The sequence below is a fragment of the Salvia miltiorrhiza genome, chromosome 7 (assembly GCF_028751815.1).
Source record: "Salvia miltiorrhiza cultivar Shanhuang (shh) chromosome 7, IMPLAD_Smil_shh, whole genome shotgun sequence".
NCBI lineage: Eukaryota > Viridiplantae > Streptophyta > Magnoliopsida > Lamiales > Lamiaceae > Salvia > Salvia miltiorrhiza.
The window spans coordinates 16,649,333-16,721,421 of NC_080393.1; the positions used below are offsets into that span (position 1 = coordinate 16,649,333).

Sequence of the window (72,089 nt, forward strand, 5' to 3'; positions counted from 1 at the left end):
GATAATATGGTGAAAATTTTTCGCCCCATCCAAGATTTGAACCTAGATTTAAATGATTATTTGTATATTACAAAAAACTTATTAAATAATTTCACAAAACATAACATTTTTACTGGATCATTTCTCTCCCCCTATCTCTCACTGTTTTCAATGAGTGATCATATGTTGTGAGAATGAGAATTGATATGAATAAGGCAATATATATGATTGAATAAGCTGTTGTATTTGAATCTTAGCAAGCAAAAAATTCACATGGCTATTCATGCATTAACAAAATAAATTATTTTTTAAAAACATTTTAATTATGTAATGAATATGAATTTAATCTAGTAAGAAAAAAAATAGGGAAAAGTATCAAATAAGCCCCTGTCGTGGTAGCCCTTTTCACGTCTGGCCCCCTATAGTCGAAGGGGTATCAACTAAACCCCTGAACTAATTAAAATCGAATAATTTCCCCCCTCTGACCTAACGCCGTTAAGTGTCCGTTAACGTTTGGGTTTAATTGCACCCTCTACTTCAGGGGTGGATCTGCACCTTTTTTTTTTATATAATTTCAGCAACCCACCTCCGACATCAACTTAACCGTCCCCCGTACTCATCGGCTCCAACTTACACTTTGTCAGCTCGCACGCGCTCAATCTCTTGATCGTCGACTGCTTACCGCCGACATGCAGCAGCATCACCAACTCCAGATGTGGACCTAGATCGAATCCTGCTTGGTCCAAATCCATATTTGTATTTTTTTACTTAGGTCAGGATCCGGTCCAAAAAAACGAGATTCATGTCCAGATCCATTAGATTCACAGGTTCTCGAGTCCTGAACCGAAAAAGAGAAAAAAGAATGGATACGGGTCAGGACTCGAGAACCTGTGAATCTAATGGATCTGGACATGAATCTCATTTTTCTGGACCTAATGGATTTGGACCGGATCCTGACCTAAGTAAAAAAATACGGATATGGATTTGGACCAAGCAGGATTCGATCCAGGTCCACATCTGGAGTTGGTGATGCTGCTGCATGTTGACGTTAAGCACTCGACGATCAAGAGATTGAGCGCGTGCGAGCTGATAAAGTGTAAGTTGGAGCCGATGAGTACGGGGGCGGTTAAGTTGATGCCGGGGGTGGGTTGCTGAAATTATAAAAAAAATAAAAAAAATAAAATAAGGTACAGATCCACCCCTGAAGTAGTGGGTGCAATTAAACCCAAACGTTAACAAACACTTAACGGAGTTAGATCAGAGAGGGGAAATTATTCGATTTTAATTAGTTTAGGAGTTTAGTTGATACCCCTTCGACTATAGGGGGCCAGATATGAAAAGGGCCACCACGACGGGGGCTTATTTGATACTTTTCCCAAAAAAATAATTAGATAAGATTAGTATACATCATGACCTCATAAAAAACCACTTGTCCAATTTTAACCCACCAAATAATGCTATTTACTATTTAGTAAACAAATCGGAGTCGAATATGCTATATATTAATCAAACTTGTCGAATCTTTGTTGAAATTAATTATGTATTTAACCTTTCTTAAACGTATGTTGAATTGGTTTGAGCTAAAATTGTCTGGTCTTTTAAAGTGTCGTGCATTGTATATATATAGGGTGGTGCACAGAAAAGAACTGGTCTAAGAGCACCCACAGTGGGTGACTCGATCGGCCCCACTCGAGTCACCTACTGATCGAGTCCCTCACTGCAGTAAGGGGAGACTTGAGGGAGACCTGATTTATCGGGTGAGGCATGATGGGCGAAATGTATGGCGCGTGTGTGACACGTTGCCGCCCTTAACAAAAAAAAAAAAACTGTAATTCAACCGTTGTCTTCCATTTTCCTTTTTTTTTTCTCTCTCTCTCTCTCTCTTCTTTATATACTCATTCATCTTTCTTCCTCAAACACCACAATCATCTTCTTCTATCTTCTTCCTCATTCTCTCTCAAATTCTCTCAACAAAAATGGATCTATACAATCCAAATTATTACGACCAAAATTGGGTTCCCAACCTCTCCAGCGATTATCATCCCAAATTTTCAGGTTTCAATTTGGAGGAGGAACCTCGTCAAAGCGGCGAGGAGGAAGAGGCACCGCCCGCCCACAGTGCATCAAAGCCCAAGAAAGGAAGGCGGTGGTCTTCAAAGAGAAGGTGCCAACTCCTATGTCGGAGGAAGGAAGGACCCCCAATCACACCTACACCTCCGAGGAGACGGACATTATTGTCTGAATTTGGACGGAGGAGACCAACGATGTCGTCCGGGGTGTCGACCAAAAGGGGAAGGCCTATTGGCAACGGATTCTCGACCGGGTGAACCCCCTCATCGACGCCAACCTCAAAAATCGCCAAACAAAGGGACACTTTGCTCGGGTGAGCGCGGATGTGAAGTTATGGGAGAATATTTGCGTGGAGACGTGCGCCAAGTGGCCTTCCGGCCATTCTGACGACATGCTCCAACAGAAGGCCCAAACTATCTTCACCGCTAGGAGCACTTTCGGCCCCTTCACCTACTGGAATGCATGGAAGATGCTCCAAGTTAACCGAAGGTTCAAGTCTATGTACCTCGATGGAGACGTGCATGCCTCCAAGAGGACGAAGACGTCAAAGACGGGCGACTTCACAACCTCGGCGTCGGGCAAGGAAATCACGTCTTCCCCACCGATCGAAAACAAAGCGGCGATGGCGGCTAAGGGGAAGGGGAAGTCATCGGCATCACAAACCTCAGAGGCTCCACCTGAGGCTAAGGAGATATTTGAGTAGTCCAACAGTAAGATCACCCGAATCATGGAGATGTGCGACAAAAAGAATGCCCTCAAGAGGGAGATCCATGACGATCGGGTCATGTTCATGAAGACTTCCGACAGGACTTCAGAGCAGCTCGAATGGCACAAGCAACGGGTGGCGGAGATCCTAGCTCGGCGAAGGGGCAGTGGAGACTAGATAGATTTTTTTATGTAATTTTTAATTATGTCTTTATGTTTTTTTAAGTAATTTTAAATTATGTCTTTAGGTTTTTTTTTTTAAATGTAATTTTTAGGTTTTTAAAATTAGGGCAAATTGCATGAAAATACCTCACTTTATACCAAATTCCGGTTTTTTGACAAACTTTTTAATTGTAGCAAGAAATTGAACGACCTTTCAATTTATTGCAATTGACATCTCCGGTGTTTTTCCGGCCAAACGTGGCAGCCGGAATGCCAAAGTGGCATCAAAAATGCCAAATCACCCCCTCCCCCTCCCACGTCACCCTCTCTCTCTCTCTTCCCCCATCCCTCTTCCCTGTCTCCCCCATCGGCTTTCACCCTCTCTCTCACTTCCACCGCTGCCTCCTCCCCCTCCCCTCTTTCTCTCCCCTCCACTCGATTCCCGACGTCGATTTTCAGGAGATGGCTCAAGCCAAAGAGCGACGTCGAGTGGTGGGAAGTCCCAGAAAATGCCTCAGCCAAGAGAGAGAGAGAGAGAGAAAGGAATCGAGCGGAAGGGGAGGCCACCACAGAGTAGGAGACGAGCGAGAGAGTGACGACCGATCTAAGAAAAGAATTAGGGCTCAGAGGCGGCGAGCGAGCTCCACCATTGTGGCGGCGGATCTGGGGTGGATCATCGGCGGATCTGGCTGTGCTGTCGTCGGATTGAAGAGAGATTGAAGGGATATGTCTAGATTTAGGGCTTAGGGTTTCTGACGGCGTCGTGCTGTGGTGTTGCTGAGTGTTGTGTCTTGTTGTGTTGGCTTGTGTTGTGGTGTTGTTGAGGGAGTGTCAGCCGATGAAGAGAGGTGAGAGTCGGGAGTCAGGGCGGCGACGGCGGTGGCTATGAGCTACTGCTGGTTGTCCAGCGTTTAGAGAGAAGAGAGGCGGTGGGAGTGCATGCATCATTTTCAGAGTCGAACAAGAGAGGGAGAGCTCTGGCTGTCACCGGAATTGTAGAGGGAGGCGGCGGCGCCCCGTGCTGCGTCTGTGTGTGTGTTCTGTTTTGGGGGAAGCGGCGTCGGACTCGAGATTCTGGGCGGTTGTGGCGGCGGTGGTGGAAGTGAGAGAGAGGGTGAAAGCCGATGGGGGAGACAGGGAAGAGGGATGGGGGAAGAGAGAGAGAGAGGGTGACGTGGGAGGGGGAGGGGGGTGATTTGGCATTTTTGATGCCACTTTGGCATTCCGGCTGCCACGTTTGGCCGGAAAAACACCGGAGATGCCAATTGCAATAAATTGAAAGGTCGTTCAATTTCTTGCTACAATTAAAAAGTTTGTCAAAAAACCGGAATTTGGTATAAAGTGAGGTATTTTCATGCAATTTGCCCTTAAAATTAATACAATTTATTTTTTAACACTATAAGAATCTGGCCGATTACCGACGAAAAATTCCGTCGGTAAAATCATAATACCGACGGATCACCGACGACTGCCGTGTGTCGTCGTGAAAGTGGTCGGTAAAAAATTTACCGACGAAATTTCGTCTCCGTCGCTAAATACCGATGGAAAGGACGACGGACCGTCCGTAGGCGAGCACGCGACGACGCTGGCGTCGTCTGAAATCAGTGATGGAAATGACCATCGGTATTAGCGACGGAAATAAATTCTGTCGCTAATTTCTTTTTTTTTTTTTTATGAAAAACTATTTTTTTTTATCAATCTAGCTTTATACCCCACATGTGCGTTCACTTTGATGGATGAGAAAATGAGGGATAACAAAAATTTATGCCTTTAAATGTCTCATTTCTTATCCCACATTTTACACAGAAGAGAAGTTCATCATTTTTTCTTCCTTATTTTCACTTCAAGGAGATATATTAATAATTTTTGTTATCCCTCCATTTAGAGGGATAAAAAGTAAACACTCGCCACAAGTATTTTGGTATTTATAATGTATTTTGAACTTAATTGCATACGTTAAGACGAACTTTTCAGTGGGTCATCCATCTTAGTTGTGCTCTAAGTCAAGCACGCTTAACCTTGAAGTTCTTTTCGAATGGTCACCAGTACAGAACACGCGTATTATTGATATAACTAGCACCTTTAATTCATTTAAACTCTATTTCAATATACAATATCATTTATTCATAACCTTAGAATATGTCGACATGATATCTAAGACTTGTGGTGCCGACGAAAAAATGACGGTAAATATACAATCGAATTTAAAATAATAAAAAAATTAATATTATCGTTAATTAAAAAAAACTAATATTATTGTTGAAAATAACAATAAATTTTAAAATATTCTCAATAATTTTAAAATAAGAATAAAATAGAATATTATTTAAAAAATAATAAAAAATATTTTTTAAAAAATAAATAAAAAATTAATAATATTTGCCGACGGATTAATTAAAAAATAAAAAAAATAATTCAAAGAAATAAAAAAAAATAAAAATAATATTTAACGATGGATTATTTTTCGTCGCTATTCGGTCGGTAAAATTAAAAATAAATTAAAAAAAATAGTTAATGACGGATTATTTTCCGTCGGTAAAATTTAAAAATAATTATTAAATTTTAATAAGCGCAAAATCACTTAATTTACCGCCGGATTATCGATGGAATTATTAGCTACAAAAATAATCAGTCGGCAAACTTTTAAAAACATCTTCGTCGCAATTACGCCGTTGTTCCGTCGGTGTACGACTGTACGGTAAGTTTTTTTGTAGTGTAAGTAAATTGTGTTATTTAAAATTGTGCAATTAAATTTAAATGAAAAATACAAAAATCAATACTAAAAAGATCAAGTCAGCTATCAAGTCATCCACTGTGGACTCCCTTCTATCAAGTCAACTATCAAGTCACCCCACTGTGGATGCTCTAATATTCAAATAACCAACCATCAATTATATAGGAAAATATATTTCAAGAAAAAATTATATATGAAAATTAATCCGATTTATTTATTGTACGTACTTTTTTTGAGATCATATATATTATTTATTGTACTTGTTACAGGGAACACAAACTAAAATTTAACAATCTAAGTATGAATTTTGAGCAAGTGGATTTTATCCATACATGATAAGCAGCACAACTCAAAGCAGATAAGAATGCCACCGAGATTTTGATTCAAGAAATTGTAGCGGCCGTCCAATCTCTTTTAAATTGCACCTCTAAGATAAATATGAACGTAGACATCCATATATTGATGCTTCTAATAGTACTAATATTCAACCAAAAAAATATAGATTATATATTTAACAGACTCTCTATGAGGAATGATTCCATTTTAATTAAATAAATTGGAGTGCAGCAATTTGAAGGAATTGACAAGATTGCCTCTTCCGTGAAGCCATAGAACACGAATATATGATCTTATTATAACCAAATGTTCTTTTTTTTTGGACTTTATAACCAAATGTTCTTATAGAGATAGTTTTTGAAGAATTATGATATTTTATGACAGATAGTTATTATGCATATTTTAAAATAAAACATGTCACAAAAGTTTGTGACATTTAAAGGTGTAATTTATTTAATACATTCTGAAATGTATCAATTTTACTTACATTTTTATATAGTATAACAAAATTATACATTCATGCAGTTAAATTTTTAGACCTAGATAAAGATAGTACTAATAAATTTTATGACGACTACTTGATGTCATTAAAATTATATTATTACTGTCTACTGTTATTGACGGGTGTAGAAATGCGGACAGAATAACGACGTGAATGTAGGACCGAGGCAAGAGTTGGACTCTTTCTCCGTAAGACAAAATTGCCCCGCACAGTACACACGGTTCGATGGCAAATGTCCCCAAGATACAACGGTTTTAATGAGTACGAGACCTTGTACTAGGAACTCGAACTTCCAGCGAACTACAAAATACTCGGGACTTGAGTATGAACAAGAAGAGAGAATGAGTAAATTAATTATCTGAATTAATTTTTGGTGTGTCTAATCTCATTCTGCAGTGATGTATTTATAGGAGAAGGAAGGGTGCTATGAAGAGGTGTCTGTCAGGGGGTGTCTGTTCTAACCAAGCAATGGTCCGAACCATCGCATTGATTCGGTTCAAAGGGTTGCGAACCAACCACCCCCACCTCACCAGTCTGATCCAAACGTTGCCACGTTAGCAACCTCATCCACCCAAATTCTCCACGCGGTGCCACCGTTTCATTTATCAAAACTAAAGGCTCCTCAAAACTCCTCGCGACGACGCTCAAAGAAAGAGCCAAATTCGCTCCAGAACAGAGCTAAACTCGCCAGAGCTGATGTCGTTGTGCCAGAGCAGAGAAGTCCGCAGAGCAGACCAGAGGAGTCGAGACGCCAGAGGAATTGAGAAGCCAGAGGAGTCGAGACACCAGAGGAATCGAAACGCCAGAGGAGTCGAGACGCCAGCGGAGTCGAGGCGCCAGCGGAGTCGAGGTGCCAGAGGAAACATTTCGCCAGAGGAGACTTGATTCCTCTGCGCCAGACTCCTTATCTTTCCAATTTGGCATTTAATTACTCATTCAAATTAAGCCATTTATTCCAACATCTACTAAACAATTATGTAGCAATGGGTGGGTTTAATAATATTTATTTAATCGTGATAGAACTTTGCATTTCCGAATTTTCTTTGAATTCAGCCCTTCTACTTTTATTTGCTTATTCTGGGTAGTCGTACAATATCTATCCTTTATAATCCGACATTTTGTTATTAAAATAAAAAGTGGTAAACGAGAGTTGAAGCATGCAATGCAACAAAGCCAAAAGAAAATATTGTGCAGCAGATCACGTGAAATCGTAGATTAGGCATCAACTCAAACATTCCATAACTCTCAACAATCTTTAACAATGGACAACCGCCTATTCTTTTCTTCTTCAGGCTCCATTTTTTTACTTTCAACAAATAAATAAAGAACAATAATTAGAAGAGAAGTACTTAGTTGTTTTCTAGGGACGCATGTTCATAGAGTTGTCAAATGGATCCATAAAAGAATATGGGTTAAATGGGCTCGCTAGACATATATTCAAAGTCTAGGCCCAACCAATAGGACCGTTAGAGCCCATTGGAAGCCCACGAACTCAAGCATTATCACTGCACCGTTTGTTCTGCCAATCCCTTATCCACCCAATATATCAAAACTACTTATTTTGCTGGATTGTCATTATCTTTCGAAATTATTTACCAGATTCTTCTCAATCAATTTGTCTAGGAATTAGTTCCATTTAAAGCATAATAACTGAAGAAATGTTAAAGTTTCAATTTAAATTAAACTACAAACATATGGAATCGAGATTTATAATGGCTAATGGGACAAACAACAGAAACCCCGTAAAATTATTTTATTTAAATAAATAAATTTATATAAAAAAACATTTGAGGAAAACTCTACCTCAATCCACTTCCAATTTCCAAACCCTTGATTTTATATTTGAATATAGAGATTTAATTGAGCTCCTCCTAAATCACTCAAACTCTTTAGTGAAGCTCATTAGCTGATGAGACAAGTTAAGCTTTAGCCATAGCATATCACAAGTTACATAGCAAACGAAAAAACTAATACACATTGTCAAAAAAACTACTAATACACAATGGACTATCATTACACGGATACTTCGTTTTCTGTTAAAATCAACTTATAATTATCATATCTTTAAATCAAAATTAATTGAAGCCCAAAATAGCAGACCACAAACTTTAATGTCCCAATTAAAAATAATAAGAAAACAATAAACATGATTCAGAAACATCGAAAATCCAAATAACCAAACATACCAAACAGAATAGAGAACATTAGTAGAAAAAAGAATTGAAGTTTGAAAACATATTATTACTACAATCCAACAGGGAAGAAGACGAACGCTGAATTTTCAAGCACTAAAGATTTTGCATAAAATATTGCAGATTTTAGGCATTAAATCATTTAATGATCATAACCAAATCGATGTTGCCAAGGGCAATGGTCACGCTAGTAACAAACAAGCATCTGTAAAAGGGTATAGAAGACTGCTTTTAGAACCATAGCATTAGATGAAAATCCAATAATCCTCAAAAATAGAAAATAAATACCAAGACTCATCTGCAAAAATAAATGGGGTACACAGTTTTCCCAAAACTTGAAAAACTATATGATCCACTCATTCACTACAAGCTCAAGCCTTCCTGGGTTTGCTGGTTGCTAATTGTGACTCAGCCTGCAAATTACATTAAGAAAAAAGAAGTTTAGCGAACCAGAACCATATAGGATCAACAGCTATTTACTAATAACAAAAGGTATTTGAGATTACCTCCTTTTTGACAGGCTCCTCCTTTTCAGATAGGATCAACTCAATGTGGCAAGGAGAGGACATGTAAGCTGTCGAAGAGAAATCATGTTAGCAAATTATGGTGATAAATAATAAGATTGGGAACAAACGACAATAATATAGCAACTCACGGTTGATTCTTCCATGAGCACGGTAGGTGCGACGTCTCTGTTTCTGGGCCTGGTTAACCTGAATGTGAGAAATGAAGAGAGCATCCACATCCAAGCCTTTCACCTGCCAACAGCAAAAGTCAACAACTACAACCCAAAAGATTGATTCCAAAATGCTCAAGTAAACAAGCAATTTTACCTCAGCATTGCTCTCAGCATTCTTAAGCAAATCCAAGATGAACTTAGCAGACTTTACCGGCCAGCGCCCCTGCCCATTGGAATGTCTGTTCTTTGCCTGAGCAGTTCGGCCTACACCACCACAGAAACGGGTGAAAGGTATGGCCTGCTTGTGGGCAAGCACATCCTCCAAATACCTCTTGGCCTTGCCCAGAGGAAGCTTCCTGATAGCATGTGCGGTCTCCCTAGTGTTCTATATAAATGCCCGAATTAAGATACATCAAATTGATTTCAAGATTTCACATTTAATGCTAAAATTTAGAGGCAAAATTTTATTGAAAAACATTTTGTTCAATACAAAACAAATGTAGCATTGTTTACTGAACCATCAATCATTGGTATAACTCAGTAGGTTCACCCAATAACATTGCCGGTTTCTGTCCCTGAAGTTTACGAGAGACCTGCTCACAAATGGTCACAGATCCCTGCTTTTATCATCAGGTTTCACACTACAAACTTAATCTAACACAGTAAACCTCAAGCATCACACACACCAGCGTAATATCCATATTAATTGGATACTTCACTCGATAACAAAGCTCAAAAACACAAAGAAAATAAGAAACATGACATCATAGTAAAAGGCAGCATCAAAACAATAACACAATCGAGACATAAATCATAGACGAATAAATATGATAACATAAACACAGTAGAAATCTCAAAAAGGAAGAACAATAAGGCGTACCTTAAAATGAACTCTGAGATCGGATCCCCTAGCCTTGCAGGCTGCAAAAACACATAATCACATAATCAGTAATCAGAGAGATGTCAGTATACTAACCCAAAAAAATAATTCTCACGCTCAATTCAACCATAAGAAATCAGAAAAATGGACGAATAATAGTAAAAATTACATTTGGTGATATTGTCCGGTTCTCTGGAGTACTTCACCTGAAAAAATTCAGCAAATTAGACGTCAGAATAGCTAAATAAAGACACAAACATTGATCGGAGTAGGAATGGGCGAGAGAATACCATGGTCGCTGCTGCAAATGCGGGCGGCGCTACTCGAGAGGAAATGCTAGGGTTTTTCTTTCGGAACAGAGGAGCTACTGCGTGCTTAAAACCCCCGATATGATATCACAACGTTGAGCTATGATTGGGCTTTGTCGGCTCCTATTGGGCTCATTAATGTACAATTCCAAATTTCCTTTATAAGATGAAAATTAATTGGGTGATTTTATTCATCACCTACATTTTTACTCATTACTAGTATTTTACCCCGTGCATACGCACGAGTACGAAATTTACAAATACATAAAATATAATTATAAATATAATATAATTTTAAATAAAGCAAGATATATATATAATAAATAACAAAATATCTTATAAAAATCAATTCTAGAGTTCCATACAAACAATATTATTGAGAATAAAAAAAAAATTCAAATTTCAAATATAAACAATTAATTAGTAATCATTGATATATGAACATAATATGAATCCAACCTATGGAATAATCAATGTGCAAGCTAAAATCAATCAAACCTATAAAATAATCAATAATTAGTAACCCATGGAATAAAAAGCATGTTTATTACGTAAAAAGTTAAGCGTGAAATATATTCAATTACACGATTATATTTGTGCGAAATAATCAATGAAACTTATGGTCCCTAACAAAACATAACATTCTACCTTAAGAGAAATCAGGTCCATTTAATTACACAAAAGTATGGAATAACGTTTTTTTACTAAAAGCATAATATTTGTGCAAGCTAAAAAAAATACGACATTCTAAAAAAATAATACATTTATATCTTATATATAATGATGACAACGTCAAATACACAAATTATATAAAACTAAGTCTATTATCTATGATCGTGAAATACACAAATTTAAGTGTATTATTTCAAAAGGTAGGTAAATTACCAAAATATAAAGTTTTGTAAATTAATAGTATCATTATTCATTAGAATAATATTTTAAATATAACAATATACATTGATTTAACTATATAAATAAATATGCTAACAATTTAATCATGTAACTAAATATGTTCACCATCTAAAATGTAAATTTTAAATATCAAATATATTTTATTATCTATTTTATATTTTTCATTTAGTATTTTACATAAACAGGGAAAATATTATTTCACAATTTCATACATTAAATGATTGTGAATAATCCTCAATTTAAATAAATAGGTTATACACAAACATACAAATATATATTCTCTCCGTACCACAAATAATTTCCTCTTTTTCCTATTTGGGACGTCCCCCAAATAACTTCATCTTTCTTTCTTTTCATTTTTGGACAACTTCCCCGCCACTAATAATATTTTATTTATTCTTACTTTTCACTTATTCACCACTCTCCATACTAATTAACATCTTTTCACAACTTCCAATAATAATTATAACATTTTTTCTCCACTATCAATACACTTTATAACTTTTCCTTAAAACTCGGGCCGTCACCAAAGAGAAAGCTATTTATGGGACAGAGGGAGTATTATTTTACAATTGTCATTAACATTGACGAATATTTATTTGTAAATATTATATTTAAGTTTATATACATCAGTTTTCAAAATATTGAAAATAATTATATATAAATAATATATATAAGAATAACTTATACCTAATACCTTTGCAAAAAAAACTTATTTAATATTGAAAAGGTGCAGATTCACCCTTCTAATGGTAGCTCTTATAGTGTATAGCTCCCCTTACTCACTGTGTGTGCAAATAGGCCATCGAAGTCTTAAAAATCGCTCAAATACACCTTTTTGACTAACAGACGTTTTTCTTTCGTTAGTCAACTTTTTTTAATTAAAATGTGGGGCCCATCGGTTAGCATTCAGGCCGCCTTCCTCCTCTGGTCCGCCGCGCCCGACATCGCGTTCGACTGCGCCACCCTCGTGATCCTCCGCTCCGTCGTGGGGGGCCGCGTCCTCCTTTGGAATCTCTCGAACCCCACCCCCTGATCCTAGTCCGGAGTCAACTGCTCGCCCGACAATTCCTCCGTCGTGGAGCTCCACGTCCCCGGAATGGGGCTTTCTGCCGAGCTGCCTCCCTGAAGCTTCTCGAACATGACCAATCTGCAGATGTTCAGCCTTCGCTACAACGCCCTCTCCGGGCCGTTGCCGCCTGACCTCTTCACTTCCCTCACCTCTCTCTGCAATCTCTATTTACAGCACAATTTCTTCACCGACCAAGTCCCCGAAACCCTATTTTCTCTCACTTGGCTGGTGCGGGTGAATTTAGCTGAGGACAATTTCTCCGGCCCGATTTCCCCGGGCTTTAGTTATCTAACCTGTTTAGGCACGCTCTACTTGCAGAGGCAGGGGGCGGGTGAATTTAGCTAACGGCCTCTATGTTAGGGGCGTATTTGATACTTAACCCTACATATAAATTTCTTTCAAATTATACATTCACTCCAAATAAATTCAATTACTAATTTCAAATGAAATAAGTATTATATTGAAGTTGAAATATTATCATTAAATAAAAAGATATTAAATTTATTACTATATTAAATAAGCAAAAATTACAATTATGTTGTTTGTATTTATATTATAAATGTTGTTTTAATTATTATTGTGTTATAGTTTTTAATGTCATGTAATTGAAAGTTGATTTATTTTTTATTGCAAATTAAATCCCCAAATTAACAAAATTAGAATAGAACCCAAAATCAAGTAAAAAATCAACGAAATAAATTAACAAACAAAGCCCATGATTAACAAAAAATTTAACAAAATTAGAATACATCCCAAATTAATCTTCTTTTTCTTTCACCCAAAATTAATGAAAAAATCTATATTAAACAAAAGTAGAGCCAAAAAATTAACAAAGCCCGTGATTACAAACAAATAAATAAAATATCATCATTATAAAAGGTAAGAGGTAGCCCTAATTTCTGCGCCTCTCATATCTTCTTTTTCATCTCTGTTTTGTTTTTCGACTTCTGCATAAATCTTCTTCTTCCATCAACACATCAAAAATTCAAACAAATAAAATCCCTAAGTGTATATATATAAAAATACCCACCCCCATAATATGTCTATGAAAAATACCCACCCCCTTACTAGGGGTGGATATTTTTCATAGACATATTATGGGGGTGGGTACTTTTAATTCCACCTCAATCCCTAATATCCTTCCCTTCATTAGCATCGCTTCTTCTGCTAATATTACAAAGCCATTTATTTTTTTCTCATTTCTTCTTCCTTAAGTTCGTTCGCCCTCCCTCAGAAATCTGCCGCTGCGGCTCTTCCTCCAACGAAGAGCCGTCGGCCGCCCTCTCTCTCATCACACGCAGAGACGCACACACACACCTTATCCCTCTCTCTCTCTCGCCTGACCAAACGCCACCACACACAGAAGCACAGACGGCGGCGCGCGCACACAGGCACTGGCGGCCATCTCTTTCCGGCGAATCGACAGCGGTGAGCCCCGCGCTGTTCCAGAATCCAGACCCCAATCACAACCGCCGACTCCCTCAATCGGAAACACCCTCTGGGTCTCCCTCTCTGTCTCGCAACTCTCCGATCTGGGCGAAGACGCTGCCCCACGCGGCGCTGACTCCTTCCTCGCGACGACAAAGATACCGTCGCCGCCCTATATGATTCTCCAGCAATCGCGGCGGTGCCGAGGCTGCTGCCTCCTTTTCCCTGACTCGACTCAACTCGGTACTCACAGACGCGACTCAACATAGCAAGTTCAAAGGCAGAGAAATAAAATCAAAGCTTCAAACTTCTACTTCTTCTTTCTTCTTTATCAATGAAAGCCAAGTTCTTAAAATTGTTCAAGGTCTTTTTAGAGAAAAAAGCTTGCCGCTTCTTCTTTCTCATCTTTTGCTTCTTTAGTTGTCGTCGTTGTTTTGGGTGGTGTTGGTGGTTGCAGTAGCACTGACAGTGGCGATAATGAAAGACCATGATTGATGTTTGATTGCAAATTTCATCTTATTTATAGGGCCTCAAAATGTGTAGGCTACGTATACTTGTTCTCCAAGAACATATTAGGAAATGACAGATTAACATATATTCTTGATGAGCAAGTTTTGAAAGAGTTGAGGGAGGTTATAATCTAGTGGATAATTAGATGAATGATATTACATGTTGGTTAAAAGGCTTCTTCATTTTCCCGCCAAAATGGCCATTTTGGATAAGGTTGAGCTTTTATATATATAGGGAAAAGTATCAAATAAGCCCCCGTCGTGGTGACCCTTTTCACGTCTGGCCCCCTATAGTCGAAGGGGTATCAACTAAACCCTAAACTAATTAAAATCGAATAATTTCCCCCCTCTGACCTAACGCCGTTAAGTGTCCGTTAACGTTTGGGTTTAATTGCACCATCTACTTCAGGGGTGGATCTGTACCTTATTTTATTTTTTTATTTTTTTTTATAATTTCAGCAACCCACCCCCGGCATCAACTTAACCGGCCCCCGTACCCATCGGCTCCAACTTACACTTTGTCAGCTCGCACGCGCTCAATCTCTTTATTGTCGACTGCTTACCGCCGACATGCAGCAGCATCACCAACTCCAGATGTGGGCATGGATCGAATCTTGCTTGGTCCAAATCCATATCCGTATTTTTTTACTTAGGTCAGGATCCGGTCCAAATCCATTAGGTCCAAAAAAACGAGATTCATGTCCAGATCCATTAGATTCACAGGTTCTCGAGTCCTGACCCGGATCCATTCTTTTTTCTCTTTTTCGGGTAAGGACTCGAGAACCTGTGAATCTAATGGATCTGAACATGAATCTCATTTTTTTGGACCTAATGGATTTGGACCGGATCTTGACCTAAGTAAAAAAATACGGATATGGATTTGGACCAAGCAGGATTCGATTCAGGTCCACATCTGGAGTTGGTGATGCTGCTGCATGTCGGCGGTAAGCAGTCGACAATCAAGAGATTGAGCGCGTGCAAGCTGACAAAGTGTAAGTTGGAGCCGATGAGTACGGGGGGCGGTTAAGTTGATGTCGGAGGTGGGTTGCTGAAATTATATAAAACAAAAAAAAAAAAAACAAAAAAAAAGGTGCAGATCCACCCCTGAAGTAGAGGGTGCAATTAAACCCAAACGTTAACGAACACTTAACGGCGTTAGGTCAGAGGGGGGAAATTATTCGATTTTAATTAGTTCAGGGGTTTAGTTGATACCCCTTCGACTATAGGGGGCCAGACGTGAAAAGGGCCACCACGACAGGGGCTTATTTGATACTTTTCCCATATATATATAGATAGTAATGGGTGATTCTAATTCATAACCCCCTTTTACTCTGTATAGCCCTCTATTTAAAATTATAATAATAAATAATTATAAATTTATTGTCTTACCCTATAACTTATAGCCCTAAATTTTAAATAACTCATAGCCCCCAACAATGTAATTCATTCTTCCATATTTTATCTTCAGAGAATTTATTCTTTTTTTTGTTAATTTTCGTATTTTACCAAGGACCAAGACTTCATGCAACAAGAAAATGGTGCTAGTTGTTCTAATACATACAGGGCCATTCAATTGGGATGCGACTCGTCTCCAAATTCTCGCCGAGGAGAAAAGCCAAGCTCGTCTCGTCTCCCACTTGCCTCCAGGGAATAGGGTGTCTTCAATCGTAATGCACAGCATTAAGAAACCAACATGCTTATGGAGGATCGTACTTGAAGAGACCTATGCTAATAATTTCTTCAAGTGTACTACAAAATCACCTCATGCATCTTTCACACCACCTCCAACATCAGCAACGACGAGTCTTCCCTTGTCGTCTGCCGGGAGTCTACGCCGCACACGGTCTTCTCAACATAGACCTGATGCAGGCGAATCGACAGTGCTAGTCCTCACGACTACCACTGATTCGATCTTTCCTTCTCATACCCTTCCCACGATCAAAGAAGTCGAAGGCAACTAGTCCTGGACTTCTTCCCGATCTGTATGCAGAGCCACCTTTTGCCCTACTTCTTTCACCTAAAGCTCTGCATACTCACCCCCATATGCCCCTTTCATCTCTCCCAAACCCTCTTCATCATCCTTGCCCTCGTCATTTTTCTCGGCCTTTTTCTCCTCCCTATTCGAAGGCCAATCTGCTCAAACTCATCTCGAATCTTCTCATGAGCTTTTAAAAGCCTGAGAAACGGAGTTGAGTATCGGCTGATCCTCATAAGCATTCCTGCATCAGTCGACTCCCCTTTTGATGATGCCAAAAAAATAAAAATAAAAAAAATTAAAGTTTAAACGGCTAAAATAGTCGTTGGCTATTAAACAAAAAAAAATTGAAACCGGCTAAATAGCCGTATAACTTTAAATTCAGCATTTATTTTTTTATTGGGCGCGTGTATAATACGCGCCCGAAATATGGCCGAACGTGGGGTACTCGTAGCATCGAGGATTCTTCAAGTAAGCGGCTGCTGCATCGCTCTACTCGATGTCGCCTCTACTCGAGTAAGAGGCATCGAGTAGAGCCAGGGACGGAGCTAGGAATTAAGTTCAGGGGGGGCTGAACGCCCCGAGAATTTTTTTTTGGGCTTCCTTATATTTAAGGTATTTTTTTTATTAAAATACGAGCATAATAATAATAATAACAAACAACATTTTCATAGATTATATAGTTTCAATATATTACAAATTAGTTTCAATACATTACAATTTTTTTTTTGAACATTTCGTATATTTTAGGCATTTTTTTATTAAAAGACAAGCATAATCTAAATAACAAACAATTTTTTTTGGGCATTTCATACATTTTCTATTAAAAGACAAGTATAATAATAATAGTAATAATAATAAGGGTTAAGTATCAATTTAGCCCCTAACGTAGAGGTCCTTGTAGCCAATACAACCCTATGCGCAGGGGTGTCTCAACTAAACCCCTATAGTCCATGTTTTGTGTCAAGTAAACCCCTCCGTCTAACGGAGAGTTAACTCCATCCGTCTTTTATTTATTTTATTTATTTTTATTGCGTGGGGCCCACCATTAATAGTTGGCGCGGTTTAGTTAGAGCATATGAATCGTCTCCCTCTTCACTTGCTGCAAAATCCGAAGGGAAGAAGAAGAAGAAGGTTTCAGAGGGATTTCAACCTGTTCCAGACGAATAGAATGTCCTCCATAGCTACTTTCACGGATTGTATATCGACGAAGGTAAGTGTTAAGCGTAGCCTTAATTCGGGGCTAAAATTGAACTTATCGCGCCAACTAATTTTTGAAAAAATCGAACTGAAGTTTCATTTTTTTCCCTTTAATATTATGTGTAGGAATCGATGCCTGTGTAATACTTTCTGTTTTGTTCTTATATTCGTGTAGGAATGCCGCCGCTTGTTACTTTTGTTTTTAATTTTTTTGGTTTATGGAAGAAAGATTCTGAATCCGGAAAATTGGTTTATGACGGGTATAATTCTGAGGAAATCAAGGATAACATAGAAAAAATGACTTATGAGCGCATACTTGATGAATTCGCTAAGTGTTATGACAGTAAACCTAACAAAGTATACGCTCTAGATGAAGATTATCACATTGAGGCTGGCTTAGTGCTACTTAGGGACTCAACGCATTGTCTTAAGGTGTTTGATTATTTTGAATGTCTAGGAGTAGAACAAATAATGTTGTTTGCTGACCATAATGATGATCCCATGCCCCCTACTACGCTTTTACCTTTGTTTGATGAGGAAGATGCTAATGCTAATGATGAATTAGAGAATACACATGGGGTTGAGATTGAGATAGATGTGGAGGGAATTCAGTCTGTTGCAGATGAAGTAGAGACAGGAGAGGCAAGGGTAGAAGGGCAGGATAGAGGTGATGAAGTAGAGATAGGAGAGGCAAGGGTAGAAGGGCAAGATAGAGGTGATGAGGGTGATCACAGTGATCACACAACTGATGACTCTAGCATGTATACTGATAACCAGTCAGATACTGATGATGAGGTTGTGATGCATGATCCTGTGGTTGACAGTGCTGCTGAGGGAGAGCAAGGATACTCTGCTCTAGGTATGACCTTTGCAGGGGCAAAGGACTGTAGGGAGTCTATTAACAACTATGCTGTAAGATTTGGTTACAAGATCAAGTTTCTGAAAAATGAGCCTCAAAGAATCAGGGTTGTTTGCATTGGTGAAACAAATTGTCCGTTTGTAATTCTTGCCTCTAAGGATGGGGAGTCAGAGGGCTTAGTGATTAAGACCTTAACTCTTCAACATACATGTTATAGGCAGATAGAGGTGCCTAGTACTTCTCAAAAATATTTGGCCAATTATTTCAAGGAAGCTTTGTATAGAAATCCTAGTTTTTCAAGCAAAGACATGCAGGGACAAGTCAAAGACCAATTGAATCTCCATGTGAGCTTGATAAAGTGTAAGAGGGCTAAGAGAACTATCCTTACCAAACTGCAAGGCAGTTATAAGGAAGAGTTCAACAACCTTGTTGGATACATTGAGGCTGTGAAACAGTCTAATCCAGGAACAGTGATGGAATTGCAATTGTCCAAGGATGAGTTAGCAAATGGGAAGAGAGTTTTCAAGCGGTTGTTTGTCATGATTGAAGCTTGTAAGAGAAACTGGATGGGTTGTTGCAGACCATTGATCTCCTTAGATGGCTGTCACCTCAAAGGTGTTACCTTTGGAGTGCTTCTCCCAGCCGTTGGAAATGATGCAAATGATGGTATTGTTCCTATTGCATGGGCAATAGTGAACAAAGAGAATAAGCACAACTGGAACTGGTTTTTGAGTTGGCTGAAGTCTGAGCTGCAGCTTGGTGATGGCTCAACAATCACACTTATGTCTGATATGCAGAAGGTTAGAAATAAGTGTTAATGGTATTCCTGTTTATCATTGAATTTGCTCTGGTATTTAATGATTTATATGATGTTGTGGCAGGGTTTGATGGAGGCAGTTAAGGAACAACTACCCGAGGCTGAGCATAGATGGTGTGCAAGACACATCTATGCAAATTGGAGCAAGAAGTGGAGAGGTGATGAAATGAAGAAAAGGTTTTGGCTATCAGCTTGGAGCTAATTCGAGGAGGAGTTCAAGCTGAACATTTCAAAGATTAGCTCAATTAAAGCACAGGCTGCAGTGGATCTTCTTCAATATCCACCAGAAAATTGGTGCAGAGCATACCAGAGTTTCAGGAGCTGCACTAACATGGTGGACAATAACATCTCAGAATCATTCAATTCAAGCATCATAGAAGCTAGGCATAAGCCCATCATTAGCATGCTAGATGACATAAGGGTGTTGGCTATGACTAGAATTAGGGATAGAAGAAACAGTGTAAATGGTTGGAAGTGTGAGTGGTCTCCTGCTTCGATGGAGTTACTTAATGCTGCAAAAGGTGATGCCATAAGTTGTAGAGTCATTTGGAATGGAGAGGATGGATATGAGATTGGAGAATTTGAGGATAAGCATAATGTTGCTTTGGATAGAAAGAAATGCACATGTAGAATGTGGGAACTAACCGGTGTACCCTGCTGCCATGCCCTTGCTGCTATGTTTTATTCAAAGTTGGACCCTCTCAGTGTCATGTCAATTTGGTACCACAAGTCAAGCTACATGAAAACCTATGAGCATTCAGTTCAGCCTGTTCCAGGAGTGAAGTTCTGGAAAATCAATCAAGATGATTGTATAGAGCCTCCTCCTGTAGAGAAGAAGACAGGCAGACCAAAGAAGCTGAGAGTGAGAGCCCCAAACAAGCCAAGGAGGAGCAACAAGCTCTCAAGAAAAGGGCAGAAGCAACATTGTAGCATATGCAAGAGTGTGAGTCATAAAAAGGGACAGTGCCCTCAAAAACCAAGTCAGGTAACTATTTGCTTCAATTCAAATTGAACATCTTATTGTAGTGTACTAATTTGCTGCAATATTTGATAGGTATCAGAGGTCACACATGATGCAGAGGGTGCATAAGCTTCAAGTTCATCAATGCCTACAAAACTGAAGTCCAGAAGGAGTGCCCGGGGCATTGGATTGTATATTAATCCTGATTCTGGATCTCAAGTTCTACATGTAAGCTTCTACAATCTTAATGGTTTTATCTCTACACTCATCTTAATGGATCTGAAGTCCAGAAGGTTTGTATGTAATGTAACAGCCTGGTATGACAAGCTCAGTGGTCATTGATGAGGGTAGATCCACGAAGGCTGACCCCAACACACGATTTGCCATCCCAAATGAGAATGAACTGAGGAAAGAGAAGAGGAAACAAGTGCCAATCAAGGCAGATGGGGAGAGCTCGAAGCTGAAGAAGGTGGCCTCGAAGCCATTCAAAGCTCCCAGAGGCAGTGGAAAACAAGATAGTGAAGCAACAGTGCTCAGAAGATCCCCAGGAGGAAAAAATGTAGGTTCAACTGTTGGTTCTACTACAACTAGTTGAACTGCTGCATTTTTTTCTTAGTTGATAGTTGATGAATCGTTTTGGATTGTGATTCTGAATTCTGGTGTAATGTTTTCTTTAATATACTCTGCTGCATTAAGTTAACTGGTTGGATTGTGGTTGAAACCTTTGTTTTGGATCAATACTGTTGCTTTTGGGATGCCATGAGTTATAGATCTTCCTTTGGCAGTTAACATATTTCTATTTTGATGTGCTTTTGGGATGCTTTTAAATCTGCAATACCTCTTGATGCATAATACAGTTGATGCTTGTCATCCCCAATAAATGAATTGATGTTACAGTTATTGCATAATCATTTGAAGAATTAAACTGTAACATTCATCAAGAACTTCACTTTGATTTCCAAAAAGAGTTCATCCAATTTACAAATCATTTGAATAACTAATGAAAGTTGTAACATACATCAAACACTTCCATTTCTTTTCCAAAAACAGTTGCAACACTACTACAAATGGTTACTAAACTAGAGCAAAATAACCAAACAACAACCAAGAAGAAAGCAAAAGAGTAGTGAGGAATCTAATTTTCTTCCTCATTTTTTTGGAATCTTCCTTCAACACTTCCATAAGAGCCCCGAGCTTAGCAATTTCAGCCTCCACATCAATGGCAGCCGACATGGAGCTTTCCTTCACCTTCATGAGCTTCACATTCTCATTCTTCAACTCATTAATGACTTGCTTAGCTCTTCCATTAATTGGCTCGTCAATCCAATCAAAAAAACCACAATTCTTCTTCTAGTAATGGTCAAACAATAACAGTGGATTTCAAATCCCATCACTTTCAACTAAATAAAAAAAAAACATAACAAGTAATGGAACATACAACTATACCTTCCAATTTCGACATCCATAGAACCTTCTACCAGGGTTTTCATCCGTCCATGATGTCATTATCGAAGCCCTTATATTCTGGCCTTCCACTTCACACTCACAATACATTGTATTATCGGAGCCCCCAAACTGACGTCGGCCGCGCCACGAGCTCGAGGCAGAACCACCGGAGACGGAATTCAAACTCATAAGGGGATAGTTGAGTTAGTTAATGGTGGGCCCCACGCAATAACAAATAAATAAAAGACGAACGGAGTTAACTCTCCGTTAGACGGAGGGGTTTACTTGACGCAAAACATGGACTATAGGGGTTTAGTTGAGACACCCCTGCGCATAGGGTTGTATTGGCTACAAGGGCCTCTACGTTAGGGGCTAAATTGATACTTAACCCTAATAATAATGAACAATATTTTCTTAAATTATCTAGTTTTAAAAAACACGATTATCCTTAAGTTAAGTATATATGAGTGAATATAACAAGCAAATCAATTTTTGTATAACCAAGTTTCACTATATTTTATTAAATGAATTTTGTTTAGTTCAACTTATTAAATTGAATTTTAAGTAGAAATTATATTGGGCTCGATCATAGAATGGGCCACTAAAAAAATTGTATACACATATATATTTAAATAAATATTTATATACATTTATATATTTATTGTGCATATATATACATAGAAAAATTTAAAATTTTGAGGGGGGGCGGTGGCCACTACCAGCCACCCCCTGTCTCCGTCTCTGAGTAGAGCGATGCCAATGCTCTAATAAAAATAGATATTCGTGGAATTAAAATATGATTCAAAAATGAAATCAACGTTATTTGTAAATAGTAAAATATAGTATAATTCAAATAATAAAGTGTATGTGCGTATTTTTTTTTGGAGTTGAATAAATTGCAACTAATCTCGTGTGGGATACCCAGGCTCTTGTACGTGCTAACTGCTAAAGTGCTAATCATAATAGTGTGTTTGTTCACTTGTGTAAATTATGAAATCATCTCAACGCGACCTTCTCACGAAAATGATTATCTATCAATTCTATAAAGCAATACATTTTTGAGAGCCCACAGCAATTCTCTATCATACGTGGCGCTCTCAAAAGTCTCTATTTTGATTTATCTAATCCTGTATTATTCATTTTACATCTCAATTCTCAAGGTCTGCTAGAAAATCAATTCTGATATTCAATCATCCGTTACAAATTAGAGGCGCAATAGATCTGCAATACTTCTCAAATTTCTCTCCATCCCTCTGCAAATTTCATGCTCAATCACCGTTACAAAACTTAGATTAGCAATTGATCTGCAAATATTCTCAAATCCCTCTCCATCCGTCTGCAATCACCGTTCTCAAATCTCATCTTCCGATCATTCTTGAATCTCTCCATCCATCTGCAAATCGTTCTCAAATCCCATCTCCCGCCGTCTACAAATCCTTATCACAACAATTGATATGCTAATCTCTATATACCGGGTCTCCCACCGCTGATACATCAAAATTGGCAGGATTTGGTGCTCCATCTCCCCGCCTGATTCCGAACTATTTTTTTGAGGTAAACCCTAATCAGGTGGATCTACTCCGATTGAGGATTTTTAAGGTAAATTGCCTCATCGAGTGAAGTTCTTTAATTAATATTTGTGTTGTTTGCGCGTGTCTTTTAATTTCTATTTTTTGTTTAACTGAAGCGACGACGATGGCAACTTCTAGAAGCGCATTAGCAGCAGTTCGGCTGAGTAGATCGGCAGCATCAGCCTTTCGGGCATCCGGCGCTGGTCACACTCCATCCGCCGCCCTCCAATCGACCCGCCCCCGATCTCGCTGCTCCTATCGCGCTCCCGTGCCCTAATGTCCCCCGGTGGCAGCAACATATCTTTTGTCACTCTTTTCTCTGCGTCATGCCTCAATCGCGTAGCATCCTGCCCTACTCTAACTCTTCTTCGCAGGTGCGTCGATTTTGCTGGTTATTGATTTCATTTTTTCCTATGACGTAGAAACTGAAAAAAAAAAATAACAGAAGTCTGCTATCAATTTCTTTCAAGGCCCTTACTTATGCATATCGACTCTTTGGATTTCATCAGGTTAAAGTTGCCTTGATTGACATGATGCTGGAAGCACTGGTCTTAACTTAACGTCAGCAGAATTGAAAGTCAAAGTGTGTCTTAATCTTCATGGTATTGTGTCTGTTGAATTAGCAACGGTAAGCTCTCAGCTCTATTGATGAATTTTATTTCTTATGCTTACTGCTGCGTAGTGGGGTTTTTTAGCAAATTACTCGAAGACCAAGCTTATTAAAAGTCTTCTCATTTTTGGTGCTTTTATTACCAATTTATTCGCTATTTTTAAAAGTGAGATGTATCATGTATATAACTGCAGTATAACAGTCAGCTGAGGCAACAAACATATTAGTCGCTATCCATAATCAAGCTCAGACACAGAAAACTAAGACATTCCATAACCAGAGTTAGAGATAATGCATTCATCCTTGAAATAATTTAATGAGGCTGAGAAATTTTCGGGACCTTTCTGCAATTTGAGTTTCGTCAAAAACTAACATATATAAGATAGTAGAAAAGATTAATAACAGGTATATCAGATTTTTCATCCAATGGAGATGGTTTGGCCAATAAACTGTAGGTTGTATAAGATAATAACTAGATCTTAATTATCACCATAAAAGATAGATATTAAGAAAATGCCAAATTGCTAAAATGTTAGTTCTATTGGTAAAAAAGAAAGTTGTCTCTGGGTGCTAGAACTTATTTATGTGTTTATGGAATTGCACTATCGTAGCGTAATTTGATGATTGTATCAGAGTTTTATGCATGTATCTATTCTTAAGGAAAATTCTTATTGGTATATATTTTCTCGAGCAAGACTGTAAACATACATGTTATATTTGAATTTTAATTTTTTATCTACGTATTTGTGCTTCTGCTGCTGTGTGGTGGCACTGGCTTTCTTCGTGTGGATTATTTCAATTTTTTTTTTCTGTTTTGAATTTTGGAATTGCTGTGAGGATTTTATAATATTGCTTTCAGATGATGGTGAAAGGCTATTTGTTATTGCTAAGTATGATGGTGATCCATATTCTGATTGATGATGAGATCCCACACACGGGAATCGGCCTAATATTACTTTCTGAAGCATTTTGGTGCATCAATGTTCATTTAGATATACTATATGATGTTTTCTATGATCATGGATGGGTGTTTCAGTGTATTATTTGACACAGGTTACACATTTTGCTATTAATATTGCTTCTAATCCACTATTATATGATATAAATACTTGTCTAAATAGTTTACATGTCTTTTGCTTGGATAGTTATTCATCTTATATTTGTTTTTGTTACTTTTAAGTTATATGAAAATAAAAAGAATATGTGATTTTCGGATGTGGACAAGAAATGGGAACATCTGAACACATGCTTATCTTTTTTTATGTTTCAAATAATTGGAATATATTTTCTTACTTAAATTGGGCAGCTTCTACACTACAGGCAGAAGGTTACAGGAAGTAAACGTTTTGGGTGGCCTTATTCTTTTATTAGCATTATAATTAGATTGTATTATAACTTAGGAATGATAATGTGGTGTTCTAATAATTTGTTGGGTTATTTATGAAAATGATATATTGATTATTATAAAAACATTCGATAAGTTCCAAATGGTACCATTGCAAGGACATATGATTCACCTTTTGCTTCGCAATCAGAATAGTAATGAAGTGGCTCATAGAATCTTGCTCAGATGCACAATCTTACTCAATTTTCTAATTTTATGGTCAGATATTTGTTCCCTTGCTTTAGTATTAAGAGATAATTTGATTTCTAAGGTTTTGCCGGGAATAGAAACAATTGATGTTATGATTTGTTCAAAAATAAAAATTTTCATAATCGCTTCATCTTTCGTAAAATTATTTGATTTCTTTTGTGGTGCTTTATTTCTAACTTTTATTTGATCCCATATTTAATTAATTTAGTGATTTGGTCCCAGAACTGATGGCAGGGGAAGTAATGGAAGATTTATTTCTTTTAGTGATTTGATCTCATATTTAATTAATTTAGTGATTTAATTAATTTATTTCGTTAATTCATGTTAGGGTGGATGAAAGTCCTCTTTAAAATATTTTTTCATTTTAGTTTGACATGTAACGTAAACTTATTTAATTATAAAGTTTTCCTTCACAATCAGTTGTTTTCCTTCATAAATTTGACACTCTGATATCGGATATTAAGTTTTAGAAGTCCAAATGTCATTAATATAACAACCAAGATCACTATCTGAAATGCAGTTACTACATTTGTTTAAGTAAAGAAATTATGGGGTTTAGTGCTGGCGTTTGTTTCTATCTTCCACTTTGTCATGATCTATTCCAGGACTGATCACTTCATATGTGAAAGTTTTTCAATTTCTCAGTGTTGCGTTTTGTTAATCATTTCTTTTTCTTTTTTAATTTTCTTAACTTATGGTTTTGTGGGTTCAAAACTATAATCTACAATACATGATGTATAACCACATATTCTTACCTTATGTTTTAGACTTGGTTTGCTTCATAGTGCATCACTTTATCAAAACAACAGGAACTACGGCAACACCCTAATTCGCATATTCAAGGTTTAATTTACATGTAAAGGGAGTAATTGTTCTGGAAATTAGATTAAATTGTATTTATTATTGTAGTTCTTTTTGATGAATTAATTATTTAGAAAATATAAAAATAAATGTTGTTTTAAATTTTGTGAGCAGATTGGAGACACAAATGAGAACCATGATGTACTCACCATCATGCTAGATAGACACAAGTCTTTTAAAGTCAAGGTGGGAACGAGATCTGACAATCGGGCACAATTTTCTAACATTTCTCCTGATGAGGTAAGTGTTTTTAAAATAAATAAATGTGTGGATTATATATTGGTTATTTAATAAACATCAAAAAAATTATTTGATTTTCTTTATGAAATTTCGAAAAATCGCCTCCAAATATAAGAGTTCTACTAATTCCACCGAGAAAAATGCAATGGGCGAGGTAAATACAAATATACTTTTATTATTTTTATTTTTAGACTTTATTAAAGTCATATTTAAATACAAATTGAATGATTTGACTGCTAAAAAAATTCTGGCAGATTGCTCCACCATTGATGAGGCAAGTTGTTAAACAAACTTTTACATGAATCATAGTTAATTTTTTTATCTGCAGCACGAATTAGATGACATGAGATCTATTTTGATTATATGCAGGTTATGGAAACATTGCTGCAAAAGTTTGTTGAACTAGAGCAAACAGCTAAAGACCAAGTTGCAGACAATGCAATTCCTGGTAAAGATCTGCTGGACACGATGTGTAGCTATGACACCATGATAAAAGAGTGGTTGTGTGTGGGTAGATTTGCAAGAGCGTTGGAAGCTCTTTGGTGATGTGGAGGCTCACGGAGTTCATCCTTATTCGATCATATATAAAAAAGTTCCTTACAATTTGTATTATACTATGTAATATGGAAGTTTTTTTTGTCATTGTTTTTCTTATATTAGAACATAATCTTTTACCTAAAAAAAAATGAGTAAATGACATAATGTTTCTCATGGATAAAATTTTATCGAATGTAAATATTAGATTCCGCATATCAACATTTAATCATATTGGATAAATTTATCAGCATATCAACACAAGTAACTCATGCACTCTTTATCGATGGATTTGCAACTTTTAAAAATATTTCTAGGTGCAGCAAGTTACTTGAAAAGTATTTTGTGGAGTATATATATTTGTGATAATGATGAATGGACAACTTCATTTTCAGCAATTTATCTAATAAGTCTTCTTGAAATTGATAAATGTGTTATAATTTGTCTGTAGTTGTCACGTGTTACATACGGATTCGAGTAATTATTTAAATTTGAGACGGATACGAGTATATACATTTTAGACGGGTACAAACATTTAATTATCGACATGTCTACATGGAACTTTCTTCAATTTTAAGTGTTTTGTTATTTAAACTACTCCCTCAATCCCGACTATGTCGAGACCTTTTTTTTTTTGGCACGAGAATTAAGAAAATGGTGTTTTGTGTGTAAGTGAAAATGTGAATAAATGATAAATTTTTTGCCAAATAAAGAAATGTCTCAAGATAGGTGTGACGTCCAAAAAAAGAAAGTGTCTCAAGATAGGTGGGACGGGGGGAGTATTTGGATATGAGTTGTATACATTCTTGACGGGTATAGACATTTATCAACATGTCTAAATAATTATTTTTATTTTTGTATATTAATATTTATTATGTAATTGTTCAAGTTTCTATTAAAACAGGTAAATTATGTGTGGATAGTGAACACGTATCACTATACATTTTTATGAAAAAAACAAATAGTAAAATTATTTTTTTATATATCAAATTTAAATATGTGACTCCGATATGATATGATATGACTTTATTTACAATAACTATAAACACAATTAAAGTGATTACCCGTCGAATTTCGACGGGTTACACACTAGTTCTTTGAAACAGGTATTCCATTTCCAGCCAATTTCTCATCAAAATAACACAACCAATTGTTTAAATCAGTCAAAATTCACCAAAATCTTTCTCATTCATTTCCTCTTTCCTACATAATTGCGAAAATCACTCTCATTCCTTTCCTCCCGAATCCCGATCCACTCTTCTGCTTCCAATTGCCCAATTCTCCCTCTCACAAGTTAAATGCAAAAATCCATAAGCAGAACTCTCCTCTGCTTACTATGCGTCTCTCTACTCTTGGGCTCACTGCTGCTCGCCGGGACCCTCGATTACAAATCCCAATTCCTCAACTTCATCCCCCAGCTCACCAATGCCGCGCTCTGCCTCCCCCTCCGAGTCTACATGTACGATCTGCCGCCGCGTTTCAATGTCGGGTTGATGGACCCCAACTTCCCCAACGCCACTCCCGTCACCGCCCGGAATATCCCCCCCTGGGGCTGGAACGACGGCCTCCGCAAGCAGCACAGCGTCGAGTACTGGATGATGGCATCGCTTCTCTACGACGCCAATGACGATTCCGGATCCACCCGGGAGGCCGTTCGTGTTACGGACCCCGATTTGGCTGATGTCTTCTTCGTGCCGTTTTTCTCGTCTCTTAGCTTCAATCTTCATGTGCGGAATATGGCACAGACCAATACCGAGGATGAGAAAATGCAGGTGCGTTTTCTGTTTTATTGATTTAATTATTCACTCACAGCTTCATGTATAGTGACAAATGTTTTGTTTGTTTGTGCTTCAATTTGTTTTAAGCTTATAAACAATGGTTTATAGAGTTAAAATATTTGATTTTTACCCCCTTTCTGTGTTAGTTTGGAAGCTTCAATTGAGATCGCCACCATTAAACAGTGTCAACAAATGTACCGTGATCGTTTAATCTGCATTTAATTAATGTGAAATGTTTGGTCTGCTTATTCAATTATGTCTATGTAGAGGAGGTTATCTTCGATGGTAAGCTATACTTGTGTCTGTCATTTGTGAGGTAGATCTTAAATGCATTTTTTGTTTACTGATGAAAGTTTTTGACTTTCTTGAATAAAATTACTTTGTTTCTTGATATTTCAATTCCAGTATCTGGTCCAGAGATGATTTTGATGGTTTAATCTGGTCTTCCAGAGTTTCAACTAAAACTATATGATTTTATTGGGCTCTCTTAGACAAGTTTATCTGTTTGATCGTCTTGTGTTGTTACTTGGCAGTCCTTTGCAATCAGGCTCTCTTAAACCTAAAATTGACCTGCATCTGAATTGTATTTGTAATATATCTGCATTGTTTTAGTCTTTAGCATTGATAGGGCCTGATACTTAGCGCCTCATGTTCTGAATTAATGTTAATTGTATGGAAATAGCTGTTCCTGGATAGTTGGAAAAACAAATGAAATTTTCGCCTAACAAATTGAATGGCAGAGCAACAAGAATACTTACTTCTTAATTGTGAACCGCATCTATAGTTAGTCGCCCAGCAGTAGACCATATTATGGCCTGGTTGTGCTGGGTATTTTACGCTCTTGCTCGTGGTGTCCTCCTAGAATTGCATATTATGCACCTGACTAAACTTTAGCTTAACTTCTGTAGCATCTCTGTACGGTACAGTTTGCTTCTGAAATGAATTAATTAAACGGGAAATGTGCTGAGACTGAGAGTCTGTGACTGTGAGTAAGGAGGTCTGTCAAGCTATGTGGAAAATGCACTCTATAGTTCGTGATTTGTTGCATCGACTTCTCCCCAACTATGTTATATTTGATAACCAAGAGACACATGCATATTCTTTTTCTTTATGGCTAGTTGGCTACAAACCCAATTCTTCTCATTTATTAATGCTGATGACGTTACTTGTATTATAGCTGGAGATGGTAAATATATTGAGAGCATCAGATTACTGGAAGAGATCTGATGGACGAGACCATGTGATTCCCATGCATCATCCGAATGCTTTCAGACATTATCGTGATCAGATCAATGCTTCGATATTCATAGTTGCTGATTTTGGCCGCATAATGAACATTTCCACTCTGACAAAAGATATTGTTGCTCCCTATCCACACATGGTAGAATCATATAGTGGTGAAGACCATCAGGATCCATACAAGTCTCGTAAAACACTTATTTTCTTCCGCGGGAGGACCCATAGAAAAGATGTATGCAATTCAAACAGGCTTTTATCATATTTTCTGTGATTTGATTAAATAAACACATGTTTCAGACATCTTAATGTGGCAGGAAGGAATAATCCGTGCTCAGCTTCACAAGGCACTGAATGGAACAAAGGATGTCATATATGAGGAGGCTCATGCATCAGAAGAAGGCTTCAAAGCTGTAAGTCCTGTAGCTGTTACTTTTTCACAAAGAAAATTGTTAGTAACACGAATCCTATTACTTATAAAAGATACAGAGGTGAAATTGTTATTCCGTAATGACATGATAATTGTGCAATTGGTCTCTGCACTTCTCTTCAGTCAGGGATGAAATGAACCATTTTAATCTACAGGCTTTTAGTTTTACTTCCAGAATTTTACATATGAAATCGGTTTTTGCTTTTCTTCAATTCCTATTCTGGTATTTTACTTTCAATGTTCGCAGCTACCTCTTATTTTCATTAAGAAAATTTCTGGCAACTAAATTGCTTGAGATCTTGTGACACAAAGAGATCAAACTCTGGAATGTTGATGCTGTTCTCTTGAAGGATCCTTTCTCTATGGGGTTTTCTAGCTTGCATACAAAGACTTTTCATCTAACACTTGATCTTTCATTTGCATATACCAGTCAGCTGAACATATGCGTTCCTCAAAGTTTTGCCTCCATCCTGCGGGTGACACTCCATCTTCATGTCGTCTATTTGATGCTATTGTCAGCCACTGTGTTCCCGTTATTGTGAGTGACAGAATTGAGCTACCTTTCGAAAGTGAAATAGACTACAAGGAGTTCTCCATTTTCTTCTCGGTGGATGAAGCGCTTAGACCTGGGTACATGGTGAATGAGCTCCGGAGGGTTTCAAAAGAGAAATGGACTAACATGTGGTTGCGACTTAAACTCGTTTCACACCACTTTGAATTTCAGTATCCTCCCAAGAACGAAGACGCAGTCAATATGATTTGGAGACAGGTGAAGCTGAAAGTTCCGGCAGTTAAGCTTGCAGTGCATCGGAGTAGGAGGCTGAAAATACCCGATTGGTGGAGATAACACCGAGAAGCATGTTCTTGTATCTTGTACATTCATATGCATTTCTGGAATGAAATAAGGTGCAACAGATTGTCACGGCCATCAGTGGAAATGCTCAGTAATTTTCGCTGCTGTATACTTAGGTAGTTAGGTACCCTTCTTGCAAATGTGTTGTATAGTTACTTCCACAGGCTGTGTTGGCGTCATGTCATGTTCATATCAAGAAAGTTGACCTTGAATTTGGACAATTTTAAGTGATGTGGAAGAAGAAGCTCAAGTGATTTAATTGCATACTTTAAAGATTCATGTGAGAGCATCAAACACACAAAAATTTCGAAACTCTGCTCAATTTCTAGTTTCTATTGATCTCTCACTAGTAGTAATTTGTATTAGCGATTTGGGTGCTGTTAAATTGTGTCCCTTCAACTATTCATCACCCAAGTTCCATGGTTACCAAATTAAATTGAATATGTGAACCAACTTGTATAATTTAATTGAAAAAGAGTATATGCCGTCTATCTAAAATGCTACAAACCCATCGCTAGAAAATAAATATTTTGAAATAACTCAAACTAGATGCCATTATCTTATCTATAATGTGTGATGCTATAATAAATGTTTCAAATACTCGTTAAGATCCCTTTGTCATGTTCTCTTTACACTTGAATCGCACAACCAAACCAACAAGAATACTCAAATACAACACCAAAAAAATTTGTGCTTAGAAACGAGGAACCCAGAGGCATAGCCTTGGTCCTTGGATTTAATTTGGATGTAAATCTTACAAAATTTCACATACACGTTACGTTGAACCCAACCCAATACCCACTATAGAAAAATGTTGACTGCATTTTTTTTAAAGAAAAGAAAAAACAACATTGAATTTTGTGAAGAAATAACCGTTTTTTTTTTCATTCAATTTCTTTTTAATTAGTGCTTCTTTAAATATGTACACATATTGACAGCTTTTATTTTAGGAGTAACAACTTTTTTCATTCAATTTCTTTTTTTAAATCTAAAACATATGTTTTCCTATTTTTTTCTTTTGATCAATAAAATAGATAAATTAGAAAACCCCGGTACCAGCGGTACCAAAATTAGTACAAGAAAGGTAGCGTGTACTCACGAGAGCACCACATTGAGAAGGGAACACTCGACTCCACAATTTGGAAAGTCTTATTCCAACTCCACATTCTACCCTTAATTTCTAACACAAGTTTATGAGCATCCCAAACCTTTCCATCAAACCTGCTGTCATTCCTCCCTTTCCACACACTCCAAATAGTCCCCACCCAAAGCGCTTGAAGGAATTTCCTGTTCTTCTTCCCTCTGCCACCGTAAATAAAGGACATGAAGTGATCGAGCAAGCCACGAGGTCTAACCGTTTTGATATTTAACCACTGCTGAATTTGATCCCACACGAGCTCAACTTTCGGGCAATGTAGAAGAAAATGCTCAACTGTCTCCTCATAACCCACACAAGCATTGCACCATCTTTCTTCAATTTCAATCGGAACATTCCTTTTCACCAGATTGTCGCACGTCGCCAACCTGTTTCTCAAGCTTCTCCATGCAGTCACCCTTGCATTATGTGGAGTCGGCGCTTCCCAAACTTTAGCCAACGCTTCACTGTTACCCGCATCAGGCTCCCCTTTCGTCGTTTCAATAGTTTCGTACGCCGATTTGATTGAAAAAACTCCATCTTTTGTCGGCTTCCATCTCCATCCATCTTTCTTACCTGAACAAGGAACAAGATCAGCAATAACCGAGAAGAGATTCTCCACCATCACTTTCTCTCTCTCGCGCAAAGTTCTTCTCCAGCCAACCTCCCATTCCCACACTTCCCCCACCCATTTTCCTGACTCCCCGACTGTCACAGCCCACTATCCCAATGACGGGTTAACCGGGGTTATGACTTGGGGTGAACAATAAGAAACGGAAATTAAAGGGGATTTACTAAGTAACCAACATTAATAACAAACTAGTGGTATATATATATAACCACTTGGGTAATTCACAAATGAGTCTGCCATAACGACTAGACCCCAACTGAAAGTTAATTAAAATGAAGTAGTAATAAGTTCAAGTAGAAATGATAAATAAGTCAGAGTGTTTGCAGCGAAAAAAACGTGTGAGTTATGCATATGGAGATGCATACTCAAGGTTTCATTACATAAACATCAAAAGGGAAATCCGCTCAACACCGATCCATTCCATCGCCTGCTCAACCTGCACATTTAGAAATACATGCAGGGCTGAGTATAAAAATACTCAGTGACATAAGCCGAAAATACAACATGCATACATATATAAATTGAACTGCCAACAGTAACACACAGGGGTTTTCTTGAATGACCTGCGCTTACTAAAACATTTCATTCATTTTCATAAAGGTGGATGCGCATCCCATTTTCAGTCTATATGATCCATATCTGTCTTTTCTGTCACGCGCCGGGAAGGAGGCCTCCTTACCACGGACGCCAAGACCGGTCGCAAGCGACTCGCGATCTCCATGAGTGTACACGTTAACCCTAGCTAGCGACCTTTGTCTAGCATAGGATCCCAATTGGATTTCCTTTAAAGTTGGCGAACCAACACAGATAGGATACATATAAAAACATAAACATTTTGGCAGTCAATCATTTCATAAATATTTCATTTTCATAACATTTTCATTTTCATAAAGGGCATTAAACATATAAGCATTTCATAAGAACTGAATAAATAGTCAAAACATATCATGCATATATATTCGCATATGAGGCCTACGTCACGCAGGGGATCTCTATATACGTAATAATAAAATAATGCCCACCTCAATTGTTCTTAAAGCTGGCGTGGAGTCGTTTCTTCTTCGGCTTCACTTTCTGTCGCCCGGACCTTCATTGATGAAGAGTCGATAAGTTCGTGAAGAAATTGTCATAAGACAAAGTCTAATTCTACGTGCCTAGGGTATCTTTTAATGTTTTAGGGTTCTAGCATCCATAATTCGTTACATTAAAGACAGTCAAAAATCAATCATACCTCGTCTAATCCTATTCAAACACATAGGCAACACAAACACATAAGGCACATAAGAATCACAATCAAACATCATCAAAACATGCTCTGTTTTTACACTGACTCAACTTCAAAATTTAATCTGTTCTGACTCCGACATCTCCTGGACTCGAGACTCATACCGAAAGAAAGATCTTCGAGTCTAGTTTCATATAAAAAAAAGTAGAGTCGAAAACTCCAAGTGGTTTGAGAGATATGACGTTTTTACCACGATCTACCATGTTCGGCAGTTTTGAACAATCGAAAACTTGGATTTTTGAAAAATAGTAAACGTTGTCAAACGGGGCTCAACTTTGGTGGATATCTAGCTAACACAATAAGGTTAATACCATAAAAATTTGGAAATCTAGATCACACAGGAAGCTACTGAAATGAATGACTCTTTCCTCTGTTCTCTGAAATTCTCGGTAGTAATGTGCAGTTTAGGTTTTGCATTTTAAAGAAGTATCAAACGAAGTTGGAATGGCTTGAAATTTTACCAGGGTACTCAAGACTCATGTAGGGACTTGCTATAAAATTTTCAAAGCTATTAGACATCGAAAAACCGTCGATCACAGTAGGTCAGTAGGCCTACGAAATTCATATTTATAAGTCCTTAAAAAAATAATTTATATAAATCAAGAAATAAGAGTTTAATCCCAAAAATATTCATTAAAAGTCCATCATAATTTAAATAAAAGAACGGACCTCATTTAAAATAAATAGTCCCAAACTCGTTACGCACATATACTAAATCTTTCATGAAACATCCTTTAAAATAAACTTTGATACATAGAAAATAATTCAACAACTTGAGCTCTTAAGAGGTTGTTTTGCAACAGACATCAAATCTGCCTCGGATCTCCAAATGAGGCTCCAAAAGACATTCTGGAAACTAGACATTTCAAGGATCATTCTCCAATTTGAATCGAATGAAAAAAAATTCAAACGAGCAAGATATGCCCTCTCAAAGATGGGTATTTAACAAGCAAAAATCTGAAAATTTCAGATTTCCAGATTACAACCAAGTCAGTGGGCTTTCTTTAAAAATTCATATCTCCCTTTACAAAACTCCACTGGGAACCCCAAGGGTCAATCTGGAAACTAGGGAGAGATCATAACACTCTACAGTTGGATTTACTCCAAGAACATTCATGGTTTAGAAGATATGACTGTCTAAAGTTCAGTGCACAAAAAGAGTTCAAGTTTGGCAGATTTAGAACATAAATCGGAAAAACCACTTTAGGCTTCACCAAAAATTCTAAAACTGAACAAGTAAGTTCCCAACATGTCAGTGAATATTCAGTAGAAAGATACGCTTGAGAATCAAAGATTTAAGTCGGCCTTTGCCACCTCAAAGTCGTAGGTTTGTAAAATCTACTGGATGGTACAAGGAATAAGAACTAGATTTCAAGAATTTATACCGGTTGTGTTCCTTACTCAAAAATGGTGAGACCGATGTCGAAAGAAAGATACGGGAGTCTAGAGTGACATATTCAAGTTTCAAAGGTTTTCACCGATTGAAACTTTACTTATGGCCTCCCAAAGATTGTTTACCAAAAATGTATTCCAGATGGGCAGTGATGTTTACAAATTCATAAATAAATCATAAGAGCTTCAAACCTTCTGAAATTTTACCAGAGTATAGAAAACATATGAAAGATGATACACAATTAATTTGGGAATTTTTGGGAACCGTTTTGATGGCTGGAATCGCCTTGCAAAACACTGCCGAGCAGTGTGCTTATGGCAGATTCGCTGCCTTACCTCATGCACGGTTTTTCACCCAATAAACTCTACCAAAATAATCATCCAAAATCATAAAACATATCCTCACATAATATAGCACACAAATGTGTAAAAATCCATGGCCATAAAGCATTTTCAGTTGAGAAAAAGCAAAGAAAAACTCACCCTCGAAGCACAACCTTCACTCTATAGTTTTCCCACACTCTCCCTTGCTTTGCTACTTCTCTTGGGGCTTCAAAGGCTTCTATGGAGTGTGATAATGGTGGGAGAAAAGTTGTGAGAGTGGGAGAAAGAATGTAGTGGTGGGGAAAAAGGAGTAGTGTGGTGGAGAGGTAGGAGTAGTGGTAGGGAAAAAGATTAGTGGTAGGGAAAAGAAAATATTAGTGGTGGTAGGGAAAAAGATTAGTGGTAGGGAAAAGAAAATATTAGTGGAGGATAATGGGGTGTTACATTAAGTAAATATAAAAATGTGGTGTAGTAATAACCCATGTGTAAAAAAAAAATATATATATGTAAGACTAATCATCAATTGATAAAATGCTAGAGCATAAAACTCTTGTGATCAAAATTAGAATAAATAGCACTAACATTAGTGCACTCTCTCAATTTATAAATACATCATAGGAAAATAATTTGAGAAAAATATTGATGGAAAATTTTTATAACTCATCATTCCTAAATTTCTCAGTAAAAATAAATAAATACATAATTTTTTTTTTTCGATTTGAAAACTCAAAATAAATCTTTGAGCTCCATCATTCTCTTAATGGACTCAAAATATATTTTGAGTGCATCATCCGTTGAAATAAAAATAAAAATAAATTATCACGTATGTAATCATCAAATTCACATAAGTCCGTATTTTATTAATGGATGCTGAACCCTAATTACCATAAGAAATCCTTAAATCAATAATTAAAAGTCTATAATCCTTAATAAAAAGTCGGGGCATTACATACTATCCCCCTTAACATAAATTTCGTCCCGAAATTTGTACCTCAGAAAATAACTCTGAGTACTTCACTTTCCTGTTAGACGGTAGTCTATTATTGACCATGATATATTCATAGGTCCCTTACTATCGGTATTGACTTAGTCCTTAGTACCTGAACTTCCCGATCTAAGATAGATTTGGATCTTCCTTCGTAACTCAAATATTGACTAATAATAATGTTGTTCTTATGGATCATATGCTTTGAATCGTAAACATACTTCTCTATTTGCGACACATGGGATACATTACGCACATTCTCAAAGCTTAGCGCTAACGCCAACCAGTAAGTTATTGGGTCTATCCTTTCTACAATCTCGTATGAGCCTATAAAACGGGGTTTAGGTTTACCCTTTACACCGAATCTAATGATTCCTCTTGATGGAGAAACCTTCAGAAAAATTTTCTTTACATCCTCAAACTATAGGTCCTTTCGGCGCTTGTCAGCATATGACTTCTGTCTATCCTGGGCCTCCTTGATTCCTTTTTCTGATTTGACGGACGATCTCAATCATCTCGCCATTTCATCCCAACAAAGTGGTGATCTATATTTCCTCAGGTATAACGCCTCATTTGCCAATCTATCGATAGTCGATTGATAACTGGTATTATATGTCTCACAATGAGTGGCAAAAACATGTTCTCAGCTTTCACCCCGGTTTAGCTCGGTCGTCCTCAACATACCTTATTAATAATTTCTATGTCGTTTAAGCGGAACTATAATGACTAATATCTCTAGAGCATTCTTAAGGCAACTTAAACAGTTTGTAAGGAGATCAACCATTTCGAGCATGTAGGCAGTCAGCCTAAAACGCCGTTATAAACTTTTATTCATTCATCGAAGGAATCTCGAGTCATGTGGGCATTGACTGCCCCCTTTCGTGACAACCTTTGCTTAAGTATGATGGATTCAAAAAAAAATCCATCTCGACAACGAAATTCATTGGTTCGTTAAGGGCTCAGTTTGTCCCAAACACGACATTAAGCTTGACTTTATGAGCTCGAAGACTCAAAGTAACAATGTGATATGTTGTAAAACCTTCACTTGCTAGCACGCAAGACATATTTCAACAAATGAGGTTACATCTCGTTTCATTCCTCCTAACTAGAATTTTTCTAGATCTTAATACATCTTAGTACTTCCTGGTGACAGTATATGGGTGTCATGGCTTTATCTTATTCTTAAGTTCATTGTCATGGACATGCATATCTTCCCTTCAAAGAAGATAGTATTATCTGATTCGTCGTTGTAATTCTTGAAACTTCTTATCCTTATTCTTCCTCGTAGCTTCTCCATCTTTTCGTCCTTCCTTTTTGCTTCTACCACCATTTTTCTCAAACTGGGTATTGTCGCAATAACACTCGCTATTGTATTAGGTGGTTTAATCACTTCTATCCTCATCTTGTCAAAGTTTTTAATGAGTTCATCTTCCCTCGTGAGAAAGTATCCTAACTTAGACGAGACTTTAGGACTCAATGCATCGGCTACTACATTGGCCTTGCCTGGGTGGTAGTTAATACCACAATCATAATCCTTTACTAGTTCGAGCCATATTCTTTGTCTCATGTTCAGATCCCTTTGCTTGAAAAAAAATATTTCAAGCTTTTATGATCGGTGAATATCTCACACCTAACTCCGTATAGGTGATGTCTCCATATTTTCAGTGCATGCACCACTGCAGCTAATTCTAAATCATGGGTTGGATAATTCAGTTCATGTGGTCTAAGTTGTCGCGATGCATATGCTATCACCTTTCCCTCTTGCATTAACACACAACCTAGTCCATTTTTCGACGCATCCGTGTAGATCACATATTCCCTGTCTGGTTCTGGAACTGCTAGCACTGGTGCAGTAGTTAACATGTCCTTGAGCTGCTGAAAACTTCTCTCGCACTCATCAGTCCAAGTATACTTGATTCCTTTCCCAAGTAACTGCGTCATTGGTCTTGCTATTTTTGAAAATCCTTCAATGAATCTTCGATAGTAGCCAGCTAATCCTAAGAAACTTCTTATCTCATTTGGAGTTGTTGGTGACCTCCATCCTTGTACTGCTTCAACCTTGATACCTTCTGACCTTAAGCCAAATCTCACATTTAGTGAATTTGATATAAAGACATTCACCCCTTAGTGTTTGCAACGCGATTCTCAATGTTTCTTATATTCTTCTTAATCTTGGAGTAGATAAGGATATCGTCTTTGAATACCAAGATGGACTTATCCAAGTAAGGATAGAATGCTCTGTTCATGAGGTCCATGAACACCATTGGCGCGTTTATTAATCCGAACGGCACAACTACGAATTCGTAGTGATCATATCTTATTCGGAAAGCCGTTTTGGGTATATCTTCATGTCTAACTTTTAACTGATGATACCCAAACTTCAAATCGATCTTAAAGATTACACTCACGCCTTAGAGTTGGTCGAATAAATAATCCTCAAGGTGCCTTCCTTCTTCTTGACAAATAACACAGGCGCTTTCCATGGGATACACTAGGTTTGATAAAACCTAGGTCCAATAATTCCTGTAATTGGATCTTTAGCTCCTCCAATTCCCTTGGAGCCATCCTGTAAGGTGCCTTGGATACCGGTGCTGATCCTGGTTCTAAATCGATGGTAAATTCTACTTGTCTATCAAGTGGCAGCCCTGGTAAATTTTCTGAAAAATATCTCAGAATTCCCGTACAATCTCTACGTCTTCAATTATCCCTTTGGTCTCAACTCCTCCGATCAGGTATACCAGGAAAGCTTGGCAGTCTATCTTGTTCATCATCTTCCTCGCTTGTAAGGCTGAAATAATTGGTATCCTGTTCCCCAGGTTTATCTCAAAGCATCCATCCCCGAAAAGTTAAAAGCAATCTTCCGCTCCTTGCATAAAACTGTGGCGTAGTTCTTAGCTAACCAGTCAATCCCTAGGATTACATCAATGTCCTATATTGTATAAACTGCAAGTTGTTTACTATGACCTTAAATGATCCTATGTTTACCTCTTGGTTTGAGTAAGCATGTGTTTCTATCGTCGCCCCTCCTATGGGTAAAGAATTTCTCATGTCCAGATTAGCCCTTTTTAGGTATGAGTTTTAGGGTATTTGCACATGCACTTGCAGAGAAAGAATGCGAGGCACCCGTATCGAACAGAAGTATAACAGGTGTGTTGAGTAGCGTGCCCATACTTATTAGGTTTCCTTGTTTGCTTCATTATTTATTCTTGTGCGGGGCATAGGTTCTAACTTAAGGGGGTTGTGGTGGATAGAGTAGTTGTTGGCCTAGAATGACCCTAAATGGTTGTGCTTGACCCGGTTGATTCGATCTTCACATCCCTCCTTGTGGCCTCGCTTGGAAATCTTTAGCAAAATGGCCCTTCTGACCATATTTAAAACATGTATTACTATCATCCAAACATATATCATAATATGACTTGGAAAACTTCGGCCATGGAGGTACCCCAGGCTGGCCCTACTTATCCTTAGCAGGTCCTATGTTTGTTTGATGTCCTTGTCCTTGCCTTTGGGCACTATGTTTCCTACCAAGGCCTCTTGCCATTTCGACTATCATAGTAGTCTTGCCTTCGTCCTTGATCATTTGCTTCCTGAGTTGAGTTTGGGTCGGGCAAATCTCGAGCCTACTACCTCGGCGTCCAGAGCTTGGCTGAACAATTCAGAGTTCATAAACTCAGTATAATTGTTGAGTACCTTAGGCCGGAGTGAAACTTGTCTATCATCTTTTCTTCTATGTCCACCTACTGTGGGGCCTAACGGACATGCTGCAGAAAATATGGTCATACTTGGTCATATCCCATCTTGTTTTGCTTTGGATTAAACACTTCTTTTCCTTTCCTCTTATAACGGCTATTAGAAATATAATTGTCATATACCCCCGTCTGAGAATCTTCTAAGACAAGTCTGACAGCTCTTCTTGAGTCATCGCTTTTCTTTTGGCCTTCAACCAAAATCTGCAAATTCAGTCAATTGGAATGCAACACAGAAAGTCGTTCATGTACGCAAACTTTATATTACGGTCTCAATTTGGATTCTGAATTTCTATCATAATGAGTGGTCGATAATATTCATAGGACAAAGACTAATCTCAACTAATTTAAACACAATGAGAGACAATTATACAAAGCTATAGTTTGGGTGGTATACTAGGTCAGTAGACTAATACTTCTTAGTCTTATCGATAAAGGGAATCTACTATGACAACTCACGAGTTGCAAGGCTCAAAATCAACACAACATCAAAGCAAGGTGTTGTAGAAATTGTTCAAGAGATTCAAAAGAATGACCAGAGGGTATGAAATGATTAACTACAAGGTCGAACAAAATGACCTCGAGTAAGAACCCGTCTGGCTTTTCAACCGAAAGTTGAAACATATAGGTTTTCAACCCAAAAGACGTCTACTGAGATTTGGATCATGTGGACTGGCCAGGTCCAACATCATCACTTCCCAGTCACACGGGAAACATTGTCCCGAACTTGAGAAGTCGTGGACATACTATACATAACGAAACTTGAGTTCGTAGTGGCAGCTTAAAGCTCAAACTTAAGGTTCTAGTCCTATTGAACTAGACTCTTATTCCCCAAGGTCTACATACAGACAGTCGAACCATATTTTCTTATATAACTTGTAGTCCCAAAGACATGGGCAACAGTCCAAAGGCGTGTATACTGAGCTATAACAATTCTTATGTCGTCGTCAAAAGCTATACTAAAATCCCGATATGCCCGGGTAGTCTCTGCTGGGTCAAACGCGGAGCTTCCCTAACTATCGGAATATGCCTGGACGTAACCATCTTTAATAGATAAGGGAAAGTGTGAGTCTTCTTATACGTAAGTAGACGTAAAACTCTTAAATGTACAAGGTTATGAACATACTATGCATAACAAAACATAAGTTTCATTAAGACAACTAAACTTATTTTAAGGTCTTCTATTCTAGTGGACTCGGATCCCATTTCCCATGTATGTCACAAATATATATATAACCCGCAGACAATCAAATCACGCCCTTTTTATAATCTATCGTGTAACATAAGTCGATTCGATGTTCCATCGTGTGTAAACATTCGAACGTAGAGACTTATGCTTAAACCCTTGATGCAATGTTTGCCTTGAATTCATCTTGTATCATCATTCCGTGCTTTTCCTTCAACGCGTACATGTCTTTTCATTCCTCTTTGTAATTCAAAAGAACCATTGTTTTCTTGTGGAAGCTGAAATGCTCTAAGTTCTCTATCATTCTTCTAAATCATCACTTCAAGAATCTAGATTGCAGAGATATCCTACTAATCCAGCAGTCTATGTTCTTTTAGAATCGTGATCATGCAACTTATAGCAATCTATGTTTTCTGGGGAAAGCAAGTGTCAATTCTCTATCATTCTTCTTATTATATCATCATAACTGCAATGATATGCCATGAAAGGCAAAACATTCAACAATTCATCATAGCATGCTCTTTACATAAACATCTTCATGAAACAGTTTAGAACAATAACATCTTTAAAACATTGTAACTGCAGTTACCTTTTTCCTTGATTGAGCACGATGCAATGGAGTGTTGAGCGGTGTCGTATTAACCCACGTATGTCTAGTGAATCAAACTAGACTTGGCTTTTTAGAATAAGGTTTCTAGTGCCAGAGCAAACGAACTGCTCTGATACCACTCTGTCACAGCCCACTATCCCAATGACGGGTTAACCGGGGTTATGACTTGGGGTGAACAATAAGAAACGGAAATTAAAGGGGATTTACTAAGTAACCAACATTAATAACAAACTAGTGGTATATATATATAACCACTTGGGTAATTCACAAATGAGTCTGCCATAACGACTAGACCCCAACTGAAAGTTAATTAAAATGAAGTAGTAATAAGTTCAAGTAGAAATGATAAATAAGTCAGAGTGTTTGCAGCGAAAAAAACGTGTGAGTTATGCATATGGAGATGCATACTCAAGGTTTCATTACATAAACATCAAAAGGGAAATCCGCTCAACACCGATCCATTCCATCGCCTGCTCAACCTGCACATTTAGAAATACATGCAGGGCTGAGTATAAAAATACTCAGTGACATAAGCCGAAAATACAACATGCATACATATATAAATTGAACTGCCAACAGTAACACACAGGGGTTTTCTTGAATGACCTGCGCTTACTAAAACATTTCATTCATTTTCATAAAGGTGGATGCGCATCCCATTTTCAGTCTATATGATCCATATCTGTCCTTTCTGTCACGCGCCGGGAAGGAGGCCTCCTTACCACGGACGCCAAGACCGGTCGCAAGCGACTCGCGATCTCCATGAGTGTACACGTTAACCCTAGCTAGCGACCTTTGTCTAGCATAGGATCCCAATTGGATTTCCTTTAAAGTTGGCGAACCAACACAGATAGGATACATATAAAAACATAAACATTTTGGCAGTCAATCATTTCATAAATATTTCATTTTCATAACATTTTCATTTTCATAAAGGGCATTAAACATATAAGCATTTCATAAGAACTGAATAAATAGTCAAAACATATCATGCATATATATTCGCATATGAGGCCTACGTCACGCAGGGGATCTCTATATACGTAATAATAAAATAATGCCCACCTCAATTGTTCTTAAAGCTGGCGTGGAGTCGTTTCTTCTTCGGCTTCACTTTCTGTCGCCCGGACCTTCATTGATGAAGAGTCGATAAGTTCGTGAAGAAATTGTCATAAGACAAAGTCTAATTCTACGTGCCTAGGGTATCTTTTAATGTTTTAGGGTTCTAGCATCCATAATTCGTTACATTAAAGACAGTCAAAAATCAATCATACCTCGTCTAATCCTATTCAAACACATAGGCAACACAAACACATAAGGCACATAAGAATCACAATCAAACATCATCAAAACATGCTCTGTTTTTACACTGACTCAACTTCAAAATTTAATCTGTTCTGACTCCGACATCTCCTGGACTCGAGACTCATACCGAAAGAAAGATCTTCGAGTCTAGTTTCATATAAAAAAAAGTAGAGTCGAAAACTCCAAGTGGTTTGAGAGATATGACGTTTTTACCACGATCTACCATGTTCGGCAGTTTTGAACAATCGAAAACTTGGATTTTTGAAAAATAGTAAACGTTGTCAAACGGGGCTCAACTTTGGTGGATATCTAGCTAACACAATAAGGTTAATACCATAAAAATTTGGAAATCTAGATCACACAGGAAGCTACTGAAATGAATGACTCTTTCCTCTGTTCTCTGAAATTCTCGGTAGTAATGTGCAGTTTAGGTTTTGCATTTTAAAGAAGTATCAAACGAAGTTGGAATGGCTTGAAATTTTACCAGGGTACTCAAGACTCATGTAGGGACTTGCTATAAAATTTTCAAAGCTATTAGACATCGAAAAACCGTCGATCACAGTAGGTCAGTAGGCCTACGAAATTCATATTTATAAGTCCTTAAAAAAATAATTTATATAAATCAAGAAATAAGAGTTTAATCCCAAAAATATTCATTAAAAGTCCATCATAATTTAAATAAAAGAACGGACCTCATTTAAAATAAATAGTCCCAAACTCGTTACGCACATATACTAAATCTTTCATGAAACATCCTTTAAAATAAACTTTGATACATAGAAAATAATTCAACAACTTGAGCTCTTAAGAGGTTGTTTTGCAACAGACATCAAATCTGCCTCGGATCTCCAAATGAGGCTCCAAAAGACATTCTGGAAACTAGACATTTCAAGGATCATTCTCCAATTTGAATCGAATGAAAAAAAATTCAAACGAGCAAGATATGCCCTCTCAAAGATGGGTATTTAACAAGCAAAAATCTGAAAATTTCAGATTTCCAGATTACAACCAAGTCAGTGGGCTTTCTTTAAAAATTCATATCTCCCTTTACAAAACTCCACTGGGAACCCCAAGGGTCAATCTGGAAACTAGGGAGAGATCATAACACTCTACAGTTGGATTTACTCCAAGAACATTCATGGTTTAGAAGATATGACTGTCTAAAGTTCAGTGCACAAAAAGAGTTCAAGTTTGGCAGATTTAGAACATAAATCGGAAAAACCACTTTAGGCTTCACCAAAAATTCTAAAACTGAACAAGTAAGTTCCCAACATGTCAGTGAATATTCAGTAGAAAGATACGCTTGAGAATCAAAGATTTAAGTCGGCCTTTGCCACCTCAAAGTCGTAGGTTTGTAAAATCTACTGGATGGTACAAGGAATAAGAACTAGATTTCAAGAATTTATACCGGTTGTGTTCCTTACTCAAAAATGGTGAGACCGATGTCGAAAGAAAGATACGGGAGTCTAGAGTGACATATTCAAGTTTCAAAGGTTTTCACCGATTGAAACTTTACTTATGGCCTCCCAAAGATTGTTTACCAAAAATGTATTCCAGATGGGCAGTGATGTTTACAAATTCATAAATAAATCATAAGAGCTTCAAACCTTCTGAAATTTTACCAGAGTATAGAAAACATATGAAAGATGATACACAATTAATTTGGGAATTTTTGGGAACCGTTTTGATGGCTGGAATCGCCTTGCAAAACACTGCCGAGCAGTGTGCTTATGGCAGATTCGCTGCCTTACCTCATGCACGGTTTTTCACCCAATAAACTCTACCAAAATAATCATCCAAAATCATAAAACATATCCTCACATAATATAGCACACAAATGTGTAAAAATCCATGGCCATAAAGCATTTTCAGTTGAGAAAAAGCAAAGAAAAACTCACCCTCGAAGCACAACCTTCACTCTATAGTTTTCCCACACTCTCCCTTGCTTTGCTACTTCTCTTGGGGCTTCAAAGGCTTCTATGGAGTGTGATAATGGTGGGAGAAAAGTTGTGAGAGTGGGAGAAAGAATGTAGTGGTGGGGAAAAAGGAGTAGTGTGGTGGAGAGGTAGGAGTAGTGGTAGGGAAAAAGATTAGTGGTAGGGAAAAGAAAATATTAGTGGTGGTAGGGAAAAAGATTAGTGGTAGGGAAAAGAAAATATTAGTGGAGGATAATGGGGTGTTACATTAAGTAAATATAAAAATGTGGTGTAGTAATAACCCATGTGTAAAAAAAAAATATATATATGTAAGACTAATCATCAATTGATAAAATGCTAGAGCATAAAACTCTTGTGATCAAAATTAGAATAAATAGCACTAACATTAGTGCACTCTCTCAATTTATAAATACATCATAGGAAAATAATTTGAGAAAAATATTGATGGAAAATTTTTATAACTCATCATTCCTAAATTTCTCAGTAAAAATAAATAAATACATAATTTTTTTTTTTCGATTTGAAAACTCAAAATAAATCTTTGAGCTCCATCATTCTCTTAATGGACTCAAAATATATTTTGAGTGCATCATCCGTTGAAATAAAAATAAAAATAAATTATCACGTATGTAATCATCAAATTCACATAAGTCCGTATTTTATTAATGGATGCTGAACCCTAATTACCATAAGAAATCCTTAAATCAATAATTAAAAGTCTATAATCCTTAATAAAAAGTCGGGGCATTACACCGACCAACCTATCCTTATTTGAACTCAAATTGTATAACCTCGGAAAGACAAATTTGAGAGGTTTACAGCCCGCCCACACCTCAGCCCAAAATCTAATGCCCATGCCATTTCCAAGAGAACGCTCCATATTTTATTCTAAAAAAGCACACAATGATACACGAAGCCCTAGCTTTAGTTTAGCCCACTTATGCATAGCCCATAGCCCATTAGGTTATCATTATCAATGCTATAAATATTGTAATCTCTAAGTTATTACTTATGGAATGAATATTTGGGTTGATGTTTATCAAATCTATCTCTCTTCTCCCTTGATTTCTGGAGTTGAGCTACTCGAATTGCTCCACCATTGATCGTGATCGTATCAATTGGTGCTTTCATTGAGAGTATTTCTCTTTGAATAATAATAAAAAAAAATGTCCAGATCAGAAATTCTCGCCGCCCTTGAAAAGCTTCGAATCTCCATCTACAGCCTGCAATCCTCCTTCGAGGCAAATTTTCCGGCCACCAACAAGTTCCCTCCGGCTACTGCTCCAGATGTGTGTTGGTCTCCAACCTCTTCGCCACCACCCCCAAACGTGCCGCCTTCACTTCCAATACTGCCAACACCACCGCCGCTGTACCGGCCACCGCCACCCTCGGTCGGGCACACCCTTGCCACATGGTCGTTCTCACCGCACTTGAAGCAGCCGTTGCCGCTGTCAACACCACCGCCGCTGCCATCGCTAGCTCTCCAACCTCCGCTGCAGACACCCCCTGATGTACCGCCTTCACTCACAATACCACCAACACCACCATCGATAACTACTTCGGTGAGTCCTCCGCCAATTCTTGGCAGTCGATTTTGGTTACTCGTCGGTTCTAAGGACGAGATTGTGGTCGATGTTTTTGGACCCATATTTGATGCTATTGCGAAAGTTTTAACCGCCGGCGTCTCTAGTTTTTACCGGTCCATGGCTGTTTTTGCCGGTCAAGAGGTTCGGCTAGATGGTGAACCGCCGCCGGATCCGTTAGGCGTATCCAGCCGATCAGTTCTTGAGTTAGTTGCTGGAACTTTTGTCGAGCACGTGGTGGGCATAAATGTATCAAGCTTTCCAATCAATTCACCTTGCGGACAAGGTGATTGTGAAGGAGTGGGGAATGATACACGAAGCCCTAGCTTTAGTTTAGCCCACTTATGCATAGCCCATAGCCCATTAGGTTATCATTATCAATGCTATAAATATTGTAATCTCTAAGTTATTACTTATGGAATGAATATTTGGGTTGATGTTTATCAAATCTATCTCTCTTCTCCCTTGATTTCTGGAGTTGAGCTACTCGAATTGCTCCACCATTGATCGTGATCGTATCACACAATATGTATCTTACTTAAAAAATACAAAAATACCTTTAATTTGATATAAAACGCATACAAGATATTTTTAAAACAAATATGTACATGTTATGAACATTAAAAATATATATATATTTCTATTCTATCTTTCCAATTCTTTCTTTCACTTTAGGATTGACGTTATTTAATGTTTTCTTCTATTTTCCTTTTTATTCTTTTCTTTACTTTTTAATATCAGATTGTATTTATATATAACATTTTCTCATTTTCTATTTATGACATGTGGAATCTATTTATCTTTCTTTAACTTTTTTATAAATGTGTGAATTTTACAATGTAATTTTAGTTTTAGCTATAAAGAGTAAACTACTAGATATATACAGTTCAATATAAATAATACAAAAATATATATAACGATACAATAATGATTTGTACAGTATATAATAGGATCTGTGATGCTACAATGACATGTTATGTTAGCGTTGAAGTTGCATGTGGATTGACAATTATAACCTCTGTAATTTTTTATTTTATCTAATTATAATTAATTTAAAAATAAAATATTAAATCGTCACGTTGCAAAATGATGTTTGTTAAACTATCAAGACAATAATATTTTCTTATAATGGTGGGATATTTTTTCTCACTACATAAAATTATCGCCTATTTTATTAAAAATTGTGCCCACAAAAAATGTCATGTTTTTTATGAACAAAGTAAATATATTATACGTATAGTTCATAGTCGTCACCGCGCATCGCACGGGAGATACACTAGTAGTATTTAATATGTAGCAAAAAAAATAATATCACAACAAAACTAATTGACAAAGATGAAGCAACATAAGAATTTATTAATCAAGTGCAAACAACTTGTGGCTTGCCAGCTGCAGCAGATTCATCTCAAGTGCAAATGTTAAATAATGCATTACTAATTCATTTTATATAGGGGACCTCCAAAAAACATTATATAGGGCCCTAAAAAAATGTAGGGATAATTGTGTAAAATTTACATGAATTTCCATCATATTTAATTTTGTATATAAACTAAAATTTTACTTTAAAATATATAAATTTTCAATTATTCTATTATTTTACATGATTGTTAACTTTTGATAACACTATAACAAAATTCCCCTATTTGAGATAGTCACAATATGTATAATAGGAAACTCACGATCGTCCTATTATATGACTTTTGAAAACTCATTTTGGAATCACATTAAAAATAAAAATTTTAATTTTTGAATTCTTACATTTTCATAGTGAATTCATACATATTTCAAAGATAATTTGTGAGAATTCATGGTTTGTTTAAAATTTAAATTTTTTATTTCATATGGGATTGGAACCCAAGACCATGAATGTATTCAACAAATTGATGAATCTACCATAGATCTTTTATGATCTAAAGACTGAAAATTATTTCCAATTTATATTTTAAAATGAATTTTTATTTTTGTTCACCACTATATATATGCGTGTGTTCAAAATTGTGGCTAATGGGGGGGGGGGGTCGAACCCACACCCTCGGAGGTAGGGGGCGATAGCTGAACCAATTGATAAGGAGATGAATTTTTCTATTTGGAGCTCCGGGGACTTAATCTCGCGAGCGATGTAATTTCTGGTACTACTGGTAGCCTGGTACCATGGTTTGTTTAATGAATTGCCTGAACAATATATATATATATATATATATATATATATATATATATATATATATATATATATATATATGGGCGCGCTCCAGTGAGACCCCCTATTTTTCGTGTAACATGAGTACAATGAATAAGACATATAATACTAATGAACAAAACGTATATCTAATGAACAAGATGTATATACTGATGAAAAATAAAATTTAAAAAATTCGTGATGAATAAGACATATATACTGATGAACATGACCGTATATACTGATGAACAATGCAGTATATATTGATGAATAACAAAATTTAAAATATTCTGCTCCCTCCAGGATTCGAACCCTGCGAAAAAAAAATCACCCTCCAGATACAATATCAGCCATAGGATTGATAAAATAAACGCACCAGATCGTGCCATAGATCTCACTAAAATTAGGGGGTCTCATTGGAGCGGCCCCCTATATATATATATATATATGTGTGTGTGTGTGTGTGTGTGTGTGTGTGTGTGTGTGTGTGCGCGCACGCGCGCGCGCGCGTGTGTGTGTGTGTGACAACAAGAATTGAAAATTAGAAGTCCATCGTAACGTAATCTTTAAATTTCTTTTTTAACTAATTATTATTTTATCAAAAGATGGAAATCTTTTTGAAAATGGATTTTAAAATTGAAAATTGAGTTAACAATTGGCTATAATTAGGGGTGGCACGGTACGGTATACCTTATTAAATCGACCATACCTTATACCTTACCTTTACCTCCGGTATGGAGAAAATTCATACCTTTACCTTACCTTTACATACGGTATACCTTAGTTCGGTATACCTTAAGTACGGTATGGAGAATATACAAAACCTTTACCGTACCTTTATTTCAGTATACCTTACCGAATTTCGGTATACCGTACTTTCACGGTATACCGCACTTTAACGGTATACCAAAATAATCGGTATTACCGAAATTGAAAAAAATTAATACGGTAAAAAATTGATAACTTATTTATTTAAAACATGTTTCGATAATGAATAATATTTAACAAATATAATAATGACATAATAGTTATATCAAATTGTATAACTCATGGAAGTATATAATTTTATCATATTTATAGTCTCATACTTATATATTCATAAATTATATAATAAATTATATTTATGTTATAAGTTGGGTATAATTTAGTTTAGAAAAATAATCATAATTATATATACTATACAATATAACTATGTAACTCACGTCACATGATTATGATAATAAAACTATGTTATTTTATATATATATATATATATATATATATATATATATATATATATATATAGGGAGAGGTTCAAATAAGAACCACTAATAAAATAAGAACGGAGAACCATTTTAAGCCATTCGATCATCAAGATCTACGGTGGATGCATCATCTTGGTGGATGGATGCAGGTGCTGGGTTCGAATCCTGAAGGGAGCAAAAAAATTATTTTTTTCGGATGCATTAAATTTAATAGCGGATGCATTAATTTGTATAGCAGATGCAGTAATTTTATTGGTTTTTATGTTCTCACGATAATTGTGGTTCTCACTATAACCGCACCCTATATATATATATATATATATATATATATATATATATATATATATATATATATATATATATATATATAAACAACACTATCATATAATTATAAGATACTTATATTATTTGATTATATCTATAATCTCGTACTTACATGTTCATATATTATATAATAAGTTGTATTAATGTTGTAAGTTAGATGTAATTTGTTTAAGAAAATTATTCATATACTACACAAAATAACAAAATTAACATTGTCTACATCTCAAGTCTCATCAATTAAACTTCAACAAAAGCAAATTCAAATATTATATTATAATTGTGTTACAATATCAATATAAATAATTCAATTATATTAAACCATAAACTATATGTAACTTATAACATCTATATAATTTACTATATATTACATGAATGCATACAAGTATAAGAATATAAATATCATCAAATGATATAAAAGTGAATAAAATATAATATAGTATGTAAGTTATATAATTTAATATAGTATAAATATTTATATTGATATCATAACACAATATATATAATTTAATATAGTATAAATTATTTATATTGATATCATAACACAGTATATTGATATAACTTACATACTATATTATATTTTATTCACTTTTATATCATTTGATGATATTTATATTCGCATACTTGTATGCATTCATGTAATATATAGTAAATTATATAGATGTTATAAGTTACATATAATTTATATGTTAGACGTAATATTATTTATAATATAATACTAATATTATAACTATGCTATTATATATGTAACTATTATAAGTTAGATGTATAATCTATTGTAAAACAATAATTTTAGTTATATATTATAACTATACTATAATATCAAAATAAACAATTTTATTTTATTGTATCACTTATACTATATACTGTATTTTATTTATTTTTGTATCATTTGATGATATTTATAAATTCATGTACAATTGTATATATTCACATAATATAGATTATATACATCATTTTATAAAATTTATAAATACTTTTAAAAATATAAACATAAAAATATATATTATATATTTTAAAACTCTAGATTTTGATACGATATATACCTCGATTTTCGGTATACCAATATATACGGACAACTGCGGTATATCAGAATAAGGTATTGTACCTTATTACCGGTATATACTGAATATTAAGGTATACCAGAATAAGGTATGATACCGCATCACCGGTATATACAGTAATATTCGGTATACCAGTAATACGGTATCATACCTTGTTCCAGTATATACCTTTACTACGGTATTTATTGATTTTTTCGGTATATACCGCGGTATCGGTATACACCGATATCTGAAAAATCCATACTTTTACCTTACCGTAAATCTTCGGTACGGTATCATACCTTACCAAAAAAATCGGTATACCTTAAATTCGGTATTTTACGGTACGGTATGACCGGTATACCGAGTTTTCGGTATATTTTTCCAGCCCTAGCTATAATCCGTAAAGTTGACATTAAAATTGAGTTGCACATAGTGTACCAAGAGGTTTAAGGAGTATTATTTAGAAAGAGAGAGAGATTTGTTTTTTTAGAGACAAATAAAACACTTTTATTAAGATTAAAGACGAGGTACAATCGATGAGGTTTAATTGAAACGGTAAATATGAGACATCAAAATTTGTCTCTTACAAGAGGTTATTAATTTAAGTCTTACCAATATCATGTGCATTGTATTTTTATTTGTTTAATTATTTAATTTAATTTATATTAACTTGATTGTTTATATATGAGTATATTGATCAATTCATTGTAATATATATATATATATATATATATATATATATATATATAATTTTATTTTATGATATGTATTGTATATTTTTAAAACAAAGAGGTACAGATTGCCCTTTCGCTCGTCTGACGAATTGTGCAAGTCATTTATTGGAAGGAAAAAGGGAAACACAAAAAGGCCTGTAACATCCTAGTTTTTATTTTTTCTTTTCTATTGAACTGAAAAAATTACGCATGTAACTTATTCCAACCAATTACAAATAACTAAAATGATGATTTGCTCTTAAACATAGATAAACATATATTTTTTTTTTTTGGGGGAGGGGGAGCGATGAGGTTTGAACTCTGAATCTTACTGTTCGTAGACAGGAGTTTGCACCGCTTGGTGTCCCCTTGAGGACAACATAGATAAACATATAAGAAGAGGGCTTAGCCCACTGGCCACCGGGTCCTCACTTAAGTGAAGTGACCCGGGTTCGATCCCTCTTGGGAGCGAATTGGAGATTGGAGATATAAGGTGGATTTTGGTGAATGGAGAGATAAGGTGGTTCTTGGAGTGGATGGGGAACTAATTACTAACATGACTTTGTCCGATCAAAAAAAAAAAAAAAAAAAAAAAAAAAAAAAAAAGATTAAGATTAATCATATTCTGATGTTGAAATATTATGTGGTGATAGCAACAGTTACAATCCTAATTTTCTGGTGTGGAAATTGGAATACAGCATCAGCCGCATGACTTTCAAATTTTCAACGTATTAAATATATACCTAGATCCTCCCTTCTTACTAAAGATAACTCATTTTTTATTTTGAATAGTCTTATTAAAGATGATCATTTATATAAAAAATATTTCATTAGTCCACAAAAATATATCTTAATTTATCATTTTGATCCGTCTATAAAAGTATGTTCTAAATTATTTTTAGTATTAAATTGTGGATTCATTTCTCCATTCACTAAGTTGTGGGCTCATTTCTGCACTCATTAATTTAATTAATTTTTTCAATTTTTTTAATTTATGAACTATTTTTTCTACTCGCTAAATAGATATTTTCTTAAAATTTGTACCATCCTTCTTTAGAATATTTTTTGGCGGACGAGTGAAATAATATCTATCAACAACTTGTGATTATTGAACTTTAATTTTTAAAGAACCCACAATGACCTAACGGTCTTATTATTGTTGGGTCCCATGCTGCTTGGCCAATTGAGTTGTTGTTTTCTGATCAAAACTTTCCTATTGGTTGGTCTCGTGTGAGGACAATTGGACCATGCAGATCACGCCCACCCCAATCTGCCTCGCCGTCACCTTGTCTTGTCTTGCTCTAAAATAAATGATGTTCATTAAATTATGTATATAAAATCGAATAATACTAAACAATTATTCTCTCCATCTTACTAAAAATGAATATATTTCATTTTGGGTCGTCCTCTTATAAATGATCTATTTTCATAAATGAAAAAATTTAACCATTCAAAAAAGTGTATCCTATCACTTTTAACAAATTTACATATTCTCCTTAATTTCCGTGCAAAAAAATTTCTTGAACGCCATATCTTCGTATTCTCCACCATTATCGGATCTCAGCTTCTTTATCCATAAGCCAGTTTCATTCTCCACCATGGCCTTCCACTTCTTGAACGCCTCAAACACCTCTGTCTTGTGTCTCAAGAAGTAAACCCACAACTTTCTCGAGTGGTCATCGATGAAAGTCACAAAGTAAGACTTTTCGCCAATGGATGAAACTCTTGCTGGATCCAAACATCTGTGTGGACTAACTCAAGCTTTACTTGCTTCGGAGTTCTACCCCTTGTGTTGAAACTCACCCTCTTATGCTTCCCGAAAATACAACTTTCGCAAAAGTCTATATCAATAGACTGGAGCTCTGATAGTTTCCCTTTCGAATGAATATACTTGAGCCCTTTCTGGCTCATCACAAATTTGCATTATTCTTGCTATTAGCTACTGCAATTGTCACACACGCATTCATCGTTGTGTATAGGCTGCCAGTATTCTTGCCACGTGCAAGAATCATTGCGCTCCTAGTGATTTTCCAACAATCACCTGAGAAGTGTGTATCACATCCTTCTCTCGACAATTTCTTAACAAAGATCAAGTTCTTCCTCAATTCTGGAATATGTCTCACGTCATTCAATTTCCATACAGATCCATTGAGTTTGATTTGTACTTCTCCTATGCCCACCGCACTACACAGATGATCGTCTCCGAGATATACTTCTCCGAAATTTCCCGACATATAATTTATGAAGGAATTTCAATTCGAGGTGGCATGGAAAGATGCTCCAAAGTCTATGACCCAATACTCGGCCCTTTTCTCCATGGAGCATATCAAGGCATCACCTTCTTCTTCAGCCACAACATTGGCTTCGGTCTTTTTCTCGTTTCCCTTTGAAGGTATTTTACACTGCGTTCTGTAGTGTCCGACCTGACCACAGTTCCAACATTGAACAGACTTTGATTTGTTGGACTCTTGTGGATCCTGGAGCTTTGCCTGCCATTCATTGACTTGCTCCGTCCACGCCCTTGACTTCTGTTTGGGTTTCTACCTCTGTTTTCTGCATTTAAAGCTAGTAAAATGTGACCTCCAATGCATCCATGCATTGGTGGAAGCCACCCCCCCCTCTACCCTACTCTAAATTTCGTGCCCCACCCCTCTCTAAAGCCAAGAGTTGGCTGATAACTCTTCCCACTCACTCAATTTCACTCCAAGAAAAATACCAAGACAAGAAAAGCTCTCACTCTCTCCTCATCTCTTCATTTTCGTCCCTCCTCTCTTCCCCCACTCCCACAAATTTTCTCCCACCACTTTCACACTCCATAAAATCCCTTGAAGAGCGTGGGAAACCTAGGGCGTAAAATGAAAGTGAAGATTGTGCTTCGATGGTGAGTTTTTCTTTGATTTTCTCAACTGAAAATGCTTTAAGACCATGAATTTTTACACATATGTGTGCTATATTGTGTGAGGATATGTTTTATGATTTTGGATATTGATCTTGGTAAAGTTTTATGGGTGAAAAACCATGCATGAGGTAAAGCTGCAAATCTACCATAAGCACACTGCTTTGACAATATTTTGCAAATCATTCCTCTGCTCTGCATATATTACTCCTCATCACATCCAAACGGTGCCCAAAAATTCCCAAATTATTTTTGTATCATCTTTCATATGTTTTCTATACTATGGTAAAATTCAGAATTTTTGGAGCTCTTGTGATTTATTTATGAATTTTTAAACATCACTGACCGCCTGGAATGCATTTCTGGTAAATAATTTTTGGGAGGCCATAAGTCAAGTTTCAATTGGTGAAAACCTTTGAAACTTGAATATGTTACTCTAGAGTCCCGTATCTTTCTTTTGGAACCGGCCTCACCATTTTTGGGTGAGGGAAACGCCCGATATAAATCTTTGAAGTCTAGTTCTTATTCCTTGTATCCTCCAGTAGGTTTTACAAACCTACAACTTTGAGGTGGCAAAGGCCAACTTAAACCTTTGAGTTTTAAATCTATTTTTGTACTGAATATTCATTGACATGTTGAGAACTTATGTGTTCATTTTTAGAATTTTTGGTGAAGTCTAAAATGATTTTTCCGATTTATGTTATGAATCTGCCGAACTTGAACCCTATTCGTGCACTGAACTTTAGACACTCATATCTCCTAAACCATGAACCTTTTTGGGGTAAATCCAACTGGAGAGTGTTACACTCTCTCCCTAGTTTTCGGATTGACCTTTGGGGTTTCTAGTGAACTTTTGTGAATGGAGATATGAAATTTTAAAGAATGCCCACTGACTTAGTTCTAATCTGAAAAATCTGAAATTTTTAGATTTTTGCTTGTTACCATCTTTGAGAGGGGACATCTTGCTCGTTTGAACTCTGTTTCATTCGATTCCAATTGGAGAATGATCCTTGAAATTCTTAGTTTCCAGAATGTCCTTTGGAGCCTCATTTGGAGATCCGAGACATGTTTGGTGTCTGTTGCAAAATAGCTCCTTAAGAGCTCAAGTTGTTGAATTATTTCTAATTATAAAAGTTGATTTTAAAAATAGATATTTATGAAATATTAAGTATATGTGCATGAAGAGTTTAAAACATATTTTATACATAATTTTAACCTAGATAAGACATCATGATAAGGTAATGTATGAGGAATGCATAGTCTTTAGTCTTAATTATGTGTTGTAAGTCCGGAAATAGGTTGACCCAGAGACCCTAAGTAGACAACGTTTCTCGTTATCTGTGGTATGTGCTAAGTGTTAAGAACTCGTCTTATAGAAATTGGTTCACAAGACTGTACCACAGCTTAAGATCACCTCTCTTCCACACCGAGGATCAGGTGAGTTTATTTTTATATATCAAATGTTTTAAATGTTACATTTGATCAAGTAATTTCGTTACAAAATCTTTGAACTGAGGAATATTTCATCTATTGTCTTGCCATAAATGTTTAAATTTTAGTATGATATCTATTTGCAATTATGTAATCGAGTTTGAGTCTTGAGCAGTTGATAGATATCCTGCCAGGGCTAGTGTACACTAGTGACCGTGAGTCATCGAGCGGGTTGGCCGGTCAAGTGTCCGTGAGAGGTGGCCGCCTCTCCGGCACAGAGCTTCAGATATGATAGATTACAAGAGAACTTAGACTGCATTCGAACTTTAAGAATCACAAATGATTTCAGTAGGCTTGGGCTCCTTTAACAAAAAATTCCTTGTTGTACTATTTATGATGGCATGACAATTCACAGTTTTATCTAGCATGTATTTTTATACTTAGGCATACGTGGCCACTGAGTACTTTTGTACTCAGCCCTGCATATATTTCTAAATGTGCAGGTTGAGCAGCTGTCGGTGGTGATGAAGTGACGAGCGGAACCCTTTTATCTTATTTTTATGTATTAATGAACTTTGGGGATACATGTCTTCATACATGTAATCAGAACCCTTATTCCGCTGCATACTCAGAAGTCTTATGTTATTTTGGTTAAGTCGGAGTTATCCAAACTTACTAGTTTATTTGAGTCAATACGACTAAACCTCTGTTATATTATAAATATTTTTTTTGTTAACAACGATTAAATACGATCCTTCCTTATTTATTTACCCCTTTTCTATCCCTGCTTCTAATCTTCCTCCTTAGTCACTGTTTCCCTGGCTTTATTATCCTTAATTAGGTCCGGTCGTGACAATAGTACCAGCGCAAGAAAAAATATTTTTGCCACCAACGTGACTCTTATACCAGTTGTTGGGTAATTAGATGCAACTAATTCCGCCTTGGATCTAGTGTGACACAATATTTTAGATATCAACCGATATGAAACGACAAAAAAATGACACCGATAATTTTAACGTGGTTCGGCAAAACTGCCTACGTCCACGGACCCGGACCAATATATTAGAGAATCTCAAAATGAGGAGTACAAAAAAATACCATACTGTATTTTGTATCTACCTACGCAGAGGCTATCTCTCAACTCACTTTTATCACTCGTGTATAACTTCAACACTGAAGTTCTCTCTCACAAGATTTTTCTCTCTCTCTAACTGAAAAAACACTTCTGTTTTTGGTGGTGTTGGTGTAATGCTGCTGCGAGGTTCAATTTATAGGCAAATGTGAGGTGGTGTTTGCCGCAATAGTTGAAAGAAATAGCATCAACTTTTGACCTTAAAACCATTTGCCATAATTGCTTTGGAAAATTGGCATTGCTATAATAGTAGCCCATGCAGTAGCCCATTTGACCAACATATCTAACTTAGAATTCAAAATTATACAGACAAAAGAATGTCACATACATCTAAGAAATAAGCATATGTCAATAGTTTTTTTTATTTTATTTTCTCAAAAACTATAACTTCAAAAAATAGCAAAGTATAATCAGAATGTAGGATTTACATCGCAAATTGTCAACAGTAAGCAGACACATAATAACAATAGAGATAGGGCAAACATATAAGAGAATAGTGATATCACCCTTAAACTTAGACTTCCTAGAAATTCTAGAGAGCAATATAGTACATACTCTCTTGAAAAGTAAAACTGTTGATTTCATTTTTATTAGCATAATAATAGTTACAAGTATGAGAATAATCACAACAAGCTAGAACATATATAATACAAAATCACGACATACTAAAGGACGATACATTGATGTCTCAATTCTGTTTAGTTCTTAGTCTTGATGGCATGAAAGATTATCAGGGGAGTACAAAACCAAAATTTTCAGCGGAGAATAAGAAATTAAAGGGAGAATTAAATTCACCTGATACCAATTAGAATACTTTATCATATATCGCGGATAACAAGTCAATCGAATTTTTCGCGGCTGAAGTTGTCGAATACTTATAGTCGATGCTCCCCTTCTATAGCCGTAACGCTAATACCTCCATTGAATACCACATATGGTGTCTATTCGTCATTGTTTACAATTGAATCGTCCATCAGCAAACAAGCTGCGGTCCAAACTTTTACACTCCGCAGTTTCCGCCCTTGTTTTTTCAGTTGTTTTCTCACTTTCATCAATTCCTAAATCTGGTTATGCAATGAAGTGCGCTAAAATTAAAGGTTTATCAGCGTGGTGTGAATCGAATTCACCAAAATTTGGGAAAATTTTCATTCTTATTGTGTTGGTAAAGAAAGTGAATTTGAAGAGTAAAGAAACCTATGAACACTTTACTTTGGAAAACAGAGGTATGGGTTACTGGGTATAGCACGAACAATTTTATTTTTTTCTAAAATAAAATCTATACGAAAAGTTTAAATTTTGGTGGCAAAATTCGTGCCTTGGAACATTCCGCCAACTTTTTTTACAATTTCCTTTTTATCATTATTTTTTCTTTATTTTTCTGAACGTATTTTCTTCATTTATTTAAATGAACGAAGTTAATATATCTTCTTGAACAAAAGGGACATGCTGCAGTGTCCTAATAGAGTAACTATTACCATATAGACTTTTTTATGTCGTAATAGTATTACTATATATCTATATATAAAACATGTAGTCGTAATAGAGTATCTAAGATGACATATTTCGTATGATGTCACAAAAGGGATGTAGTTTTAAGGCAATTTTTGTTGTAATTCTAAGTGTAAATTAAAGATTGTGTTTGTCTAGATCAATGGAGCTAGACACATGCATTTGCGATTTGCACCGCTTAACCACTCAATCACTTAACAGTCAAGAATGTTCCACATATAATTAATCCTGACTACATTCATTTGGCTTCACATAAGTCTTAAGAAGCATGCGCAATATTCAATTAATTAGCATCTTCTAAAAAACTTCAAATTAGTTAGTTTTCCAATACAACATCCTACTTCTATTGGCCAAAAACCTTTAATTTGCCAACTCCTTCCCACCCACCCTTGCCCCCACCAAAAGAGCTACACGAAATTAGATGAAGTTTATTTAATTTCATATACAAAAGAAGTTCACTTCGTCTTTGCTGTCTTATAAAATTATAAATTAAATATGAGAAAAGAAAATCTTGAATATAGTTAGGTGAACAAAGGAGATTCGAGTTCGTGTTGCTATCATATTTGCCCTACAATTGTTTAATCATGGGTTTCGGGATGTGGAATTGTTTAATCATGTTCTGTTAATTAAATGGCTTTGGAGATTTTTGGTGGATGGGGGAGCTTTGTGGGCGAGAGTGATCAAATCGTTTTATGGGGAACTTGTCTGGGGCGAAGAGGGGGATTGCTCGGTGATGGGAAGAAGTGGGCAGTTGGGGTGGTGGGCGAAAATTGTGGAGAAAGGGGGAGGAAGAGACGATAGATGGTTCATTGATCACCTTCAACACCGTCTCGGGGATGGGATGAATACAATGTTCTGGGAGGACGTGTGGGCTGTTAACAAACCTCTCAAGTTCTCCTTCCCGAGATTGTATAACTTGTGTTCGAATAAGAAAAGCCTAGTCAGAGAGAGTGGGTTTTGGGAAGGAGAAGAGTGGGTGTGGTCGGTGAATTGGAGGAGGGATTTGAGGGAAAGGGAGACTGGACAGGTAGAGGAACTTTTGAGACTTGTTGCTGCTTTTGTCCCTTCTACAGGTTTAACTGATGGATGGAGTTGGAAGGCAACTACGGACGGTAAATTCTCAACAAAGTCGGCTTATGATTTGGTGGCGGCTTCCAGAGAGGCACAACAAACTCAACCGGCTGAGATGGCAATGGTTTGGGAGGCTCCAACAACGCACAAAGCCAAGGTGACAGCGTGGAGATGTCTTAGAAATCGTTTGGCTACCTGTGACAACTTAAGAAGACGACAAATTCAAATTAGCTGGGAAGAGAGAGGATGCAACTCTTGCTTTGCTGGAGAGGAGACGACGGAACATCTTTTTCTTCATTGCCCGAAAGCTGCAGCGGTGTGGGACCAAATCTTCCAATGGTTACACATCAAAACGGCAAATCCTAGAGGTACTCTTCATTACTACACTTCCTTCATCTCTGCTGCCAAAAAGAAGAAAGGAAGAAGATTGCTGAATGCGTTATGGGTGGGAACGGTTTGGACGCTATGGGAAAAAAGAAACGAGAGTCGTTTTCAAGGAAAGATTTGGGATATTGAGAGACTTGTTTTACAGATCAAGGGTAGACTTTGGAGTTGGAATGAGGTATATAAAGTTTTGGAGTTGAGAATCCCTTTCACCATGTGGTGCTCAAAGGGTTTCAATCTTTCCTTCTTGTTTTGATTGGCATCCCTGGTGCCTTGCTTTTTATCTAAATAAAATATTAATTTTACCGATCAAAAAAAAAAAATATTTGCCCTACAATTTCTTGATTTGAATTTATCAAATGAGATTTATTAAAAAAGTAAAACCATGTCATGTTGAGTCGTTGACACAGCTTTTAGACCATTCAATACAAGAGGAATTAACTCAAAAAAGAAAAGGAAAGAAAAAGAAAGGAACCATCTCATTTGATTATAGAGAATATTTTTGTGATGCCCCGCTCTTTTAAATACATATTAGATTAAATATGTGCATTAGTTATAAAATTCTTTTAATTATTTATGGTGATTATTTTGTTCAGATAATATTATTTCAGCAAAAGTCTGTATAAGAGATACAGAGCTGCGATTTAATATTCAGTCATGAATGAAACCAATAATTAAATTTATTGGTTTAACTATACGTTTGAGACTTTGTTTTACCAGTTTATTGATTTAATCAATATTATTAGAAAATTTAGATTTATAACCGATTTTATAAATCGTGTTATTTAAATCAAATTGCTAGAATTATAACTTGAGATCATATGCATAATAATTTTATTATTTCGCATTATATGAGTTAAGGTATTAAGTCGCGAATTAATTCCGACTTTCACGTATTAAATCTCAAGATTGAGGATTTAATTTATATAAATACGACGAGTATTTATTAAACGAGAATTGGAAAATTATTATAGGAACTAGGAGAAACTAGATCACGGCACTACACGTATGTCTCGATTTTTCATCCAACACATCAATTCCTACACTATTTCCTACACTATTCCCTACACTATTCCCTATACTATTCACCTTCCCCTCCAATACACCATTACTGCAGAAGGAGATTGTAAAGATTGCAGATTTCTTCCTGTAGTATATCTTAACTCCATCACACCCCAAAGTCTCCTGTAGGAGAAGAAAATCACGCCAATATCCACAATTTTCAAAAGCTTCAGCACGCCGAGAAAGAAATTTCACGGTAAGATCACAATTGTCAAAGGATGTAAATTTCAACGATCAAATCTTCAAAAGTTGCAACTCCAGGTACCAAAATTTCCACCATTTTGATTCTGTTGTCTGCAGAAACTCCTCTATAAATTGAGGAGAGTTCTGCAGAAGGAAGAAGTGCAGCGAGCAAGAGAGAGTTTGAGATTTTTTTTTTTACTTGCAAGAGCTCAAGTGAGCTCCCTTCGCCGGGCCATTTCTTCGTCGACCGGCCACTAGGCTCTGAACCGAGAACGTGTACTCGTTCCTCCATCTTTAGGCTACCAAACCCAACAATCGAAAGGCCGAAACCTTCTCTATATTTTCCCGACCAAAGGCCACAATATCCTTCGGAGGCCAACGTCGAATTCCCGACTTAGCCACCGGCCAACTTACGGCCTTCGTTTCTCACTATCCTTACGACGAAAAAGGATCGAGAAACCACCGTTGTGTAGCCTGATCTATCTCGCACGAGGAAAACTAAGTCGTAGACCTTCGCGGCTAAACCCCATCGCGGAACGACGACCAGAAAAAAACCCCGGCGAACAACTTCCATTAGTGCTCACTTGGACAAGGGTAAGTTGACGCCCTTATTTCGATGCATTCCCGTTTCTATTATATTATGAGAAATTTCTGGGGTATAGATGGGAGTGTGGTAAATATTCGTACAAAGTTTCATATCATTTGAACTTCGTTTACTACCCTTTTAAAATTCGAGAAGTCTACTGCCCGTATCTGCTAAAACTGTCGTGAGGCAGATGATTAAGTTAATTATTTCAGTAACCATATGTTGATATTTAGCTCTCAAATTTTTATTCTATGAAGATATATGTATTAGCTATCTACATATAAAATTTGAGCTCATTCAGGTAACGTTTGCTATTTTTCAAAAATCTAGGACTTTCAGTTGGCAGAAACTGCCGAATCTGGTAGGCGATGGGAAAATCGCTATATCTCTTAAACTACTTGGAGTTTTTCAACATACTTTTTTTTCAATTAAACTAGACTCAAAGAGGTTTCTATTGATATAAAATTCGACTCCATACGAGTTCGGAGTAAAAGCAGTTTATTAGTTGAAGTTGAATCTATACAGTTTTGTTGAGATTGAAATGTTTCTAAATAATTCTTATTAAGGATTTTAAAGTTTTATTGTTGATAAAATATCACTTTTAGTTTATAAATGAGCTATTGAGATATATAAATATTCTGAGAAAGATTTCATGAGAACTTGTTGGTAAAATTATATTAGATGGAATAGTTGATAAATGAAATATTAAAGATTTATTAATTAAATGGTTAAAATATTAAAATTATTAGATCTTCTCGAAAATTTCTTTTATAGTTAACTCCTTTTATTATTTTAAAATATTTTTACAAATGTTCCTAAAATCTCACAATGAAATTTTCATCAGGAATTAATATTTAGAATTTATTAATGACTTATTAGTTCTTTTAATAGTAGCAATATATATATATTGATTGGCATTATTAAATGGGGAAAAGGAAAATATTTTATAAATTATTCTTTATTTATAATGGATAAATAAAGGAATAATATAAAATGGGCTTTCCTACATCCTCAAAGGTACATGAAGTATTTCGATAAAAGAAGAACAATTGTATATGAGTTAGATACAGTCGTTTAAGGAAATATGGGTAGTTAGAGAAATGAGTGAATAGTGATTCACTGCATTTGTTGTTATCTTTTCTATTATTCACTCGAACACATGTTTCGTGTTATCAAAGGTTCAAATAAACAAAAGCGCCTGAGTAACCTATCGCGCTAAGGAAAGAGAATCATTGTCTTAAGTAGCAAAACACTGCAATCAGGTAGGCATTACTTTCGTATATATCAAATGAGCTTAAAATGTTACATTCAAGCAAGTTATTTCATGACAAAATCTTTGAGTTGAAGTTATTTCAAGTATTGTCTTGCCATAAAATGTTTTAATTTCAGTATGATATCTATCTGATATGGCTTTGCCAGTTATCATGTAATCGAATTCGGGTCTTGAGCAGTTGATAGCTATCCTGCCTTGGCTAGTGTACACCAGTGACCGTGAGTCATCTAGCGGGTTGGCCGGTCAAGTGACCGTGAGAGGTGGCCACCTCTCCGGCATACAGATTCAGATATGATAGATTACAAAAGAACTTAGTCTGATCAGACGAACTTTAGAATCACAAATGAATTTAGTATGCTTAGGGCCTTTTTAAGTAAAAACCCTTGGTTATACTATTGAAATGGCATGACAATTTACATTTATTATGTATGTATATGATTTTCGGCATATGTCTACTGAGTACTTTGTACTCAGCCCTGCATGTATTTCTAAATGTGCAGGTTGAGCAGTGATGAGTGATGATGGGGTGTCGTGCGGAGCTTTGTCATATTTACTAAATAAACTCTTGGCGATACATGTCTTCATACATGTATCACGTTCTATTTCCGCTGCGAACACTCAGTTATGATGCATATTATCCTATTATGTTGGATTGTCAAATCAAGTTATTGTATAAACACTTAAATCGGATACTCTTGACCGATTACTCGCTCTTATCTATTTATGTGTGTTTTTTTTCTCATATGATGTCTCAATCTTAGTTCAATTCCTTTATTATTATTTATCACCCCTTTTCTGTCCCCTCTCCTAATTTCCCTTCCCTAGTCACGGTTTCCCGGCTTACCTATCCTTAGTTAAGACCGGTCGTGACAGAATGGTATCAGAGCAGTTCGGTTGCTCTGAACCCAAGAGTTATCCCAAAATTTATTCTTTACTGAATACTAGTGTTAGAAAGGTCAGTTGACAAAAGCTCAGCACCTCATCACAACATCCTGCTCAACAGAGAAACAGAGGTAAATATTTATTAAATGTTGAGAAAGTTGTACTTTCAAATGTTTGTACAAGTGCTTAAATCTCATGCTATATGATTGAGTAGATTCCTTGATGAACTTAGATGCGTTAGAAATGTTTGATCACTCTTACAAAGAACATAGAAGCAAAACATATACATGAGTTTAGTTATCATTTATTACAGTTGAAATGAAAAACACAATAGAAGAAAGAAAATCAGGCGTCACTCGAGGATGTATAAAGATAGAGACATGACGGAGCGTGTCACTCATGATGATACGGGCATAGTTCGAATTGTTCAAACATATCAACTATTGCCTTACCCAATAAATTTATTTATTATATAGCTCGTAGTGACAAAAGTGCATTGAATGATTTACTATTTGTGCAATGAGTTGAATCTCTTTCAACCCTTAAAATTTCAATACATATGTAAGTATTGGGATTATGACTGCACGATCTAGGACTTGTGAATTATTAATTATGCATAAGTCAGAGATTAAGACCAATATTACTTATGATATGATCACGACTTGTGTTGTTAATACATGAGAGTAATTAGAAACCTACTGCTATAATAACTTATTATGAGTTTAATTATAGAACGTCATTCTTTCAAAGATGGCAAGAACACGACGCACCGCTAGAAAGCAAATGACGAGGCGACCAAGTCCTGAAAGTATCCTCAGGGAATACCGAACCTACACACGTTGTTGGAGAGATGACCTAGGAGAGTTCCTCGCCCATTATTATCGACTGTGGAAAGCTGCACATCCCCATGGAGCCACTGGTTATGACGGGATCATGCGCTTGATCTTATTACTTCCACCAGACTGGCAGGGATGGGCTACAGAGCTCGCAGGTGACTACGTACACACTGCAGAAGAGTCGTTTGATCCAGAAGGCGATTTTCCACGGTTCATCGCAGCAATTCACTACACCTATGATGCCTTTGGCAGAGCATTCAGGGGACCATATATGAGGCCAGGAGACCTTGCTCCTGTTGGAGTTCGTCCGGAAGAAAGGACCCCACTTATGCCTACTCAGGCTCCTATAACAGCAGATCCACCCATCCCAGTGCAGAGTGTTTCCCCACAACTGTCTGTTCTCGGTCGTCGATGCCGAAACGACTTCGAGGCCGGGACATCACGTCCAAAAACCCAAAGGAAAGAGACGCCACCACCCCAATCACCAGTCGGTACACCCCCGATACAGCCACCTCCACCAGGGGAAGAGGACCCCATTTACAGTGCGGCCATGAAACAATTAGAAGAAGTCTTGCGTCAAGCACGCGAACTTATTGATAAGGGCAAAGCCCTGGCAGGCACTGACAACGATGAAGGTGAGATCTTGCGCCAGGCACTCAAGACTGCTGAAAAAGGGAAAACTCCAGCCCATGATGACACTGGGGGAAGTAGGAAGAAAACTCCAGGCAAGACGAGTTGGAAGCCACTACCTGCTCAGCCTCTTTCCCTTAAGAAGGGTGCTACGACCTCCGATGCAGGAACGCCCTGCAAGGATGTGGTGAAAATCCGACTTCTCGGTGGTCGTGTTCAGCTCGGGGCAGAGGGTGAGGAAACAGAGGACTACTACCTGGATATCGACTCCGAAGAGGATCCGGAGGAAGACCCAGAAGAGGATCCGGAGGAAGACCCAGAAGAGGATCCGGAGAAGAGCAAGTCTGCTAGCTCCCATGGATCGATAGTCTAGGGCAGTTGTATTTGCTAGTATGATGTATCTCGAACTCGTGGGTTGTAATATTCATCTATCTAGGAAGTTGTTACTACAGGAACGGTAACTACCTATGGACCGTTCTATAACTCCATATTATTCGAAGAGGCCTCTAGGAGGCAGAATCTTTAAGTACTTATATATAAATTCACGCCTTCAGTAAATTCGTGTGTTAAGTACTTATTATATTTCGTTGATTTAAAAGTTTTGCATACGATATAGCTAGTACAAGGAATTGAAGAAGCAATGAACGAGTGTAGAATACATCTACCATGTACTAATAAACATATTATATTGACTTATCAGAATGCCACCAAAGAGAGGACGTCCAAGAGGTGGGAGAAGAATCCCACAAAATGATGAAAGAGGTCCAGAACCAGGGCCAGAACCAGAAATAGCTCCACAACCAATACGGCCAGAACGTAGAATAGAGGAATTGTTTTTACGTCAAAACCCACCTGTATTCAGCGGTACAGGAGATCCAGCTGAGGCTGAAACTTGGGTGCGTGCAATCGAACGCATCTTCAACTTTCTGCGCTGCACCGACCAGGAACGTTTAACCTGTGTATCTTTCCAACTGACGGGATCGGCTGACTTCTGGTGGGAAGCCAGAATGAAGACAATGACAAGCTGATCAACTAGAAAACCTCACCTGGGAGCAGTTCAAGATTGGGATATATGATAAATATATACCCAAAAGTTACCGAAAGAAGAAAGAGATGGAATTCTATAACCTGAAACAGGGGAGGATGACGGTTACACAGTATGATAGGATGTTTTGCGACATGTCCAGATATGCCCCAGAACTAGTTGATACAGACGAGAAAATGGCTGAAAAATTTTGTGCCGGTCTGAGGCATGAAATCAGGATGGCTTTGGCTAGTCATGGAGGGTTGTCGTATACTGAATCCCTCAGTAGAGCTCTAGACATTGAGGCAGCAATGCCATGGGAAAGACCAGTGGCAACACCTATGCCACCACCCCCACAAGCCCAATCCCAGAACTACAAAGGGAAACGAAAATGGGAAGGCAATTACAATGGCCAAACTGAGAAGAAACCATGGCAGGGACAACCACCCCAGCAACAGGGCTTTGGAAGGCAAGTTGCTCCTAATCAGGCGGGGAACAACCAACAGAAAACTTCACCCTGCCCAAAGTGCAACAAAAACCATGGTGGAATCTGCAAGGCTGGCAGTGATAGTTGTTACATCTGTAACCAGAAGGGGCATTATGCAAATCGTTGCCCAAATAAGCAACACGGGATGAGCTTAAGGCCAAACCCACCATTCCAAGCCCCACATCTGAGAGCTATCCAAGCGCTACCCCAGCCACGTCATCTGCAATTGCCGCAGCCTCAACAATCACATCAACCACAGCTGCCACAACCACAGCCACGTCAGCAGCAACAAAAGATGCAACCGTATCACGCAAGAGCCTATGCTATCAAACAGAACCAGCCCGAGAAAAACCAGGGAAACCTGGCAGGTATGGGCATGCTACTCAACACACCTGTTGTACTTCTGTTTGATACGGGTGCTTCACATTCTTTCATTGCAAGTGCATGTGTGGACACCCTAGGACTCAAAATAGAAAGATCTAATCAGGACATGAGTATCTCTTCACCAATAGGAGGAACAATGACAGTAACGCATGTTTGCTCGAACTTAGAATTGAACATAGGATCACTAGAGGTCATAGCAAACAACGTATATGTTATACCGATGTCGGACGTTGATATAATCCTAGGAATGGATTGGCTAGCTGAAAACTACGCTACAATCTTATGCAAGGAGCGGAAGATCTCTTTCAAATTTCCAGAGAAAAATGCTTGGGAATTTCACGGGATAAGAATGGGTAGGAGAATACCAATTATATCCACCCTACAAGCAAGAAAGATGATGAATAAGAAGGACTCTCAGGCATTCCTCGTGTACCTAAACGGGAAAGCTAAGACAAAAAGAGCAATTGAAGATGTGGATATCGTACGAGAATTCCGTGATGTGTTTCCAGAAGACTTGCCAGGATTGCCACCTAATAGGCAAGTGGAATTTACCATAGACTTAGAACCGGGAGCGGCGCCAGTATCAAAGGCACCGTATAGGATGGCTCCAAAAGAATTGGAGGAACTAAAAATTCAATTGCAGGAACTACTGGACCTAGGTTTCATCAGACCTAGTGTATCCCCATGGGGAGCACCAGTTTTGTTTGTCAAAAAGAAAGATGGCACCTTGAGAATGTGCATTGACTATAGAGAGCTGAACAAGCTAACACTCAAGAACAAATATCCTTTGCCAAGGATAGAGGATTTGTTTGACCAACTTAGGGGTGCGAGTGTATTTTCAAAAATCGACTTGAGATCTGGCTATCATCAACTGAAGGTCAGACAAGAAGATATACCCAAAACAGCTTTTCGAACAAGGTATGGCCACTACGAGTTCGTAGTTATGCCATTCGGGCTAACAAATGCACCAGCTGTATTCATGGATCTCATGAATAGGGTTTTTCACCCCTACTTGGACAAGTTCGTCTTAGTGTTCATAGATGACGTCCTCATCTACTCCAAAAATGAAGAAGAACATAAAGAGCATTTGAGGACCACTCTACAAACGCTAAAGAATGAACGACTCTACGCCAAATTCAGCAAATGCGAGTTTTGGCTGAGAGAAGTCACATTTCTAGGACACATCGTATCATCAGAAGGAATCAAGGTAGATCCTGCTAAAGTGGAAGCAGTACAAGAATGGAAGTCGCCAACAAATCCAAACGAGATCAGGAGTTTCTTAGGATTGGCTGGCTATTATCGAAGGTTTATTGAAGGATTTTCGAAAATAGCAAGGCCAATGACGCAACTGCTCAAGAAGGGGATCAAGTATACTTGGACGGACGAGTGTGAGGAGAGTTTCCAAAAACTCAAGAAGATGCTAACTACTGCGCCGGTTTTAGCAGTCCCCGAACCAGACAAAGAATATGTAATCTACACGGATGCGTCCAAAAATGGACTAGGTTGCGTGTTGATGCAAGATGGCAAGGTAATAGCATATGCATCACGACAACTTAGACCTCATGAGTTGAATTATCCGACTCATGATCTGGAACTAGCTGCAGTAGTACATGCATTAAAAATCTGGAGACATCACCTATATGGAGTTAGGTGTGAGATTTTTACTGATCACAAAAGTCTGAAGTACTTTTTCGAGCAAAAAGATCTAAACATGAGACAAAGGAGATGGCTCGAATTAGTAAAGGACTATGACTGTGGTATTAACTACCACCCAGGCAAGGCTAATGTAGTAGCCGACGCATTAAGCCGAAAAGTCTCGTCAAAATTAGGACATCTTCTCACGAGAGAAGTTGAGCTTATAAAAGAATTTGACAAGATGAAGATAGAAGTGATTAAACCACCTGGAACTATAGCAGGCGTTGTTGAGACAATACCTAGTTTAAGAAAAATGGTGCTAGAAGCACAAAGAAAGGATGAGAAGATGGAAAAATTACGGGAAAAGATAAGATTAGGAGATCTCAAAGATTTCCAAGAAGCACCAGACAATGCCATACTCTTTGAAGGAAGGATATGCATTCCTCAAGATGAAGAACTTAAGAATAAAATCTTGAGCGAAGCCCATGATACCCCTTATACTGCCCACCCGGGAAGTACTAAGATGTATCAAGATCTAAAAGAGAATTTCTGGTGGGAAGGAATGAAACGAGATGTAGCCTCGTTTGTTGAACGATGTCTTGCTTGCCAGCAAGTGAAAGCCTTACACCAAAGGCCTTACGGGGAACTACAACCCTTGGAGATACCAGAATGGAAATGGGATGATATAGCAATGGACTTCGTCACAGGATTGCCAAGATCCAAGCGAGGTAACACGGCTATATGGGTCATTGTGGACAGACTTACGAAGTGTGCGCACTTTATACCAATCCCAATCACCCATGGATCCGACAAGTTAGCTCAACTTTATGTTAGAGAAATTGTGCGTTTGCACGGAGTGCCAAAGTCAATTACATCGGACAGAGATTCCAAGTTCACATCCAGATTCTGGATCAGTTTACAAAAAGAACTGGGCACAAGATTGAATTTTAGTACAGCTTTTCACCCACAGACAGATGGTCAGTCTGAAAGAACGATTCAAACATTGGAGGATATGCTGAGGACAGTAGTGCTAGACCAGGGTGAAAACTGGGAGCACATTTTGCCACTCATCGAGTTTGCATATAATAATAGTCACCAAGCGACTATCGCTATGGCACCCTACGAAGCACTGTATGGGAGAAAGTGTAGATCGCCACTTTATTGGGATGAAGTGGGCGAGAGAAAAATCCTAGGGCCAGACACAATAGGTGAAATGATTGAAATCGTTCGCCAAATCCGACAGAGGATTAAGGAGGCCCAGGATAGACAAAAGTCATATGCTGATAAACGCCGAACTGACTTACAATTTGAGAATGGAGAAAAAGTCTTTCTGAAAGTTTCTCCATCAAAAGGGATCATTAGGTTCGGAGTTAAAGGGAAACTTAGACCCCGATTTATAGGACCCTATGAGATCCTAGAAAGAATAGGCCCAGTGGCTTACAGGCTGGCATTACCGCCAAGTCTAGGAAATGTCCATAATGTTTTCCACGTATCACAACTTAGGAAGTACGTTTTCGATCCAAAGCACGTGATACACCAAAATGAGATGATCCTTAATCCAGACCTGAGCTATGAAGAAAGACCCGAAGCGATTTTAGATAAAAAGGTGCAACAACTCCGAAATAAATCAAT

The 72,089-nt window shown here is 37.0% G+C and overlaps 5 protein-coding genes, 3 long non-coding RNA genes and 1 other non-coding gene across 16 annotated transcripts; 3 read left to right on the forward strand and 6 right to left on the reverse strand.

The window, feature by feature from the left end:
• Positions 1-8,909: 8,909 nt before the first annotated feature.
• Positions 8,910-10,681, reverse strand: LOC130995607 (60S ribosomal protein L17-1). Its single transcript, XM_057920963.1, has 7 exons — positions 10,530-10,681; positions 10,409-10,445; positions 10,240-10,280; positions 9,514-9,744; positions 9,336-9,438; positions 9,187-9,254; positions 8,910-9,093 (listed from the first exon to the last, which is right to left on the reverse strand). The coding sequence occupies exons 1-7, from the start codon at positions 10,530-10,532 to the stop codon at positions 9,052-9,054; spliced, it is 525 nt and encodes a 174-aa protein (XP_057776946.1). The 5' UTR covers positions 10,533-10,681; the 3' UTR covers positions 8,910-9,051.
• On the reverse strand, positions 9,855-9,986 carry LOC130996398 (small nucleolar RNA snoR74). The gene has a single exon (XR_009092579.1). It is a non-coding gene; the product is annotated as a small nucleolar RNA snoR74 (small nucleolar RNA).
• Positions 10,682-20,366: 9,685 nt separating the features above from the next.
• On the forward strand, positions 20,367-20,928 carry LOC130995608 (uncharacterized). The gene is made up of 2 exons (XM_057920964.1): positions 20,367-20,508; positions 20,594-20,928. The coding sequence occupies exons 1-2, from the start codon at positions 20,425-20,427 to the stop codon at positions 20,873-20,875; spliced, it is 366 nt and encodes a 121-aa protein (XP_057776947.1). The 5' UTR covers positions 20,367-20,424; the 3' UTR covers positions 20,876-20,928.
• Positions 20,929-22,807: 1,879 nt separating this feature from the next.
• LOC130995609 (uncharacterized) lies at positions 22,808-27,313 on the forward strand. Of its 8 annotated transcripts, none has more exons than XR_009092220.1 (5): positions 22,808-23,325; positions 23,414-23,671; positions 23,807-23,925; positions 24,767-26,602; positions 26,972-27,313. It is a non-coding gene; the product is annotated as an uncharacterized LOC130995609 (long non-coding RNA). The 8 variants fall into 8 exon arrangements; XR_009092225.1 differs by having other exon boundaries at positions 22,809-23,325; positions 23,807-25,510; positions 26,269-26,344; positions 26,477-27,313; XR_009092223.1 differs by having other exon boundaries at positions 22,810-23,325; positions 23,807-25,510; positions 26,477-26,602.
• A 916-nt stretch (positions 27,314-28,229) lies between these two features.
• On the forward strand, positions 28,230-31,712 carry LOC130995610 (probable arabinosyltransferase ARAD1). The gene is made up of 4 exons (XM_057920965.1): positions 28,230-28,908; positions 30,092-30,385; positions 30,468-30,563; positions 31,011-31,712. The coding sequence occupies exons 1-4, from the start codon at positions 28,435-28,437 to the stop codon at positions 31,425-31,427; spliced, it is 1,281 nt and encodes a 426-aa protein (XP_057776948.1). The 5' UTR covers positions 28,230-28,434; the 3' UTR covers positions 31,428-31,712.
• A 791-nt stretch (positions 31,713-32,503) lies between these two features.
• Positions 32,504-33,260, reverse strand: LOC130993891 (uncharacterized). Its single transcript, XM_057918927.1, has 2 exons — positions 33,233-33,260; positions 32,504-33,144 (listed from the first exon to the last, which is right to left on the reverse strand). Exons 1-2 carry the CDS (start codon positions 33,258-33,260, stop codon positions 32,504-32,506), a joined length of 669 nt encoding a protein of 222 aa, XP_057774910.1.
• Positions 33,261-33,376: 116 nt separating this feature from the next.
• LOC130995611 (uncharacterized) lies at positions 33,377-36,577 on the reverse strand. The gene is made up of 3 exons (XR_009092226.1): positions 36,360-36,577; positions 34,222-34,286; positions 33,377-33,635 (listed from the first exon to the last, which is right to left on the reverse strand). It is a non-coding gene; the product is annotated as an uncharacterized LOC130995611 (long non-coding RNA).
• Positions 36,578-42,947: 6,370 nt separating this feature from the next.
• Positions 42,948-46,148, reverse strand: LOC130995612 (uncharacterized). The gene is made up of 3 exons (XR_009092227.1): positions 45,931-46,148; positions 43,793-43,857; positions 42,948-43,206 (listed from the first exon to the last, which is right to left on the reverse strand). It is a non-coding gene; the product is annotated as an uncharacterized LOC130995612 (long non-coding RNA).
• A 1,037-nt stretch (positions 46,149-47,185) lies between these two features.
• On the reverse strand, positions 47,186-47,617 carry LOC130993892 (cold shock protein 2-like). Its single transcript, XM_057918928.1, has one exon. It carries the CDS (start codon positions 47,615-47,617, stop codon positions 47,186-47,188), a length of 432 nt encoding a protein of 143 aa, XP_057774911.1.
• Positions 47,618-72,089: the final 24,472 nt, after the last annotated feature.

Bases quoted from the DNA above. Each gene is read 5' to 3' on its own strand.
- LOC130995607 (XM_057920963.1), bottom strand. The intron at 9,745-10,239 runs GTACGCCTTATT...GCATTTATATAG, and splicing joins ATCTCAGAGTTCATTTTAAG to AACACTAGGGAGACCGCACA. The intron at 9,094-9,186 runs GTAATCTCAAAT...TGTAATTTGCAG, and splicing joins AGGAGCCTGTCAAAAAGGAG to GCTGAGTCACAATTAGCAAC.
- LOC130995608 (XM_057920964.1), top strand. From the start codon at position 20,425: ATGCCTACAAAACTGAAGTCCAGAAGGAGTGCCCGGGGCATTGGATTG. The intron at 20,509-20,593 runs GTAAGCTTCTAC...GTAATGTAACAG, and splicing joins CTGGATCTCAAGTTCTACAT to CCTGGTATGACAAGCTCAGT.
- LOC130993891 (XM_057918927.1), bottom strand. From the start codon at position 33,260: ATGGGTGGGGGAAGTGTGGGAATGGGAG. The intron at 33,145-33,232 runs GTTGGCTGGAGA...TTCCTTGTTCAG, and splicing joins GGGAAGTGTGGGAATGGGAG to GTAAGAAAGATGGATGGAGA.
- LOC130995610 (XM_057920965.1), top strand. From the start codon at position 28,435: ATGCAAAAATCCATAAGCAGAACTCTCCTCTGCTTACTATGCGTCTCT. The intron at 28,909-30,091 runs GTGCGTTTTCTG...CTTGTATTATAG, and splicing joins CCGAGGATGAGAAAATGCAG to CTGGAGATGGTAAATATATT. The intron at 30,564-31,010 runs GTAAGTCCTGTA...TGCATATACCAG, and splicing joins CAGAAGAAGGCTTCAAAGCT to TCAGCTGAACATATGCGTTC.
- LOC130993892 (XM_057918928.1), bottom strand. From the start codon at position 47,617: ATGGGTCCAAAAACATCGACCACAATCTCGTCCTTAGAACCGACGAGT.